This window comes from Mauremys mutica, chromosome 1, assembly GCF_020497125.1.
Source record: "Mauremys mutica isolate MM-2020 ecotype Southern chromosome 1, ASM2049712v1, whole genome shotgun sequence".
Classification (NCBI taxonomy): Eukaryota; Metazoa; Chordata; order Testudines; family Geoemydidae; genus Mauremys; species Mauremys mutica.
In genome coordinates this window covers 91491073-91562168 of record NC_059072.1, presented here as the reverse complement: position 1 = coordinate 91562168, position 71096 = coordinate 91491073, and the positions used below count along the sequence as shown (strand labels likewise).

The 71096-nt window shown below is 47.7% G+C and overlaps 2 protein-coding genes across 8 annotated transcripts in view; one reads left to right on the top strand and one right to left on the bottom strand.

The window, feature by feature from the left end:
* The window catches only part of CENPM (centromere protein M), a 12409-nt gene extending 1815 nt beyond the window's left edge, over positions 1-10594 (bottom strand). The window contains exons 1-6 of one of the 3 annotated variants that reach the window (XM_045002398.1): positions 10281-10594; positions 9420-9499; positions 5512-5610; positions 4259-4338; positions 3654-3745; positions 629-1769 (exon numbers count right to left, since the gene is read on the bottom strand). In XM_045002398.1, coding sequence (XP_044858333.1) covers positions 1758-1769; positions 3654-3745; positions 4259-4338; positions 5512-5610; positions 9420-9499; positions 10281-10337 — 420 coding nt within the window. In that variant the 5' untranslated portion in view covers positions 10338-10594 and the 3' untranslated portion in view covers positions 629-1757. Of the gene's footprint in view, positions 1-628; positions 2127-3653; positions 3746-4258; positions 4339-5511; positions 5611-9419; positions 9500-10280 lie in introns of those variants that run through there. The other 2 variants (XM_045002396.1, XM_045002397.1) reach the window with 2 other exon arrangements.
* Positions 10595-40987: 30393 nt separating this feature from the next.
* Positions 40988-69506, top strand: SEPTIN3 (septin 3). 5 transcript variants are annotated; one of them, XM_045032173.1, is made up of 10 exons: positions 40988-41452; positions 58732-58923; positions 59261-59389; positions 59793-59874; positions 61075-61212; positions 61744-61861; positions 62923-63018; positions 65893-65989; positions 66438-66489; positions 69181-69506. In XM_045032173.1, exons 1-10 carry the CDS (start codon positions 41068-41070, stop codon positions 69314-69316), a joined length of 1425 nt encoding a protein of 474 aa, XP_044888108.1. In that variant the 5' UTR covers positions 40988-41067; the 3' UTR covers positions 69317-69506. The 5 variants fall into 5 exon arrangements, 4 of the variants coding, with proteins under 4 accessions (XP_044888108.1, XP_044888101.1, XP_044888121.1 ...); XM_045032166.1 differs by having other exon boundaries at positions 65890-65989; XR_006582614.1 differs by having other exon boundaries at positions 65890-66052; positions 69181-69238.
* The last annotated feature ends 1590 nt before the right edge of the window (positions 69507-71096 follow it).

Genomic DNA, 71096 nt, shown 5'->3' with positions numbered 1-71096 from the left:
CATTGCTTTTGGACATAGAAACACAGCTTAACATTTTAGCTCTTTTGTTCAAGCTGGCTGCTGGAGACCTCTCCATCTCCCTCCCCACGGTCACGGTGTCAAGAGGATTGTAGATGGGATTTGTGCACCCTCAGGGTGTTAGGGAGGCGCAGAGCCTCCCTAAGTCCCTTCTGTGATGACTGCCAACACCCAGAGCTGATTGAACCTGCATTGCACTTGGGGCTGGGGCTCTGTATTCATTAGTTCAGTGTGAGGGATCACCCCCACCACTCTGGTTTAACTTAAGGGACGTCTTTTAAGAGGTTTTTTTATTCTAGAAAAAGATTTATTTCCTATTCGGTATGGAAGAGCCTAGACCATTTGTTCAGGAAGGTTGTTCAGATGTTTATTAAGGGGTTTATTCCAGTGATGAGGTCTTAGCACCATCTTGTGGATTGAAGTGGTAATTGCAACCCATCTCAAGTTAATACAACAGAAGCTAAACAAGCTGGTAAGAACTCCCACACTCAGTTTACACTGTTGGTAGCACCAGTGTAGCTACACCACTGATGAAAAATACCTACTGTTTTCCCAGCGCACCCACACTATGCATCAGTGAATGCTACCAGAGAATAGAGAGAGTCTGGACTAGTTTTTAGATATTACACATTTTATTAACTTAATATTCCAGCACATAGTATCAGATTCATGGTATATTCCCAGTACAATTACTGGTATTTGTGTCTTGACAAGTATAGTCTGACTTTGGGGTTTATAGGCACAGTGCAAATGTATAGGCATGTCCAATCTGTAAGAAAAACATTATGCAGCATGTTTATAGCCAGGTTAGCCACATTACACCTTTCCACCCATGAAGAAAGAGCAGAGATGGCACAAGATCCAGGGAAGCTGGAGGAATGCAGATTAAGGACCTGACTTTCAGAGGCACTCAGCAATTCTGAAAGTTAGGCCCTTTGAAATCAAACTTTGTTAGAGAGGAACCATTTTGTGGATCTTTACTTTTAGAATAATAAAACTCATTGAAGAGTGACTTCTGCACTTTTCTGTGTAATAGACACACTTTCACCACCACGCTGAGCAAATCCATGCCCCCATACACATACCTGGACTATCAACACTGCCCCACCTCCTCTGATGCTCTGATATTCTCTGTCCTGTGGAGACTTTTTGACTTGCAGTGACACAGCACTGAATAGGACTGTCAGACTCATTAGTCAGGTGGGGGGAGTTTACCTGCCAGGCAGTTTGCTAGGGCTGTATAACAAAAGATGACCATTCTTTCAAAGAAAAAAAAAAAACGCCAAATTGCTGGGCTATCTCCTTTAAGCCCCTCCTCCCTCTCTGCTTAGATATTTGGGGATTAGAAGGCTAGGCAATCTTTCTTTGCATATCCCTCAACTGCTAGTTCATTACTGCCAACTGCTGTATATATGGTGGCTGCTAAACTGGCTTTCTTCCTTCAAGGGGCTTTATGGGTAAGTGAATTTTTTGCATTAGTGAGAAGTGCCCTATTTCAATCTGAATACTGCAAAACTCTTTCTAATGATTTACTATTTTCTCCCTGGTGAAATAGTCCATTGGTATTAGGCAGAGAGCAGGCAGCAGCCTTCTGATACTTCTCTCCATGACTGCTGTGCCTCTGAAGTACACCTACCTGCTAGGATACACATTGACCTAAGGACCCTGGCCATCTCCCACTTCCCATGCAGCTCTCAGAAGGCTACACAGCTCTTGGTCACTAACAAAACGGGGTTAATTCAAACTGGGACCTAGGAATGAAAGGAGATTCATTAGTATGGCTCCAGCCACCACCCACCAAACAGGAACCAAGCCTTTCCTGTAAAGGTAACAAAAGCAAGCAGCAGCATGGGATGAGCTGGCCTCATTACAAATCAACAGAAAAAGGGTCTCAACAAAATTCCCATTTCCGTCTAATTCTGCAGATTGAAACAGGATCGAAGAGTGTGGACAGGAAGAATGACAATGGATTTACGTCAAGGTTACTCATCAATGGAGCTTTTCATCAAAGAACTGAAGAAGAGGGCCGAAACCCCCGGCACGTGACCAGCGCAGATCTGCAACATCCGGAGCAGCCGCTGAGCTGTGGCAACTCTGATTCCTTCAGACTGGAAGCAGAGGGAGAAAACCAAAACCCACAAGTTACTTAAAAATAAAGGGACAAAAAAGAAAATCTAGTTGGTGCTGAGGCGCAGGCAGGAACCAAAGTTAAGTGGGACTCAGATCAACTAGACATGGAGGTTCCCAAACCTGCTCACCTACTTATCTAGGGCCAGTGGGAAGAAGGGGGCAGAGTCAAAAAGGTTGAAAGCCTGTTTGAAGAAGTACTGGGACCCAAACCCACTGGTATGAAATTGGGGAGAGGGGGAGGGAGGAAGGAGTGAAAAGGGGCAGCAGAGCCACAGGGTTGAAGAGGGAAGGTAGGAGAGGCAGTCACTAGATTCAGGATGACCGATTACGTGCAAGGGAGCAGCAAGCCATTTCCATTATGCAAGCTCTCTTCCCCCAGCCCTTCAAACAGCCACAGCCGATAAATTCCCCCACCCCCAAGTACACATCTGACTGCAGGGATGAAGTACGTGCCCCTCTAGGAGGTGCTGTGCCTTACGCTGTAGAGCTTGGGAAACAGGAAGTGTTCGGGATGTGCGAGCTGCAGGGCAATTGCATAACAGATGGGGATGGCAGCTCATGGGTTCACAGCAAGGTGACAGAATGTTTCAGGGAACTGGTGTACTGGGGCTGCACGTCTCAGAGGGGAAAATCCACGCGGCAAATAAGTCAGTTAGTTACTATCAACCTCGTAGCTATCAAGATGTGGGTTTCTGATCACCCTGAGCACTTTGCTTATCCCTTTACATAAGAATGGCCATAGTGGGTCAGACTAAGGGTCCATCTAGCCCTGTATCCTGTCTTCTGACAGCAGCCAATGCCAGGTGCTTCACTGGGAATAAACAGAACAGGGCAATTATCTGTGACCCATCCCCTGTCGTCCACTCCCAGATTCTGGCAGTAAAAGGCTAGAAACAACTCAGGGCATGGGGCTGCATCCCTGACCATCTTGGCTAATAGCCATTGATGGACCTATCCTCCATGAACTTATCTAGTTCTTTTTTGAACCCCGTTATAATTTTGGCCTTCACATCATCCCCTGGCAACGAGTTCCACAGGCTGACTGTGTGGTGTGTGAATAAGTACTTCCTTTTGTTTGTTTTAAACCAGTTGCCTATTAATTTCATTGGGTGACCCCAGGTTCTTGTGTTATGTGAAGGAGTAAATAACACTTCCCTATTCACTTTCCTCCAATCCTTTGTTGGTTTAGCTGGTCAACTCTATAGGGCAGGGATTGTGTCTTCTTGTGCTATTACAATCTAAATAGAGGTTATTTAAATGAAAACAAGAATAAGTTTCTAGAAGCACATTGACTCCACTACCTGCACTTTGAGTGGCTGCAAGGATTTGGTCTTTGCAATCAAAATATACAAGCAGTATACACTGGTATTAGGTTTAACCACACACCTCATCATGATTTATTGCTGACATACCAGATATTGTTAGTTAATAGGAGGATTTGCTGACCCCCATCTCCCGCCCCTCCCTGCACCATCCCCCCCAACCACAAAATTAAATATCCTTACATCCAGCTCACAGAATAGGACAGGGCTGCAGTAGAGGTTTCCCAGTTTCCGGACAGCATTCATCTCTACGCTGCAGTGATTCATCCTACCAACTTCGCCAGAGAGAAAACAGGAAGGCATTAGGGAAAGTTTTGCAATATTCCACAGCCCATCCCCAGTGGAGAAGAGCACTGAGGAATGTTTAGTTCCACAAATGATCCAAATCTAGCATACAGCATAGTCCTCATAATAGCAAAGCTCATTCAGGCAGTGGTGAGCAGGTCAAACAGAATGGCATTGAGATTACCATTAAGAAAAGTCCATGGGAAGACATTTTGCCATTCCATACAAATCAATCTTGCAATTCGTATCCATGGGGGCAAGGGCAGAAAAGAGACACCTGATTGGAGGAAATGAAGGGAAGGACCAAGTGAAGTCAAAAACCATGTTCTGAGCTGGGGAAAAGAGATGAGATTCAGCAACATTTAAAGAAAAGCTTCTGTGACAAGCTGTTGGCTTGTTTTGTTTAAGGTGAAGCCATTCCAGGTGTTCTAAGGAGTAGAATAAGAAGTGATGAAACACTGGAAGGAGGAGAAAGAAAAAGGCAGCTACTCGGCCATACATACCACCTGTGATGAGGAAGCACACTTTCCCAAGGAAGAAGTTGGCATCCATGTGTGATAGTGAAGCTTCAACATTCCTAAGACTGATGGAAAAGGAAAGAAAAAAAAAAAACCATCATATAATCCAGTTAAACCAGAGGTTAGGCTAGTGCTAGTACTGTCACCAGCACCCAGGAAGCCAGAGCAGCACAAAAGGAGAGACTTTCAAAGGCACAAATGGCAGATGGACATCCACCTCCTACTGACTTGGGTATACCTGCCATTTATGCCTTCGAAAGTCTCTCTCTTTTGTGTTTAGATACTAAAGATGGGTGCTAGAGAAGCCATGAGATAGACAGAAAGGAGAACAAAAATCAAGAGTAAGAGGATACTGTTCAAATGAATAAATATCTTGGAGGAGATCTTTAGAGGAGCCTAAGGAAGTTAGGCATCCAAATCCCACTGGGCACCTCGCTCCTTTAGTCTTCTTTGAAAATCCCAGTACTTGTATTTTATAATGAATTTCATATAGATGGCTGTCCAGTGTGACCGGTTACTTTTGAAGATCTGTTCGAGTCCAGAATCAAAGGTCACAAATGAAGTGGCTTTGGCAACACTCTTACCTTTCCCAGCAATAAAGTTTTATCCTCATTATAAAAATAAAAACAGGATTGGTTTTCTCTTTGAATCAACACTCAGGTGCAGTGGCACATCTGAGAGAGGTAAGGGATAAGATAGACAAAGATCATGTTAGTCCTGCTGACTGATGGAGCTCCAATCCCAGAGGGACCTGGTTTAGCAATGCCATCATAAAGAGTACCTGTACACACCATTGACTCAGATCGGACTGTTAATTAAGACTGCCTAGGGTAGGCCAGCTGTCAGAACACCGTAACACCCACCACCAACCTGTATGTTGTTTCCATTTTACAGATGATAAATTTTCAGATTTCATGCACCTGACTCTGCATAAGCAAATTAATAGCATGATCAGAAAGAAATTCCACCCTCCTTGCTATGGCAGAGCACTGCACAGTTAGGTGTGTTATAGGAAAGCAGGTTTCATATTATTTATTCATTGCCATAGGCAGGATAACTGCTGGAGGAATTATTGATCTGTTCTACTACAGCAAGTCCAGTGTCTGAAAGCCAATGGCTCCGTGGGCTTCTAACCATCACAATGATGCAGGTGCTGGATCAGTTTACCCCAGGTTAAACTAACAACTAACTCCTTCCTCAAGTTCTCCCTCCACTGTTCCAACCCCTTCTGCATTTACCTGTGTTTGCTTTGCATGTTAATCATAAAGGCAATCAGATCAATCCGGGGCCGGATATGATCTCTCTCAGCAGGTAAAGGGAGGGAGGTCGCCACGTGGCTGAAAGACAAAATAAGTTTGCAAGTTTACCCAAACTGAATAGAGGGGCAAAGCAGAATCCATTTTGCCAGCCACTTACTTAGCTAGAATGGTTAGCAGGAACAGATTTAGTGTAGGGTGACCAGATGTCCCAATCGGGACCGTCCCGATATTTAGGTGTTTGTCCCGACCGATCTTTGGTCGGGACGCAATTTGTCCCGATATTTTGCTCCGCCGGCAGCATTCGCCTTATTTTTTTAGCTCCGCCGGCAGACTCCCCCCTCCACGTGTCCCGATATTTTCCTCTCTCTCATCTGGTCACCCTAATTTAGTGCCATGTATTTCAATGGCTATAAGCAGTTGATGAGACTCATTGCTTGGTTAAATGGCACTCCTGGTGTCACCCATAAGCCTATTCACAGTCATTAACAGCCACAATTGACATTTGGTAGCATGAACTTTATTCCCTCCAAGCTGCTTAATGAGGCCATCCCGTATGACAATAGTTTTCTCCAAGGATTTGTACTGGACTCTTCCCTATAAAAGCCCTAGCAAGGTATCAGGAACTGTGTGCTGTTAGAGGTCATCTTTCAGATGAGATGTGGACCAGAGGTTCCAACTCCTCACAGTCATTAGTGACAGCAGGGTTGTTTTTTGTTTTTCCTTTTTTAATTGTCAGAAGAAGGGTGTTAGACCTGGTCTCCTTGATCAACTTCAAATCAAGTAGCTGTCATGATCTCGTACCAGATATGGTCTGGCTACAGCGTTTACTTCTGAGCAAACTACATACCAAATGTGTTCATCATAAGATCCTTTAATGCTCTGCCAGCTATGGCTTTGGTTCGTTTAAATAAGATATTTTACACATAGCACACCTAAGAGAACAGTATAATACAGTTTGTCTTTCCATTACAATAATTACATTTTAGGGGCCTAAAATTTCTCGTGTAACTACAGTTGAATGCAGCACTGTACTTCCTTGGCAACACTGCATGTGTGTAGGGTAATGTCAGTAAATAGTGCTTTGCATTCTACATCAGAGTCTACTTCAGTAGCACTTGACTATCCTGTAAAGTAGTGGTTCTCAAACTTTTGTACTGGTGACCCCTTTCACATAGAAAGCCTCTGAGTGAGACCCCTCCTTATAAATTAAAAACCATTTTTATATATTTAACACCATTATAAATGCTGGAGGCAAAGCAGGGTTTGGGGTGGAGGATGACAGCTCGCGACCCCCCATGTAAGAACCTTGTGACCCCCGAGAGGTCCCAACCCCCAGTTTGAGAACCCCTACCGTAAAGTACCTTGAGGTTCTGTAAGTTAGGAGATACAGTATTTTTTTATCTATGTATCAGAGAGAGTGTAGCATCTTCCCAATTAAAACTTCTAACCAGCTCTCTATGGTATATTTAATGATAACCACCCCTGCAATGCTCAAAAAGTGATCTTTTCAGCTTCCAACAGAGTGTGTTTTATGTGTGGCTAAGGGAGAATCTTTTTGATCAGATTTTGAAAAAAATTGGAAGTCATTTCTGAGATATGAGAGTTTAAATTTTAAGGGTGAAAACTCTCTCTGGAAAATACTTTTGTTTGTAACACCGTTTGTCAAAAATGATTTGGCTTAAAAACTTAGGATGACATTTATGGAAAATGTCATCCTAAGGGACAGATCTAGTGCCTTTTATCATGTTTAGGAAGTGGAGCTGCATATTTTGGAAAGTCTCCATGGCTGAATTACAATCAGAATGGTTTGGAGGTCCCCAGCACAGGTGATGATATCTGGCAAATCTTGTACCTTTGTAACACTTACAGCTTATAGGCATTTGATAGCTGAGGCAAAGGTATAAAGTTAAGGCAGGAATGCAGTGGTCTTACAGGTCTTGATGTTTGTAGGCCAATAGCTTAGCTAAACTAATTAGGGCATAAGGCCCAAAAAAGTTGAAGCATAAGTAGCTAACAAAGACCAACCATAGATCATAAGGTATCACAAGACAGAATGTGGTAATGACTGAACTGCTGACAGGTAACCACAAGATGTTAGTTTATATCAGCTAGGGATATTTTAAGCTAGAGACATCCGCAGATATCTGACCACAAGAATGCCATGTAACCTGGCTGAACCATTGTCTGTATGCCTTGGGAGATGCCAGGGTGATGACCATTGATGATGGTGATGATAGTGAGGGGGAAGACGATACCTAACACTTCAGGTTGTTCTGCAAGGGCCGGCATAAGTATAGGGACGCTCCACTCATTCTGTATTACATCTACCTACCTTGCTTGGTTGGAGTGTTTGTGAGTTTGCTGATTGTGTTAATAACATTATTACAAATACAGAAGGTTTTTCCTAAGTGTGAGTGTTCTCATTGCTGTGCACATTGGAGCTCCCAGCTGAACAGTAATTCTGATAATACTTGGCCTAATCTTGGGACAAGAACCTACCAAATTCCAGAGTGCTAACTGTGGTAATGTAGTTCACCTACAACCAATAGATCAGGCAACACTTGCCAATGGCCTTGAATGGTCCAAACAGTGTTGTGTTGTGCTGTGCTGTGGATTTTGGAAGTTTCTCAGGAGTTCTGGTGGACAATTATACTGCTTTAGAATCACTAGTGTTGAAGCAGCGAGAGAAATATACCCTTCTCCCAAAAATCCAAGTTAATGCATTGCCAAAGTCATTACATTAGCAACAAAGGGAATTCCCAGACAGAAGTTATCATTTAAGCTGGAGTTAAAATTCCAAATGCAAATCAATAACGCGAGGAGGAATAACATATACATAAAAGGATGCGTGTAGGATAAGAATTGCAGCTAGTGGACATTTTACAAGGAAACTTGAAATCTAATCAGTTTAAAGTAGTGTGAGGCACACCTGCCTGACTCCCCCTATTGATTTCAGAGAGTTTCCATTTTTGAATGGAAGACCCACACAGACCAAAAAAAAAAAAAAAAAAAAAATCTATTTAGATGCTTATACTGCACCCAGCACTCATCTCCAAGCACTTGGGCTATATGAGGTATGTCTACACTGCAGCTGGTATCAGGGAGGGCAGACAGACTCGTGCTAGCACACTAAAAATAGCAGCTTGGCTGTCACAGCATAGTTATGGCTCGGGTTAGGCACCCAAGCTCAGACCCAGGTGGCGGTTGCCACACTGCTATTTTTAGTGTGTTAGCTTGAGCAGAGACAGTGCAAGTCTGTCTGCCCACATCAGGAGGCATGTCCCCAGCTGCAGGGTAGACCATTCCACAGAGGGCTAAGTAATGCACAGTAAACAAATGAAAACAAGCAAAGATCCTGTGGCACCTTATAGACTAACAGACGTTTTGGAGCATGAGCTTTCGTGGGTGAATACCCACTTCGTCGGATGTGAAAACAAATATTCTCCCCCTTTAATCAGGTGTGGACTGCTATTTCCTGAAGAAAATGCAACTTGTCTCTTGTACATACACCTAAATCCTACTGAGAAGTTGTAGCTTGCAGTTGCACAATCACATCGATGCAATATTGTGCTCTGGGGGTTCAGAAAAGCAAATTCTATCATTGGATTACATTTGATTCCATTGCTACCACCGTGGATATTGCACCTGTGAGTTTCAGGTCTGCATTTGACAAGTGCAGATGCAGCCATACTGAATCACTATCCATTTCCTGCAGTGCCTCAGTTTTAACTTAATCTGCCATAACCAAAACTACTTCCACAAGCCTATCTAACCAGATCTCAATTTGAGATGGAGTCTAGAAGAAAAAGACACAAATAAACCTTAGCAAAGAATAATTTCAGAATTGAATTGGGAAGATTTTTGTTCCACTCTTTCCCATCACTTACATATTTATCTTGAAGGTTTTTTTCTCCTTAAGAATTGCCTCTGCTAGCTGCTGCTGCTGACTTTCATCCGTGCCCACCAACTGCTCAGGAAGGGAAAATGGCTTGTAAGAGATGCAACCAAAAGACGGAGGGAAGTCACTAGCTAGTGCCCTTCACCTTGAGAGGTCCCAGGGCACATTATGGACAACAAGGCTCGGGGAAGATGGTTCACACACAGGCAGCCACTTCTGGGGCATGATGGGGCAGCTGGTTAACAGCAAACAGCACATCTGTGGGGAGAAGTTGCAGCCACCTGGCCCTACATTTTGGGCTTGTGCCCATCAGACCCCAGGCACATGTGTCCAGTTGTGCAGGTCTCTGAAGCCCCTGGCACTAGGGGAACACCTAGCACAGGTTAAGGAGAACAGAGGCGACTAGGGTGTCAGTGTTGTAGCCCAGCAGAGGAGGTGCCCTCGGTAGGGCCGCATCCCCCACGGCCAGGCTGGGGCTCAGGTAGCCATCCGCAGAGCACGCATGGCCCAGTCACCCCTCCAGCCCCTGCGCCAACTGGGTCCCCTGTGCAGGTACTGACCAGACATGATCCTGCTTAGCCAGGGGAGGGCACGAGACCTGCCCACAGTCGCTCTGAGGGGCGGGGCAAACAAACCTCCCCGCCTATCAGCACAGGCCCCTGGGGAGGCAGGGCGACTTGTTTGCATACTAAAATCAGAGCACCAATCAGGGCGCAGGGCGTGGCCAAAGGCCTCGGACGGCGCCGACTGGCCGAAGCATACGGTTAGCTGGAGGGAAGCGGCGGTAACGGGGCTGTTGGTCCCGGGCGCTCCGGGCAGGGGACGGGACGCGGATTCCTCACAGACCTACCAAGATAGTGGCCGAGTTGAGCGTCGGGAGTTTGTCGAAAGGCTTCACCAGCGACATCGCTGCAGAGTAGCGCGGGGGCTCTGTCGCGCCAGGCTTTCAAACCGCCACCACGCGCTGCGTCATCACCCGTCGGACCGCCCAACGCACGCAGCGTAGGCGGAGCGAGATCACCGCGCGCCACTGCGCATGTGCGCCTACACGGGCGGGCGAAGCCTGCGAAAAAAGTGTGAGGTTGAGCAGCGCGCGAGTGCGCAGTTCGTTTCCGTGACCTTACTTCGGCCTCCCGGCGCGTGGCCGTCTGGCACGCGCGTCACTCCCCCTCCCCTCGTGCTGCGTGCGCAGCGCAGCCTCGCTGGGGGTAAGCCGGCCCCGTGTTCATGCGCGTGCGGCTTGGGGCGGCCTGCACGTGCCTGAGCCGCCTGGATCCCAGCAGCGCGTTAGCGAGACGGGGGAGGTTGGCCCAACAGCCCCGCTTGGGGACTTGCGCAGGGCCTGTCAGTCCCCGGCCCAGGGTGTTCGGCGGGGGCGGGGGCAATGTCAGCTGCTGGCCCCGCCTCGCTAGGATCCCCCTCGCCCCTGATGCCAGTAGCCTGGCTCATTCACCCAGGGCAGGGGTGAGCCGGGGCACGTGATGCTGGGGCCAGGTTCTGCCCCGGGGGGCCTGGAGAGCAAGCTCACCCCCCAGCAGTGGCTCCTGTGCCAGGTGAGGCGTGTGTCTGGGTGCAGGTGAGGCGTTCCCCCTCGGTGCCCTGCGCCTTTCCTGGTGCCACTGGGGCGCCTGCCCCGAGGGGGGCTGTGATGGGCCAAATAAAATGACCTGGCCGGCCAGATGCGGCCCCATGGCCACCAGTTGCCATCTCTGAATTAATGTGGTATTGGGACACCACTGGCATTAGTCATACATAATGGTGACTCAGGTTGGATGTTCATAATAATAAATAATACTTGGCAGTTCTATAGGTGCTTTCTATCCAGGTACTACAAAGCAGTTTAATAGAGATGCCTGGTGTTTATACAGATATTAACTAATCACAACAACCTTCTGAACTGGGCTGGGAGGATGAATATTAGCTCTATTTTACAGAAGGGGAAACAAATAGACTAATGCTCCTAGAGTGAAATAAGAATTAAAAAAAACGATTGGGGTTTTAGGCAAGAGAGGGAAGGAGTTACACACCAGTGGCATGCTGTCTGTGTATACAAGGCTTGCCTTGCCTGCACGCTTGAGTGGCTGTATGTTGTCCAGCTGACAGCGCTCAGGGTGACTGTCCAATCCTCATGAAGGATGGCATTTGTGAGGATGTAATGTCACACGGCATTTGTAGAACAAAGTGGCATCCTTTGCACAGCGTGATCTCGACCCAGGTTTGACCGTATATGTGAGGTCATGCCACATGGAGGATGCCATTTTGAACCGCCCAAACATGTGAGGAGTTGTATGCCTTACTAAAACTGTCATAACATGCCATTGGTATGTGCAAACTATAAGTCATTTTCTCACTATTAAAATGCAGCTACCTTTGGGATGAAATACAAAAGATATTTAACGGCACACAGCAACACTAATCAACAATTGAGATGGGAAGTGAATGTTTTCCAGTCCCCTTCCTCACTATCTGCAGCACAGAGCCTCAGTACAGTGCTTAGTCATTGTCTGACTTCTGACCCAGAGACAAGTGATCCTAGTTGTTTGCCAGCACCAGCAGAGAGGCATAGACTGATGAGGGGATTGTGAGCCATTAGGTGTAATTTTCACTCTCACATGGAGTCCCTCTGACTTTCAGCAAGTCACTTAACTTGTCTGTGCCTCAGTTCTTCATCAGTAAAATGGGTTTAATGGTCCCTACCTGCCTCCGAAGACTGATGTTTGTGAAGAGTTTAGAAGATGGAAAAGGGCTAAATCCTGCTACCACATCCTGCTGGATTTCCCCTGGAGCTCTCCTATTCACTTACCACCCAGGCATCCTGCTCTTTTGCTTATAGTATCACTGATATGAATCAGTTAGTTTACAGAGCAATTTGAAGATGTAAAGCAATATATAAATGTTGTGTTATCACAATGAATTTGTAATGAGATTATAATCTGAAGACACTTGACACTCTAATGCCCTTGGAGAGGCAGTCAGTCACCCTCCTTGATCCCAAGGTATAAAACTGCAGTCTCTCTTGCTGCAGCCACTGTTGCTTGACTGCACTGCCTGCAGGTCCATGCAGAGGTAGCTTGAATCTTGTATATAGTTAGCAGCTTTGTTTCATGCTGGGTTTGGGTCACTGCCTGAGCTTTAACTATAACACCTCATAATAGGGAGTAGTATTTGTGTATGCTTGAGGGCAGGGAAAGGCTCAGAAGGCTCAAGGATAATGTCATGGGCTAAAGAAGACAGTGTGGACAGACTTGCAGGGCATACCTCTCCCTGTCCTCTGTTGAGTGCTTATAGGAGAGACAGGGTGGTTGTGGTGGGTAATATAGTCTGACATCATATGGCTTGGATGCCTGTTTTGATCCTGACAAAGGCAGACAGCTCAGCTCATTGCCAGCACTAGGCGAATTACAGGTGAAGCAGAAGAGATCAGAGAATATTTATGGTTCCTGTCAGATTCAGTTGGGAGGGCGAATCCAAGTCAGGCATGTTCCAAAGGTTCAAGGCAGACGGAAGCATTAAATAACCAGAGGCTGCTAGTTGGGGTTGGAGTGAGAAGACAAAGGTTCTTTTATTTGCTGAAGAAATGAAAATGTGCTAAAAGATGCAGCACCAAGTTAATAAAATAAATGATTCTCCTTACTCCTCCCCTCCTCTGCTCTCTATATTGAAAGAGAGAGCTGTAGCTAGGGATGAGGTCATTGCATGGTATGGGACACACTGGCTTCATCCATTTGTCACCTGCAGGCATTTCAAACATCGGTTTTCAATTTCAGAGATCCAGCGCTGATTAGTGAGTTTATCTTGATTCCACAGTTATCTAACTGCCCATACTAGACATTTTTACTCTGCTTATTGCCATGGTATCTGAGTACCTTGGCACCATGTGGGTGGGCACTTCTTCAACACACCAGCTTCTAGGTATGAGACCCTCTGGTAACTGCTAGGCTCCCCACCCAACCTCCATTTTTATTCAGTCTTGGGCTGTCCCTTTAGAGACTCCCACTGCCCTTGGATCTCAACTCTATCCTCTCATGGGGTAAAAGGAATTCAGTCTCCATTCTTCTTTTTTGCTCATTTCTGCCCTGTCCCCATGTTTTAAGTGAAGATGCTCACCCTCCTTAGCTACCCCTGCACTCATTAATTAGGGCACTTCAGAAAGTGCTCCATGATCCTCTGCTATGACTGCCAAATAGTTCACAGCAGTGGCATTCTCCCTTAATCCTGCTGCTGCTTTGTAGCCTCTTACTGAAATATGTGCTACGCAATCTGGGGCACTGGAGGAAGAGGTAAATCAAACTTTCTTGAATAACAGTTATGAATGGCACAAAGAATTCAGACAAAAGCAAATTTATTTTACTTTTTTTGGGGTGGGGGAGGGATGGTGCCCCAAAACAACCACTTCACAGTGAGCCTATTTCCATGGGTATGAGGAGATGGGACTAATTCTCCACTGCTTTGCACCTGGTGTAAACATTTACAGTGGGATCAAGAAAATGTTAAACACACCCAAATCAGAATGGTGGCATTTTACATTCACTGCACAGGTATAAATGAAGGCACGAGAGGCAATGCAACAGAGAATCAGTTCTGCTAGGAATACAGGCTCACTAAGAAGAGGAAAGCTGGTCAAGGAGAAGGATTGATTTGTGTATAACAGTCCAGATTTCTCTAATTAGTTTCCTTGTTTAAAACTATAAGAGCATCCAGAAGGCAGACCACACCACGAAAACACTGGAATATTTGATTTGTGATATGCTGATATACATCCAGAGGGCTAGTCTCTCCACGGGGAAATCAATTATGCTGAAACTGGGTATTTAAGCACAAGTATTTTTGTGACTCCTGCTAGAGCTCCACCTGCTTGTAAACTTGAGGCACATCTAGTTTTGCAAACCTGTGCTAGCAGATCCTGGGCTTGGGGCAACTGGTTATTAGTTCACATGACTTGTTACCTTATAAGCTCTGCAAGTGCTGACAGTGCCAGCCTGTTTCTGAAGACACACACTAGATGCTACTCATTCTGAAAATTGAACAGGTTATAGGACATCTTGGTTAACCACATTCTCTTCATGTTTTTCAACATAAGACTGAGGTACCATTCTAGCATGGAATGAGTTCATCTTTACCAAAGCCAGCCTATGGGCAAACACAGTAGAATATTTTCCACATAGCCCTCTTCAGGGCACTGGATATTTTATTTACCTTAGACCAGTGAGGCAAAGGGGCATATCCAGCTGCATCCCAGTAATGACAAAACTGACTTCATTGTTAAAACCAGAAGTAAAAATGATAGGGCCAGATTCTTTGTGGCACAAAGGGAGTGGAAACTGGGTGTGAGTCCCCCAACGTGTCTCCTATGCCTCTGTCCCCAGATCCCATAGCATGATGAACTCCAGCAATCCTCAGTTGTCCCTTGAAGGTCCCTTGGGGACCATAGTCAGCTAGTGCAGGTTAGAGAAACCCCCAGTCCGAAGCCCAGCTTGGCAGAGAATCAGGGAGCTTTAACCAGTTCCCTGACAACCCTATTTCTGCTGTGCCCAGCAGAGGCTGGACATAGCAGAGACTCTGACCTGTACTGTTTACCTTGATGAGTATCTTACCTTTACCGTGATGTAACCAACCCCAAACCTCCAATCTTTTTTATATAAGTTTTAAATGCACATTGTGACCTACTATGTGACCTTGGGCTTTCGTCTCTGTGCCTTGGGTTCCCCATCATAAAATGGGGATGAGGATATTGACCTCCTTTGTAAATTGGTATTATAGTCCCATATGCGTTCCACAGCACCATACTGAATGCTTTATTAATATATAGGGCCTGATCCATTACTGCCTCTGGTTTTGCACTGAAATCAGTGGACTTACATCAGTGTAAAACTGGTGTAACACAGTGGTGAATCAGGCCCATGTTTTTTCTGGAAATCAAATGGCAGCTCTGGTATCCTTTTTTGTTTCATGGTTATTCATCAGTACTTTAGCACATAATAATGAGTTAAAGCATTTCTGTGCTGTCATACAGTATACAGTTCATCAGTGTCTGGTGCTATCTTATCCATAGTAGTTCTCATAACAAGCTGCATAGTATCCTCAGCAGACTCTCACCAATGCGTCCTAGTGATCTGCTGTTTCAACAGTCTAGTCTTTTGAAGAAGCATGCAGCACCTGAGCTTCCAAAAAAAACCCCAACCAACCAACCAACCAAACAAAAACCCTGAAAATGTTCTCATTTGTTTTCTATTATTATGCTTTGGTTAACAATATATGGGTTTTGAACTGCTTACTGCCAAACAGATGTGTACTTTGGTCAAATGAAAATGTATCCTCTCTCCACAGCCATGGTTAGTGTAGAGTCTTGTAGGGGTTACTTGGAACAAGCACTCTTTTAGTTTAGGGCCACCAAAGAACGACAAAAGAACTGCCATGCAGTGCTTCACCTAGGAATAGCTCAAAGCAATATGTTCCTGCTGCCACTTTTTTTACATCTGTCAGGGACTTGGAGCGTGTTTCCCCTTCTAGCTGTTTCTCAAGTGTGCCTTGTAATGCTCTGCTTTAAGATTTGCTCCGGGAACATAATATCCCTTCAAAATGTCAATCCAATTTTTGTTTCATCTAGCTTTTGTGTTGCCCTTCAGTCAGTCCATACTCCATTCGTTTTTCTTCCTAATATGGTCAAAAATATGCCCTTTCAGTTTATTTCCTTTATTGTTTGATTAGTGAGAAGATAATGATCCAAAATGGTCAACGAAGTATTAAAGCTCTCTTCAATTATGTTACAGGTAAGGGCTTCAGCTGCATCAAATGCAACTGTTTCAACAGTTCTTTCTGGAAAGATGCTGTATTCGTATGCAGCCAATCTTCTTGGAACAAATAGGAAAGACTTTCATCCTAACTGGATCCCCTGTTGTATAGCAGAGAATCACAAGCACCTACTTATACTTTCTAAATTAATGTTAACTTTTACTAAGCACAGACAAATTCAGCAAGGTGTGAAAGAAATCAGTCAGCATCCCTAACAGCTCTCAGCACAGCTCTGTCTCCAGCTCATTTACATATAGAGGCAGGCTAGAATATTAGCTGCTACAATGTATTACCTTTCATCCATCCTAGCTCTAGCCAACAGGAGCACAGCCAGTCACATGGACTCTATTGCCGGCCATACATATACATTCTGAACCCAGTAACTCTTTAGTTGCTGAACTACAGTATTGTGGAAAGCTCACATCTAAACATTGCTCCCCTACTCCTGGGGATCTGGAGTATCCTTGGGCCAAATAAATTCAGCTAATTTGGAATGAACCCAAGAGAGGAGTGTTCTGAATCACAGCAATCAAGAGAGACAGGCAATTTAGAGACCAAATTATGCTTTATCTCAATCAGAAAAAGTAGAAATCAGTAAAATTGGGAATAATCACAGGTAAATCAGAGTTAGTTGTTTTAACAGGAACTACTATTTAGGCTTACACCATTATCTAGTGTAAACTGTTATGTACTGTATATTTACTATTATCTTAATCAAACTAGATAACAATTTGCATTTATGAAATAACTGAATTTTGAATTGGAACATACAATGCATAAACCCCACTGTTATATGGTCCTTTTTCAGTTTCCAGCCTCTGTAAGCCCAGAATTTGGAGGAAAACTTGAGTTATATCTTCAGCAATCCTCTTGTGCAATCTTTGTTTATGGTTTTGAGTTCCAGGGTAAATAGAGGCTTGTATTCCTTGACACTGTGTTTTGGCTACTTGATTAAACAATTATCTCTTCACTCCTTTCTGGTTCACAGTTCTTTGGTCTCTGACAGTTTCTCTATCCCTGTCACTTCACCTTATATACCATAATATGGTGTTTGGATGTTTTTTTTTCTTTTTACAGTTCTTTTTCTTGCGTTCCATACAGCACACTTCCTCTTTATTCTTAAGTTTGTTTTTCTTTAATTAGTTTATTTTATTACAGCTTATTTCTTTCAATTTCACTCTTGCTTTACTTTTCTCTGTTTTCTAATAATTTCTTAGATGAGACTCTCCAGTTATTTTCCTTTTGTTTAAGGGTACTGTTCTTCCTTTAACTTGTCCTCTTTTGCCCTTATATTACTGTCTTTCCTCTTTGTAGGTACTGTCCCTTTTGTGGCTATCCTTACTGTTCCTCCAATCTCTTGTCTTTCCTGTGCTACCTGAACTGGACTTTCTCCCTTTCAGCTCTGTTCCTGCTGCCCCTTTGATGATACAACTCAGCCACCGAGGTCCCTGCCTAACTCTCCATTACTGCATCCCTTCATTTCTGGTACCAGTTGCTGCCTTGCTTGCTACTGACCTCTCTCCTAATGCTGGGCATGCTACCCCCAGACTCCACCAGATGTTTCCATCACTGCCTCTTTGGCCTGCTCACAGCAATAATCTAGGGAGGAAGCTGCGGCCTGCTTGGCCCTACTGCTCCCATTGCTCTTTAGACCCAACAGCCTCCAATACAGGTGGGGCATTACAAGTGCAACTGTACTGACTTTATTGGAGTTCATGTACATATTCAGCTCCCAGACCTCACTGAGTACCTAAGCCAGCGACTTAAAGGAGAGGCCCACTACAGTTCACCTTGATGGGTAGGTGGTATCAGTGAGTTTGTAGATCCCAAATTATACGGTAGGCTGGGAGGTCCCTTGGTTAGAGCTGGTTGAAATTTTTTGGCAAAACATTTTTATGTAATGTAGCTTTTTAATCAAAAGAAATTTGTATGGAAATTTTTCATTCTGGTTGATTTTTTCCCTGATTTTTCAATGAACTATTGCAAACTAAAACTCAGTTATTGGCAAAGTTAAATCAGCTTTAGTGGCTTTTAAAACAACATTTTTACTAAAAATGATTTTTTAAAACAAAAGGACTCTTAAAAACAAGTTTTCTGGTTAGGGTGTTTTTTATTTTTTGCTAAAAATGAGTTATTTGCATAAAATAAATAAACTCCCATGGCCTTTTCTGCCTAGCTCTACTCTGACTAGTGGAGTGAAGGGCAAGGGTTAGAGCTACCTTCCCAAGCTCAGTCCCAGCTGTTAAAATCCTCCCTCAGTCCCCACGACAAGACCCCTGCCTCCCTAACCCTCTTATCAGTTATGAGTCCTCCTATCCATGGGCCGTGGCTATAATAGGCTAGAGGAGGCTCTGCCTCTGCTGGTGCCAGACTCCTGGTTTTGGGAAAGAAGTTTTTGCTTTATTATGCCCCATGCAGGTTCCGGGAAAGCTGAGGAGGTGGTATGTATTATTTTGCTTCCTGGGTTCATCAGTAACCTCCCTGGACTCCAGGGACATTACTGATAGACCCATGAAGCTGAGTAGCAAATACCACATCATCAGCAGTCGCAGAACCTACATGGGGCATATCAAAAGCTTCTTTGGATGAGAGCTGGGCGGCCACATGTGAGGAGGGACAGGGATTTTCCCAGGATGGGAGATCTGATGCAAGCTTAGTGGGTCAGCCTGATTGCATCCATTTGCAAAGAGAGGCAGCAGCTGGTCCCTAGTTTCTGCTTGGAAAAGGAAAGTCAATCAGGAAAAGAGTAGCAGAGAAGAGTAACAGGAATTCTTCCTGGGCGCCAACATCCGGAAGCAGCATATTCCATCCTGGAAAGGGCTGAGTTTGGAAGGTGCGGCCACTGTGCATTGAAAGGAAAGATCTACAGGCCTGAGAAGCTGCAGCTCTCAAGAGGCGCTTCGAAAGCCAAAGGGGCCTTGGGTGAGTTTGTGATGGCATGACTTTGAGGAACATGTGGAAGGGGGAGGGTAGAAAGAAAGGACAGAGAGGAAGAAGGTGCTGAGCAGCCTATCAGTGAGGGAAAGGTCCCAGGCAGGTGTTGTGGGAAGAGCTGTGTAGCCCCCAGAGGCGGCCTGCTGGGCAAGCAGATGTGAGGAGGGACAGGATTTTCCCAGGGCCGTTGCTTCCTGCAGCCAAAGGCTTTAGGAAGAAGAGAACAAGGGTTCTTGTTCCCTGGTGGAGGCTGTGGTGTGATCAGGACAGTTCTAGGCACCAGCAAAGCAAGCACATGCTTGGGGCGGCACATTTCCAGGGGCAGCATTCCGGCCATCCTTTTTTTTCGGGGCAGTTGCGCTCTTGGAGCTGTGCCACTTAGACAGGGTGAGGGCGCTGCACCCCCGGCCACAGCAGGAAGGGGAAGCCCCAGTCCCGGGATGCTGAGCTGCCAGGGCCCAGCTGCTACCTGGGAAGGAGAGGGTGAGTCCTGCCGGGGAGCTGGGGCTGTGCCGCCACATCTGTGCACTGTCTGCTGTGCTGTCTTGTGCCACCCCTTATATTGGGGCTTCTCTGCACAGCCAGACAGGGGACGGGGTAAAACCCCTGCAGGCGCTGAGAGCAGGTGACATCACTCCCTCTGCTTCCAGTGCCTGTCGTGAGCCCCAGCCCCACCTGAGCTTGGGGTGGCAAAAAAACCTAGAGCTGGCTCTGAGTGTGATGTAAGCTGGCCATAGCTGGTCTGTAGGAGCTCCGTATAGCATACAACCCATCCCTGTTCCTTGGTAGTATAGTGGTGTGTATCCCTATCTGTCATACAGCCAACCGGGGTTTGATTCCCTGACAGTGAGGGTGATGACCTTTTGAATGGGGGGAAAGAAATGCCTGGCCTGGTGAGCACATACCTCACCTCCTCCTTCTATGGTGACTTCCGTTCACACCCTGCAGTGTGGATTTTCAGCTCGAGAGACAATTAGCCCACAAGGCCACCGTGCCTGCTTGCCCTAGCAAAAGCCTCTACATCGCCTTCCGCCACCGGGCCCGGCATCAAGACCTGCATGTCTGGGCACTTTTTGGAGTCGCCAAGGGAAATACTCTGGCCAAGGGCACAAGGACAATCACCCAGCCAAACAGGGTGGCAGCTAGTGAAGGGGGTGAGGAAATGAGAAAAGCGGACAGGCAGCAGGCTGTGCTCCTGTCTTTTTTCCTTTTGTTATGATTTAACTGAGACAGGAATGGGGAGACTTGAGAAATAGCTGTGGCCACAGGTGAGGCAGGTGGCCACGCCAAGAGTGCATTTCCCTCTCTGTCACTTCATCAGCTGACAGCTGGCCATGATCGTATAGTGGTTAGTACTCTGTGCCATGGCTGCAACAACCTCTGCTCGAATCCGAGTCACAGCATTGCTTTTGGATGGGGGATCTCCTGATGCAAGCTTAGCAGGTGAGCCTGATTACATCCATTTGCAAAGAGAGGCAGCAGCTGGTCCCTAGTTTCTGCTTGGAAAAGGAAAGTCAATCAGGAAAAGAGTAGTTGGGAAGAGTAACAGGAATTCTTCCTGGGCACCAACATCCGGAAGCAGCCTATTCCCTCCTGGAAAGGGGTGCTGAGCCGCCGGTCGATGAGCGAAACGTCGCAGCGCTAGGAGGCTTGTCCCTGCGTTGGCTTGGGGTCTACGGAGGCGCTGCGGGGCTTGGTTGCGGCTGGCCTAGGGGGGGCACCTTCGTGTGCAGGAGGGGAAGGCTCGGGGCTTTAGCTGGCCCGGGACAACTCCGGCCTCTATGGGGGCGGGACTCGGACGTCCGGCCAGCGCGGGGCTTCTCTGGCCGACGGGGGGGTGTCGTTCGGCGGGGGCGAGTCTTGGCCCCGGCCGTGGGACTAGACAGAACGGGGGGTCCGGCGGGGAGGGCGGAAGAGGCAGATCCCGGGGCTACCCTCCACTAAGGGGGGGGCTCCACCCGCCCCCCCATTCTCAGACCACCGTGGGGGGCAGGGGAAGAGCTCCCGAGTCCCGCCCTTTGCTCTCAGCCCTTCCCCCCACCCCTGCGCCCAGCTTCCCCCAAGCGCTGCCTGCTGCCGCCCTCCCGTGCAGCCCCCTGGCAGATAAGTCCCAAACAAGCCGAGCGCCCCAGCCGGAGCCCGCCGCCTGCCCTGGGGTCCCCGCAGCGCGGCTCGCTCTGTACCACGTGCGCTGAAGCGCTCCTAGCCTTGTTGCTACGGCGACAGCACATGAAGGCCTCCGCGGCGTTTCGATTGGTCGGGGACGGGTTCGCCCCGCCCATGCTGGGGGTGGGCGGGGCCGCGGCCGGCAGGGTGCCTCGCAGGTTGATGGACGAGGGATATCCGCGGGGGGCCGGCGCGCGTCGCTCTCACGCGCTCTGCTCCGCCTGTCCCGCCCCTCCCTCCCTGTGGTCCTGTCACGCGCAGCGGTGTCACGCGCGAGGGGCGCCCCCGGGATCTCGAGGACCAGAGGATCGTCCGCGCGCTGCCCGAAGCCCCCGCGCGACCCACGCTCGTGGAGCCCGGTAGGTGGCGCGTGCCGGACCCGTAGGCGGGGCGGGCGAGCTGCGCCCCCTGGGCAGGAGCTGGAGCCCCTCTGTGTCCGGACGGCTCCAGCAGCACCCCAAGGGCGCGCTGCGGCGGCGAGGACTCAGGGTTCCGTCTCGGAACCACAGCTCGACATCTTCCCTCCCAGACCTGGCAGGGGAAGAATCCCGCTGCTGGCCCCTAGCGAGCCAGCCCGCTGTGTCTCTCGCTAGCCCGCCTTCGCTTGGCCAGTGGAAGGAGGCTCACTGGCCGGTGTCGGGCGGCCCTTGCAAGCTCTCCCCGGTTCTCTGCTCCCTGCCCAAGTGGATTTTCCTCACTCGGGACTGGTGCTCAAATTCCTGGAAGGCCCATTATGCCATCATGGCTATTTCCACAACACCTCTAGCCAGCCTGGTGTCCAGCACAAATGATCAATCTGAAGAGGTGCTGCTGCTGCAGGGGGTCGTTGAGGGTGGGGTGCATCATGGGTGTTTAAAAGGAGGAGGGATCCCCTTGAACTTAGTTAACTGAAATCTCAGCTCAAATGTAGATGACTTTTTTTGCCTTTAGAAAGGCATGACTCTAACGGTGAAAAAAATACCAGCTGAAATGTTAGCACAGTGGGGGTTAAAGCCTGCTTAAGGTCAGCAAATCCACTGTGTAAAACCAACACTTTCTCTAGTCTGAATATCTGCTCCTGGGGTCTTCCAGTCAAATCTACTCATTTCACTGACCAAAACAAGAGCTGACTGCAGAGCTAGTGTATCGCTGTGGGAAAGCGAGGTGGGTTCTAATATGCCTCATATCTGCCACAGTATGTGCAGCCAAGATCTGATTGCAAAATTCTTCATTTGGGATGTCCAAGGCAGAGGGCAGGTCACTGGGAGTATAAATAGAGAACTGTTATTTTACTGTCACTTTTTGGACTATAACTTCACTTTCAGATTTTGGAGGGAAATTACTCATATAGTCAGCCTGTCCCCAACCACCCGTGGTAGCTTAGTAATAGTAAGTTACCTGTTCATTTCCCCCCCTCTGCCCATTGGTGTCGCTTCAGACATCCATTACATTAGCCATGGCTTTATGTAATTTCCTCTGACACCTTTGGAAGTTGGTCCTGGCACCTTTGGTCCCCACTCAGATAGTTCGGTAAGTGCCAAGGTGAAGAATGCAGTGCCATTTATTGTCCATGGGTAATATGGAAATGTCACTGGCATAATTAGCCTTTGAAGAAGTAGGTTCCACTGGTAGAGAATGGATAAACAGGCATCTAGATTGAAGGATCTTCTACCATATTTTAAATCCCAACCTGATCGGTGTTTCCTGACATGGGGGACTGGTTCCTTTTCCACCACTTATCTCTCTGCCACCCTTCATTACAAGACTGGGAGTGAATGACATTCTATTTTTAGATGTAAATTTCCCCCCTTCAAACACAAAACTACTGTTGTCCCAATGTGGAGGTTTTTAAAGGTATTTATATAAGATGTCCAGAAATGAAGCTGAGGTAGAGACTACCTGTTTAATTCCAGGATATGAGGAGGAAATCATATTACCTGTCACTGAAAGGTTCCCCCCCTCTAGCTGATTAAGGGGTATGTTGAGAGGCTCAGTGAGGAGGATAGTGGACAGGACGAAAGGGGAGCTGGCAATCAAGTGACAGGAAGGCAAAAATGCTCAAGAACTTAACAAGGAGATGGGGATGCCAGAGTGGTTGCAGAAATGTTGAGTTGTAGGAACATAACCGAAAAAGACAGGCAGGAATGAAATCTACCAATGCATCCCTCAGCATGTAGGATAAACCCATCTGATCCCTCCCCCTCAAGGCTTTAGAAAATGGATAAACTTCCAATATCCCTGTGAATAAGACTGGGTAAGGGAGATTCCTTCCCAGCCTCAGATCTGACAGTTTGTTGTTTAACCCTGTGCATGTGAGTGAGAATCACTGGTGGTTTGATATCTAGTCCTGTGAATCTGAGGCATAGAAAATGTGATTGATAGGGTTGAAATGAACATCATGTTCACTCTTACACTTCCTGCTGACTTGCTCTGCACTAGCGGGAGGGGAGGGGGATCTTGGTAGCTGAGGGAAATCAGCTGACACGTTAGGTAGGGGAAAAACAGTCCCACACATGCACTCTTATGCAAATTTGATTTAGTTGGTTGCTCCAGTATTAAAAATCAACAAGAACTGTATGAAATCAGTCAGTATGGTACCAAATTAGATAAAACACTTAACATGTCATAAAAAATCAGAGATGGAAGCAATCTGTCAGGTCAACATCCTGTCCATTCCTCCACTGTGGTTTATGCAGAATTGTTCAGTACAGCACATTTTCCAGGACATTGTCCAATTTTTAATAATAACTGAGTGATGGGGTTTTCATCACTTTGCTTGGAAAATGGTGCTGTAGTCTTAATACCACAGAGGTCCCTGTACAAAAAGGTGTATTGATCTCCATCTTAAATTTCCCCTTTGCTCAGATACTTCCTGTTGCTCTTTGTCATATTCCTGGATCATCCTTAATACTTATTCTCCCTGCTTACTGTACCCTTAACATTTCATTTTCTCGCAGTCTCCTCATCCTTAAGAAGGCATTTGCCTTAGTTAATTTTATGCTATATCATATTTTAATTAGATGTATTTCTGGGTGACTGGCAGTCAGATCCAGCTGAGCCAGCAATTTGGGGATATCCCTAAGGGATTTTCAGAAACTCTTTGATGAGATCTCAGTAGCAATGATACACCATCTGCTTTTAAATATACTGCCCTTCATGTATAAGATCACTGAATACATCTAGAGAGAGATTTAAAAGGAAATTGTGGAACAGCACAAGAGAAGGAGTGATCCACTTATCAGTTAGGGAGGATGTTGGGAAGGTTTGACTGCTAACTTCCTGGATTTGGTACACAGAACAAGATAAGTGTATCATGTGGCATCTCTATAATCCAAGTATTATGTTCCTTTGCAGTACAATTATGCTGCAATAGAGTATCACAGGGGCATGACATACATCTGCTTTGCCAATAGGACAGATATATGATGTAAGAATATTATTGGCTGGGAAGACAGGAGAATGTGTCTCAGCTGGTTTGGAGGTAGGGATGGGACAGAGATAGATGGGCAGTAGTAGCAGCAGAAGTTAGTGTGACAAATCTCCTCCCTCCCTACCTTTGACCAATCCTGGAAAGGCCTGAGGAGTGTGACAGAGATAAGCAGCTAATAGAGTAGTAATAAAGCTCCCAAAATAATCAGACTCTCTCTTTGATGTGACTGTCACAGTTTGAAAGTAACTGTACCTGTATTCTCTACTCTGTGGTCCACTCCAGGAGTGCCCAGTCAGGTCTTCAGCCATCGACTGTCTCTGGCAGGAATCCTTGTCCCACTCCAATCTGACTGGGGGATTTAAGGCTGCACAGCTTCCTGCCTTACACTGTGATAGCCCCAGCAAGCCAGTTTGTCTGACAGCCGGAACCTGTACCAGGGGCGGCTCTAGGTATTTTGCCGCCCCAAGCACGGCAGGCAGGCTGCCTTCGGCGGCTTGCCTGCGGGAGGTCCCCAGTCCCGCGGATTCGGCGGCACGCCTGCGGGAGGTCCGCTGAAGCCGCGGGACCAGCGGACCTTCCTCAGGCATGCTGCTGAAGGCAACCTGCCTGCCGCCCTCGCGGTGACTGGCAGAGCGCCCCCCGTGGCTTGCCGCCCCAGGCACGCGCTTGGCATGCTGGTGCCTGGGAGCTGCCCCTGACCTGTACATTGCTCTCAGTCTCTGAGGGTTATGACCAGTGTGTAGCCAGCAGTAACAAGTTACTACACAGTTATTTCTAAGCAAGCACAATTATTCTTGAAGTGGAAGCAATACAGAGAAAACAGAAGAAAATAATAAACAGATTTAAACACACACAAAACATACCAAGCAAGAGTCACCCATCAGTCTTAAGGGGCCCTAGTTGGCCAAAGTGTTTCCAATTCTTGGTCAAAAGGTCCTGTCTGTTTGCTGGGTCATAAAGAAGGCCCTGTGTCCGTTCAAGATCATCGTCTTATAACAAAACCTCTTTGTCTGCTAGTGAATGTAGCTGCTCTGGGAGATTTTGGTCTCTCTAACCCATTCAGCTCTTGGTCTCTCTGTTGAGACTAACAAGGCAGATCGTTAACGCCAGTGGTGATGGGTTTTGTGTCTGGGTAAATTGAGTGCTTGTTGTTTTGCCTTTCTTAGGGGTATATTGGTTTGAAAAGGGAACCTCACAAGCAACCCAAGAGTGAAGTCTGATAAGAAAAATCAGCTGTTGGAGGTAAGTCACTTTTTAGGCCCACTTAAGCTACCGGGCATTCTACGAACATTCATAGGCGGCAGGTTTGTATAATTTTTGGTGGGGCCCAAAATGGTGGTGCTCCCGCCCTGTAAGCCGATATAAAATGAAGCTACAACGCATCAGTGCCACAAGATTACAAGGATCAATTAAAAGTGGGAAGTCAGAAGCAGCACTTGCCTACTTCAATATACAGTATTATATTTTGTTGCACCTGTTGTGATGAAGTGGGAATGTCCTTAATATTTTCTCTGAATACTGTGTGGGTGCCTCAGTTTCCCCTGCAAGATGCCAACTGAAGGTGTTGGGGACAAAGATCAGGTGGCCTCCTTGTCCGGAAGAGACACAGAGGCCAGAGGAGGGAGTGTCAGTTTGGAGCTGGCTGGGGAAATGGGGAGAGACCCAGAACTTGGTTCTGGGCTCCCCACCTCCCAAGATGGACCTGACAGAGGGGTTCTGTTTTCTGTACCTACAAGCTCTGTTTAAACTGTGTTCCCGTCATCTAATAAACCTTCTGTTTTACAGTCTGGCTGAGAGTCACATCTGACTGCGGAGTTGGGGTGCAGGGCCCTCTGGTTGCCCCAGGACCAGCCTGGGCAGACTCACTTTGGAAAGTGCATGACGTGGAAGGGCATGCTGAATGCTCCAAGGTCAGACCCAGGAAGGTGTAAGCTTCTTGCCCTGGAGACAGTCTGCTCCGAGAGAGGAGGCTCCCCCAGAGTCCTGACTGGCTTTGTATGGAGTTGTTCCAAAGCATCACAGCATCCCCTTCCACACCGTGCACTTCCCAGAAGTCCGCACAGGCACTGACACTCCCTCCTCCGGCCTTTGTCTCTTTTCCAGGCATTAGGAGGCCACCCGATCTCTCTGTTCTCCAACACCTTCAGTTGGCACCTTGCAGGGGAAACTGATTTGGGAGAAATGAAGTAAAAGCTGCCCAAACCAAGCTTGAGCACACCTGAATTTTGAGGTGTTCAAATCTGGAAGGCAGGTGCTGGGGGTGGGAGAGGGCTGTGGGCTCCATGGGGGAGCATGGCAGCAACTGTCTGGAGCTGCAGGAGCCAGACACGCTGGTCTGAGTGGCACAGTAAGCGGTTTGGGGGTTGGAGAAGGGGTAGGGAGTTCCGGGGAGCAGTCAAGGGACAAGGAGCAGGGGGGGTTGGATGGGGCAGAGGTTCAGAGGGGCAGTCAGGGGACAGGCAGCAATTGGATAGGCATGGGAGTCCAGGAGGTTTATCAGGGGACAGGTAGAGGGGCTCTGGGGGGAAGTTGGGTGGGGTCTCAGGAGGGGGCAGTTGGGGACAAGGAGAAGGGAGGCTTAGATAGGGGCTGGGGTCCCAAGGGGCAGTTAGGGGCAGGGGTCTCGGGAGGGGGTAATCGGGGGACAAGGACCAGTGGTGCTTAGATAGGGGGTGGAGGTCCTGGGGGGCAGTTGGGGCAAGGGTCTGGGGAGGGGGCAATCAGCGGCCAGGGGCTGGGATTCAAAGAGCTCTGGGCTCCCTGCCCCTGGGGCAGTGCAGAGCCCTCTGACTCCCAGCCGCGGCTGGGATTTAAAGGGCGCTGGGCTCCCCGCGCTTGCAGGCAGCCCAGAGCCCTCTGACTCCTGGCCGTGGCTGGGATTTAAAGGGCTCTGGGCTCCCCGCGGTTCCGGGCAGCCCAGAGCCCTCTGACTCCCGGCCGCGGCTGGGATTTAAAAGGCTCTGGGCTCCCCGCGGCTGCAGGCAGCCCAGAGCCCTCTGACTCCCGGCCGCGGCTGGGATTTAAAAGGCTCTGGGCTCCCCGTGCTTGCAGGCAGCCCAGAGCCTCTGACTCCTGGCCGCGGCTGGGATTTAAAAGGCTCTGGGCTCCCCGCGCTTGCAGGCAGCCCAGAGCCTCTGACTCCTGGCCGCGGCTGGGATTTAAAAGGCTCTGGGCTCCCCGCGCTTGCAGGCAGCCCAGAGCCCTCTGACTCCCGGCCGCGGCTGGGATTTAAAAGGCTCTGGGCTCCCCGCGGCTGCAGGCAGCCCAGAGCCTCTGACTCCCGGCCGCGGCTGGGATTTAAAAGGCTCTGGGCTCCCCGCGCTTGCAGGCAGCCCAGAGCCCTCTGACTCCCGGCCGCGGCTGGGATTTAAAAGGCTCTGGGCTCCCCGCGGCTGCAGGCAGCCCAGAGCCCTCTGACTCCCGGCCGCGGCTGGGATTTAAAAGGCTCTGGGCTCCCCGCGGCTGCAGGCAGCCCAGAGCCTCTGACTCCCGGCCGCGGCTGGGATTTAAAAGGCTCTGGGCTCCCCGCGCTTGCAGGCAGCCCAGAGCCCTCTGACTCCCGGCCGCGGCTGGGATTTAAAGGGGCGAAACCTAGCTCCAACTATTGGTGGAGCAGAGCCCCTGACTGTAAATATTCCTGGGGCTAAAGCCCCAGGAGCCCATATAAGTCGGCGCCCATGCGAACATTTCACATCAGTTTAGATGCATTGCAGCCAGCAAATGAGCTGAAATCAGAGACCGAGTCAAATGAAAAGCAGAAGTTAAAAACATGAATATGTTAATGAGAATTTTTTAAAAAATACCCAACCCCCAACCGTTGCAATCTAAATGCCTTTGTTTGTACACACAGGGAGACTAGAGAACATGCAATCTGAGGGTGAAGATGGTGCTTAACCAGGGCAGAGTGGGGCATAATTGGTGCTGAACCTTACAAAGTAGAGTGCCAAACTGGGGCAAAGCAGGGTACTAAAGGGCAGAACTAGGCATTAAAATAGAGCAAAGCTATGTTCTAAACTGGATGCAGGGGGGCTGTAAACGAGGATGGAGTGGCCTGGGTCCTTTTAGTTACGTAATCTCTGCCACGTCTCCTTATGTCTGATCAGTTTCCTGCTGTCATTCACCTTAAACCATCTACATCTGCTTCCCTCCCCCTTCTCCAGCAGCCATGCCCCACTTCTTGGACTGGTTCGTGCCAGTGTATCTGATGATCTCCATTCTCATCTTGGTGGGCTTCGGCGCTTGCATATACTACTTTGAGCCGGGACTACAGGAGGCCCACAAGTGGCGGACACAAAGACCGATCATGGAACGAGACCTTCGGAAAACACTGATGATGCGGGATAACCTTGCCTTTGGGGTGCCTGAGGTCTAGTATTCTGCGTGTGGGGTGTTTCTAGAGAAACGGCCAAACAGAGTCTTTTCTGGATGGGCCCTGGCTAACAAGGTTTGGTCTGAATGCACGTTTCTCCTCACTCAGGAGAGAATCTTCTACTGTCCAGTGACTGAAGAAGGGTAGTTTTCCTCTTTGCTGACATGGGTCTCTGTTAATCACCAGAGTTACCTCTTTTTTTCCCGTCTTCTTCTTCTCCCTTTCTAAGGCAAGGTTTGTGCACCTCTATTAACTCAAGGCTTTCAGGTCTACTCTAGACAAGATATTCATCACTCAGCAAAGGATCTCCTGCACCACTCCATGACCTGGATTTTTGGATCCACCAAAGGTAAAGGTCTCTGTTATTCATTATCCAGTGGCGGATACCTGCACCTATACATTACCTTTAAAAAAAAATCTTATGGGCACCAGATGATAACAGACTGGATATGGGACATAGATCTTTTTACTGCTAGGTCACTGGTTTAAATCTAGCCCAATTTGCTAGGGTCTGAAAGGTGTTATTATTGAATGCCTCTTTGGCGACTTACGTAAAATGAATTTGTTGGGTCTCAGTCCAGTTCTTCGTGTACAACTGTGCACATCACAGAAATCACCAATGCCACTGAATTGCCATCTGTGCTGGGAGTCTCATTAGAGAGGCCACGGATTGAATGAGCCATGGAGAGTGAATTCCCTACTCACCACTAGAGGTGATTTTCCCAGCTATGGAGTGAGACACACAGGAGGGGCAAATGGAGTAAAGATTGCTTTATTGGTGCCCATTTGTACCTGTTTGGGGGATAGAGAACTTCAGTCTCCAGGGCTGTCAATTTAGTACTTTTATAGAATCGTAGAAGATTAGGATTGGAAGAGACCTCAGGAGGTCATCTAGTCCAATCCCCTGCTCAAAGCAGGACCAACTTTCATGAGCACTAAATTCACACACAATTTTCAGCTAAGGAGGTCTGTGTGGATCCTGCCAGGAAATCTCTTGCACCTCTCCTTGACCCAGGGCTCTGGATTTATCACATAGGCCTCAACAGATTCATTACTAGACATTGGATCTTCTGCACCTGTCCATGACCCAGGGATCAAGGGTCCTTTATTATAAATAGATTTGCACTCATTCAGTCCTCTGTTCTACAGCATTTTTTGAAATGGATCCCTTAGTGCATCAGTTCTGGTGCTGCACCCTCTTGACTGTCCTCCACACTGAAAACTGTGAAATGCTCCTTGGAGAACCCTTCACTGTGAATCTCCGGAAAGGGATGCTGCTAATGACTGTGCTTTCTAGATCCCACCTGTATACCATATGATGTGTATATGTACACTGTTTTTGCACTTTCCTCCATGCTACCCTAGGGCTGAAGTGCTAACAAAGTACTGTAAGAAAATGTGACTCCATGGGAGAGTGGGAATCCAGCACCTTTTTCTTCATTGCGAACAGTGTGCAAATCATAGCAGATAACACTGGCCCAACTCAGAGCCTATGACTTGAGGTATTCCACAGCAGGTACTACTGTGCCACACCTGCTTAGAACTCTAGTAAGACACTGGCTCCTGTTCCATGGTGCATTGTATCTCTGATCCATCATGCCCCTGACTGTTTCTCACTTACTCTGCCAACAAGCCCCATTGTCCTTATTTCTATACATTATATATTATAAAACTCCACTGTTGACCAGTCATGCCCAGTTATCTACATTCCATACAGTACCACTGTCATATGGCACCACTGTGCCATTGTCAGTGCATTCCATACCAGTGCAGCACAGTCATGGCCACCCTTTGATATACCCTGCTGCATATTTGATGATATTATTACACAGCCATTGTTGCCCTATGGGCACCCTTCTGTACATTCTATACCAGGGGTAGGCAACCTATGGCATGCATGCCAAAGGCAGCACGCAAGCTGATTTTCAATGGCACTCACACTACCTGGGTCCTGGCCACCGGTCCAGGGGGCTCTGCATTCTAATTTAATTTTAAATGCAGTCTCTTAATTTTAAAAACCTTATTTACTTTACATACAACAATAGTTTAGTTGTATATTAGAGACTTATAGAAAGAGACCTTCTAAAAACATTAAAATGTATTCCTGGCACGTGAAACCTTAAATTAGAGTGAATAAATGAAGACTCAGCACACCACTTCTGAAAGGTTGCCAACCCCTCTTCTATACCATTGTAACACAGTCCTTGCTGCCCTACTGTGCACGTCTGTACATTCCATACCATATGCACACACAAAGTGCTGCTGTTTTGTACATACTTCAGTACATTCCATACCATCAGACTGCTCTTGGTGCTGGTTCAGTGCCATGCTCCCTGGTGGCTCCATTGTGCAGCAGGAGCCATTAGACGCAGGGGTGCAGACAGGCTCCTCCCCTCATCATGGCTGCTGGATCAGCTCACAACATATAGTCCCTAGGATGAGAGTTTTGGAGCCAGTGATAATTCTCACTGGAAACTGTTGACAGAGCTTTTTCATCCGTTACTGAATGAAGGATGGAGAACATATTATGTCGATTTAAGCGGGTGACTTGTCATTGGGGGTTGCTTGGGGAATAACGTTTATGTTAGCAGTGATGGCTGTGGTACAAATGGAAACTGTCCTCAACATCTGGCAAATGTCGGCCTTTATTGGCCATTTCATCTGCCCAGGTCAGATAAGGCATCATCACCCACACCAAGGTCCCAACTGGTGGGACCTTCTTGGGTCTGTCAATGTGGGACAGTTGAGTCCCTACATTCAGACTGGAACATGGTGATCTTGATGCAGATATCATAACATGGGCCCTGATTCAGCAAGGTACTGAAGCATGTGCCTAAATATACGCACACGAGTTGTCCTACGTGCTTCAGTACCTTGCTGAATCAAGGCTGTGAAGGTGCAAATGTCACAGTGCAGCATCACCATATCATCTGGTGATGATTTTGTTCCTCAATATGAATACAGATAAATGGCAGCCCTCAATCACATTGACAATATCTATTGCCCAAAGGTCACTCAAATTAATAAAGCCATAGTCTCTGAGTGTCAACTTAGAGACCTGCTTCTTGAGCCTTGACTGTTGTAACCTGGTGGCTAGGCCACCAATGCAAATGGACCCCAGGTTGAGTAACGGGGTAGCAATAAAAACCTTTTTAGTAGAGGTCAGGAGCTCAGAGATGTCAGGGACAGGTTAAAATATCCCCATAAGACTGAGGTTCCATGTTTTTAAAAGACTCAAGATAAGGAAATCTCTCTCTCTCTCTGATGTTCCCAGTTTCTCTCTCTATGAAAGAATCCCTATTACTGTGTGTATGGCAGTCAACCCGCAGGTGCAGTCTGCCCTCCAGAAACGGCTGGGAGCCAGTTCAACCACCCACTTACAGTCAGGGGTCTAACAGTTCCTACGGAAAGTGTCAGGAAGGACCCAACCATAGAGACTGACATCTCCTCTCCACCACGGGCGATCCCTCCAGCCCTGGATGGATGGAGGTCAGGAAGCGATGGGGAGTTTGTACTGTGCTCCAACAGTCCGTGGGGAGGGGGAGGGCTGTGGGATGGAGGACTTCAGACTCCAGGAATGTCACCAGCATGAACTCCACAATCGCTCTTGTATTTCACCAGCAGAAAATTCACCTTCATAAACTAAGTCAAAAGAAGAAGGAGGGGAAAAAAAGAAAATGAGCGATTGAGTCTCGTGCCAATGCTCTGTGGGGGATGTGGCAGGCAGAATGACTGTCTGGAACAGCCCCCACCTTCAGTGTGTGTGGGAAGCCCTATCCGTATGCTATTCTGGCTCGCAAAGGAATCCCCACAGACCCCACTCTCTCGGAAACAAAGTTACAAAGTCCTGCTGGAGTAGGGGCTGGACCACTTGGTCTGTTATTTCTCTCCCTGTATCCTCTGGGCCTCTTTCCTGTTCTGTGCCATTCTCTGTGTGTTGTCTCAAATGTTTTAATCCCACCTCCCCCAGGCCCTGGATTAACTGGAATTGACCAGAAGGAAATTTAATTGTCAGAAATCGAAGAGAAAACATTTCCCAACAGTGGGATCCATTAGGTCTTGGAATAGTCTCCCAAGGGAAGTGGTGGAAGCCCTGTCACTTGGGACTTGTTAAAGCTAGACTGGACAAGGCCTTGGAGACTCTAGGGAACAATCCTTCATGGGCAGGGGGATGGCCTACGTCTGATATAGCAAGTATCTGCCGTCTTTAACTTGTATGATACCTCTCTCTGTTCATCTGTCTGATACACCTGTACTGTGAACACCCCACCTTTTAACCTAAGAGCTAAAATAGACACAAGCTCCAAAGCTGTTTAATATTTTTTTTGCAGCGTGTGTTTTGCACTGTCTGGTCCTGATGAAATTATCATTAACCGTCAGGTGTTTTCCACTGTTACTTTGTACTTTATTCTCATTAGAGTCAAAAGTCTATATAATAAGTGTATGTAATAAAATATCTATAGAGCCATGAGTTTTCTGGTGCTTTATTGTCCTTGGGGTTTCATTCATGCAGCTCGGAGCAGGGATCACACAGAGTAGGTATTTTGAATCCCTCATGATCATTCTCTCATGACTTCAGGTGTGGGAACTGGTAGAATTCAGTCCTTTATCTTCTATGCCTCTGTCACCATTTGCACATCTCCCAATGATGCTAATGGTGAAGATATGTGCCTGAGGCGGAGGAGAGAACCCATATAACTGAGCATCCCAGTTAACTAAGCAGGTATGAGGGGCACAGGTGATATAAGAGGCTAAAGTATGGGACAGGGAATTGGGAGATTCCTAGCTCTGACTCCTGTATGGCCTTGGACAAGTCACTTAACATCTCATGTTCATCCTCTAGGCTGTTAGGATTAGTTGATGGCTGTGCCATATGTCATTGGAATGGTAATTTTCTCGACTGTGCAATTGCATCTCAGAGTTGACCTGTGGCCTTGATGTCACAATATTTTCACAATTCTTAATGTACTAACTCCTAGAACAGGTGTCTCCAGAGGTAACTGACAGGTGGCAGCAATATTTGAATAATATTCCTGAGGGAGAAAGAAAGGGAAGCTGTAATTTCTCCTCTAACATCAGGCAGTCACAGCCCGCTCAAGACATCAGGTAAGGATGTTTGTAGTTAATGCAGGCCAATTCTTTATCTCAATGGTTTCAGTAATGGATGGTCTGAGTATATCTTGGAGTAATTAAGCAGAAGGAAAATTGCTGACTGTCAGGAAATATTTCCTCCCCGTGAGAGAGAGCCAACTGTGGATGATCCTCTCAAGGGAAGGGGGAGTAGCCCCAGTGCTTGGAACATTTATAACTAAACTGGAAAAAACTCTAGAGAAAAAAAACAATAGAACTGGGAATAATGCTGCACTGGCCACAAGAGAGGTGTGGACTAGATCAGTGGCTTTCAAACTTTTTTTCTGGCGATCCAGTTGAAAAAAAAAATTGATGCCTGCAACCCAGTGGAGCTGGGAATGAGAGATTCAGGGTATGGGAGGGGGCTCTGGGCTGGTACAGGGGGTTGGGGTGTTGGGTGTGGGAGGGGTCAGGGCTCTGGGCTGGGGGCAGGCTTGAGTGGAGTTGGGGATGAGGGGTTTGGGGTGCAGGAGGGGGCTCCAGGTTTGTGGGGGCTCAGGGCTAGGGCAGGGAGTTGGGGAGGAGGGCAGGGTTCTGGTCTGGGAGTGCAGGCTCTGGGGTCAGGCCAGGGATGAGGGGTTTGGGCTCCAGGTTGGGGCGGGGGGCTCAGGGCTGGGACAGGGGACTGGGGTGTGGGGTTGGGGTGTGGGCTTACCTCGGGCAGCTCCCGGTCAGTGGCGCGGGGTGGGTGCTAAGGCAGGCTTCCTGCCTGTCCTGGCTCCGAGGACTGTGCTGCGCCCCAGAAGTGGCCAGCAGCAGGTCCAGCTCCTAGGCAGAGGTGCGCAAGCAGCTCCGTGTGGCTCTCACTTGCAGACACTGCCTCCCCAGCTCCCATTGTCCGGGAACTGGCCAATGGGAGTGTGGAGCCAATGCTCGGGGTGGGGGCAGCCCACAGAGCCCCATGCCCCCCCCTCCCCCGGCCTAGGAGCCGGACCTGCTACTGGCCACTTCCATGTAGGAACTAGCCTGCCTGAGCCGGGCAGCACCACCGATGGGACTTTTAACAGCCCGGTCAGCAGTGCTGACCAGAGCTGCTGCGACCCAGTGCCTGACATTCCGCGACCCAGTACTGCGTCACAACCCACAGTTTGAAAACCACTGGACTAGATTATCTAATAGTTCTATTTCCATCTCACATTTTTTCTCATAGGACCATAGAAATTAATCAACATAATAAATTATTCACTTAGAAAACCAGTGCATGGTAATATTTTCTCTCTCCTCCTATCTCTGCAGGTGCTGGTTTAGTGTAAATCCTGGCATTCAATAACTAGCAATCCAGTTATCTCCATTACATCTGGTAATTGGTTACACTACAAGGAGTCCATTTCTCTCTTTATTTTCCATGTGCTGAATCCTGGTCCAGGGATCTAAAACTTCTCTTGTGTTGGAGTGTTGGTCATGAAAACAGCCTGCAGGAACTCCGAATCACCATAGCTCTAGATTATTGGCCTATCTATTCAGAAGGGTCTGTCTGACTGTATACGACTGGGTTGCTGTGTAGGGTTACCAGGCAGCAAATGTGAAAAATCAGGACAGGGTGGGGGGTAATAGGAGCCTATATTAAAAAAAAGACCCAAAAATTGGGACTGTCCCTATAAAATTGGGACATCTGGTCACCCTATTGCTACAGTATACTTTTGCCTCCTCATTGTCTTTCCTTTTTGTTTGTATTTTTCTAGGTGTCTTGCTTTGTTTTGTCTTCTGGGTTGACATCATGGAACACAAAAGATGAAATAAAAAGACTGCATTTAAAAAAGGGCCTGCAGTTGTACCAGTGCAACAAACCACAATTGCCCCAGTGAAGTAAGGCTAGGAGTGCCCAATACTAGGACGAGACACCTCCCAGGAAAATAAAGGTGCTGATGATTCTAGCCCTGAACCAATGCTGCAGCAGGCTGCCAGGGGTGCTGTGCTGCTGGAAGTGCTGTATTTCCATGGAGACATGGAATCAAGCTCCAGGACACTTGGCACTTTTCATAAGGAAAGCGTTACTAGCTCTGATACTCTAGCCAAATTCCAATGTGAGTAATTACATTCTGCCCACCTACAGTAACCTCCAGGCAGTTTCAGACAGAAAAGTTATTCTTCACTTCCCCTTCTAAAATCCCTATTATGTTGTTTGTTAAACAGCTGTTAGGTTGCACCCCAGCCATGGTTGCACTGGTAGGAGGAGTGCATGATTCCTGTATATATCCTTGATAAAAGACTTTGGGACCCTTCTGGATAAGAGGTGCCACAATAATAACAATTCATAAAATATGGTTGAAAATTGTATTTAGTCATGAAAAGATGCCCTTTTTAAAACCCCCAACTTTTCCACAATTTTATATATATAAATTTGCAGATTTTGGTTGATACCAAAATTTTTGAAACTTTGCCATTTTTTATTTTCATTTCATTCCCCCCCCCTTCTCTTTCTCCCTTTAGTCCTGTTTGCCACTAAATTCAGCAGAGTGAGTGCTCCCTACATTTTCCATTTTTTCATTTTGCCACTTTGTAATGTTTCAAAACTTCCTCAACTTTGGAAAAGTTACAGAATAGCAAAATGAAACGTCGTAACTTTTCAAAAGTTGGAGAAATTTCAAAAAGTTACAAAGTAGCAAAAGGTAGAGAAAAAAGTCTGTGTGTGTGTGGGGGGGGGAGAATACAAACCCTGGACATAATTTATTTCATTGGATTTTTTTTTGCGGGGGGGAGGGGAAAGGGGAAGAAAAGGAAAAAACCAAAAAAATCAAAATCTTAACAATTTAAAACGTTTCAAAAATATTTGTACTAAACAAATAAATACATAAAATAAATTTTGTTCTGTTTTGCCCCATGTGAAACAGAAACAACTGAAAATGTTCACAAAATTGGTCCTTTAATATAAATAATAAAAATGATCATAGTGTGCCATCTAAGTAATACATGGAGCATATAGGTTATTGTCTAGATACATAGAAGTGCAGCATGTTTTGATAATTTCACCTGTCTCTGAGGAATCCACACCTCTGGTTAGGCCCTGTGGATGGACTCAGCCTTGGCCGGGAATGACAGGGTTAGGGAGGCAAGAATGTGCTAGGGTCACAGGGCAGGAATGGCTGTAATGCTAAGATTCCAAGCCCTTCAGGCCCTTCACAAACAGCTCATTGTTCCACCCCCTGCTGCTCTTGTCTCCTGTCAATGCTGGGTGTGGGGAGGGGAGGGGATGATGATGATGGGGGTGATGTTCCTCTTCCTCCCAATGACTGTAAGTAGGTCAGAGGCTGGAGGTGGTCCAGGCTGCTCGGCGGAGGCTTTGAAGCTAGACTCAGGCAAGGCACACAGCTTGAACAGAGAAGCCAAGCCAAAGAGATCCAGAAAACCGAACAAGGGCAAAGCTGAACAGGAAGAGGCTTATACACATTGGTAGGGAATGTATTTAAATGCACCCCCTGTACAGGGCTGCTAGGGCACTTGAAACCCAGCCAGCTGCACTCACTGCTATTCCAGTCTCAGGATCCCCTAACACAGCTCAATTAATGCACACAAATCCAGCAGCTCCCCTTCTTATCAATCCAGTCCCCAGGACTCATAGCTCTGGTGATGTATCTCTTTGTAGGTTTCAGAGTAGCAGCCATGTTAGTCTGTATCCACAAAAAGAACAGGAGTACTTGTGGCACCTTAGAGACTAACAAATTTATTTCAGCATAAGCTTTCGTGGGCTACAGCTCACTTCTTCGGATGCATAGAATGGAACACACAGACAGGAGATATTTATACATACAGAGAACATGAAAAGGTGGAAGTATGCATACCAACTGGAAGAGCCTAATCAATTGAGATGAGCTATCATCAGCAGGAGAAAAGAAAAAAAACTTTTGAAGTGATAATTGAGATGACCCATAGAAGGTGTGAAGAGAACTTAACATAGGGAAATAGATTCAATTAGTGTAATGACCCAACCATTCCCCGTCTCTGTTTAAACCTAAGTTAATTGTATCTAATTTGCATATTAATTCGAGTTCAGCAGTCTCTCTTTGGAGTCTGTTTTTGAAGTTTTTTTGTTGCAAAATTGCCACCTTCAAGTCTGTCACTGAGTGGTTAGAGAGGTTGAAGTGTTCTCCCACTGGTTTTTGAATGTTATGATTCCTGATGTCAGATTTGTGTCCATTTATTCTTTTGCATAGAGACTGTCTGGTTTGGCCAATGTACATGGCAGAGGGGCATTCTTTGTAAACACCCAGTTCTGGCCCTTCTCATGGTGCTGCTTCATCCTGACCTGTTACACTCTATGTTACTCCAGTTCACACAGCTCTGCCAGTGCACCTCTGTCCTGACCTACTGTGCCTTATCTTTGCCAGTCCCTCGCACAGCTCCTGACTTTGGGGGAAATTGGTGGGAGTTTTCAGGAATGCTGACAAACCAGATGGAAGCAAAGGTCTCACCATTCAGTACAGAAGCAGGATGGTAGAGAATGGAGGGGAATCCAGACACTTGCATGTTCCCTTCCAAACATCTTTCTCAGATTCACGCATCGTTCTGTTAATCTCCACAACCGGGGTGAAGATTGATAAACCCACAGCCAAAAAGGGCATTGGGAGATCCAGAACCAAGATTAAGAGTCTCATTGTCCTTGCTAGAGCTTGGCTTGGATCGGGGAAAAGAACCATGGCACCTTGGCTTATGATTGTGTCAGAGTTCATAGATTAAGCAGGGCTGGGGCTGGACAGTGCTAAATTGGTGAGAAAATCCCCAGGGAAAACCCAGGGGCTGCAGGAAATGCCAGGAACTCAGGTACTGTAGTATATTTGCAATGTCCCAGTGTGTTGCTAGGGGATGCTGTGCTGAAGGAGATGCTGTTTTTCAGATGAGATATAAAACCGAGGCACTGACACACTCATTCTCTTTAAAGATCCTATGGCAAAATTGTTAACTCTGACCTCCCAGATATAGTCTAACTTTGATCAATGCATTCTGCTGGTCTAAAAAAATCTTCCTTTGGTGTCAGGTGAACATGGTTATCCTCAAATTGTCATGCAGCATTGCTGGATCAGAATGTCTGCGACGTTCCTCCCCAGTATAAGGTAAGAGAGTGTTGGGTGGGAGGGATGTAGGATGACACACAGCTCCCCCCTTCTCTCCTTGTCTTGGTGGAGCAGCATCCCCAGACTACTTCCTCTCCTTCTTGACTGGAGCGCCCCTTCCTGTTTCAATCTACTCTAACTGCTGCTCCCCAGAAGTGGCTGCACTGTAGCAGTAAGTAGGTGAACAAAACCTGTGTATCTAGGCTGTACAGTGCTTTGCAATCCCGCAGATGAAAGATTCTATGTAGAAATGTCAGCCATGAATATTCCCATCATCCCATGTGCCTCAAGGCTTTTTTTGATTCCCTTGTCCTTGTTTTTCAGTTCCTAGCCTGGCTTTTTATGAGTGCTCTCATTCACTCTCTGCCCACTCCCTCTTGCTGTTGGGGCCAGCTGTGTTCCACCCCAAGCTCTCCAAGTGTCTTTCTCTCCCACTTACTTTTAACAAAGCTGGGAAAACTTCCTACAATGAAGAGAGAGAAGGAGAGAGAGCAGGAAGGATGGATGGCAGGAGGAAGGGCTCTGGTGCATTTTCTGTGGCTGCCTCAGCCAGGACAGAAGCCAGGAGATCTGAACATCTTGTGATCAATGCTCCTGCTAAGCACTGATGTGGTTAAAATCTCCCAGCCGGATCCAACACAGTCTATGGGAGATTTGGTCACAGCTGCCCCCTCTCAGAAATGTGGAATATTCCTTTCACCGGCTGAGGGATCTGGGACATCAGCTGCTTGGTCCCAGCTGACAGTCTACCCTCAGTTGCTGTGCTCCAAGAGCCAGGTAAGCTCTTACATTTCCCCTTCACTATCAGACTCCCCTCTGAGAGTCAGATGACAAGGACAAAGGGCTGGGTAAATCTGAGCCTTCCTTGAGCTGATTTTGACTTGACCTAAGAACTGCTGCACCAGATCAGTATCCAGGATGCAGGACATGCAGAGAAAGGCAAGGTAACACTTCATCCCCATAGTACAGTTCTGGAGGGTGTGGGGGAAATTCTTCCTGGTCCCAGCTGGGGCTTAGAGTGTGCCCAGAAGCATGTGACTTGAAGCCACTTGACAGCTCTTATATTTGCTATCTGCCAGGGCAGAGCTGAGGAACACTGGCAGAGGACAGCACATGGGAAAACCTGTAATGTCACTGCCCAGCCAGTCCAAGCCCTTCTGCCAGCACTAAGCCTTGTAGGTGAAGACTGATGCTCCCTTTTAATTTGTTTCTTTAGGAAGAATAAAGGTACCAAGAGTTTAGGATGGACAAGGACTTCGCTCCATCCCCTCACAGGGTCCGCAGATGTATTCCAACTCTGGGAAGCTGCTCCAGCCCCAGCCGCATCCCAGGTTTATCAGTCCGGCCGGTGGGAGGCAGGGGGCAGGCGCCTCTCAGCCCCAAGCTGAGAAAGGAAACCCACTCTGACTCCTTTAGCCAGGACTCCACAAGGCAGAGTCCACTTGCAAAGGGGAGAGTGAGTGCCAGGCCTAACTCTAGGCTTGCAGGCCCAAGGGAGCTGAGTAGCACTGGGCTGCCCATCCCATGCCCTCTTCACCCTTCGTCCAAGTCCCTTCCGTGGACTACTGCCAATGGTTTAGCACCACGGAAGCTGAGCTCCATCTCATTTACCCTCCGCCGGAGTGGCTGTGCACCTCCACCTGACCGGCAACTGCTCCCACCAGCCTCTGCAAGGAGAGAGCTCCACTGTCCACTGGGGAAGGAAGCACCAGGAGGGGAACTGCCCTTGTCAAATCTGCAGCCATTACCTGGAGTACAAACCTTGCCCCCAAGAGTGCCTCTTGGTTGTATGGAGGAGCAAACAAATATTGGGCATGATGGGCAAATCAGTGCTGCATATCCAGGGTCAGAGATGCCCACCACATTGCTTCCCTCAGGTCCAGATTTCCAGAGATGCTTGGCCCGTGCTACTCTACTTCCTCCTCTGCCACATCCCCAAGTCAAGGGGAAACATCCCATGAACTCATCCATGACAGCAGCTGGTCAAGAGGATCACGTGGCTACCAAGAGATACAGTGACCCACTTGGCATGGGAATTCTCCAAGAGCCACTTGGATGTGGGAATACGCCAAGTCCCATTCCTGAGCTGTGTGCTCAGGGACTGGCTCTGGGGGGCCGACTCTCTGCTGCAGATACCATGATGTCTCCTGTGATGGACACAGCTGGGCCAGCATGTAAGTCCAAAGAGGGCAGCTAGACTGGGTTGAGTCTGGGGTCTTGTCCTGAAACATGCTGGTGCATGGAGGTAGAAACAGGCATCAGGGTTTAGCCCTGAGGTTTCATCTTTCATGGGGTCCCATTCTCCCATCATGCTATTTCATGTGGAGAAGTCCCAGCTACCAGACAGTCCTGATGGAGCATTACATCAACCAGGGGTGGGGGTGGCAATTTTCCTCCTTCATGTTTTCAGTCACACTGCATAATCTTAACAGTTCATCATTTATAAAAGTATATAAAGGGTTAATAGATGATTACTAGATGTTGTGAGCATAGTGCAGACACATCTGTACTGTGTGTAATACAGGTTACCAGCACATCAGAAGAAGTTATTCTAGATGGTTATCTAATCTAGCTAGCAATTGTTTTTAAGCAACTTCTGAATGTTCCCTTAATAGAAAGTGGCATCTCATTTTCTTTTTTCTTTTTACATTTTAAAAAAGGAGGTTTTCAAAAACCTCACAAAAGAACTAACCCTGCCAGCCCTGACTGGCATCTCCATGGGCCAGCCCTGTGCTCCCCCCGGATCGCACAGACTGGGAAGTTGCAGCAGCACAGGATCTCAGCCATTGTGACTGTGTGTGGGGGGACCTGAAGTGAAAATACAGTTGATTCTTTTTAGGCGGCAAAGCGCTGAATGTCCCCTTTAGCCAAACAGGAGAATGCTCTGTAGTCCTCACTGGGTTTTAGGCCCTAGCTATCTCAGAGATTCCTGTCTCATCACATCGAGACAGCTGCGATTGATGGAGACATTGTACCTGATGGAGCCCCAGGTGAGGTCTGGGGCATTCTCAGAGGAACGTCCTCCGCTGTGGAATTCCGTGCCACCAGAGATCAGGATGATCCTTCATGGCCAGGTTTCAAACACCTCTCTTTGAGCAGACTATCCCCCAGGCACGGTCATGGCAGAGCAGCTTGGCAGTGCTTCCCTGACAGATAAACAGCAGGATAATCCCAAGTAAGAAAGTGGCACAGATCATGGGAGGAACGAAGGGTACAGCCCTGCCAGATGGACATTGGTTTTCTTAATCTTGTCTGTGGTGCCTAGATACTGTGTTGCCAGGTGCATCACAAATAGACAGACAGGCATCATATCCCGAAAGTGGAATTTAGAGATTTGATTTGCATTTGGCCTCTAAATTCCCTCTCTTGGGCCACTATTTGGCAGACACAAGAGGCCTGATTTTTGTGCAGCTGTTTGCTGCTGGGCACAGTCAGTGTACAGTGCAGCCCTTCTGATCTGATAGTGTTTTAAACCCACTTTGCACTCCCTGGCCAGGGGCTATGCTCCTCCATCCCTGTGCTGGTCACAGGGCCACAGTACAGAGCAAAGCCACCTTCGCATTTCCTGATACGCTCTGTGACCGGTGGCCTGCTCCTTTAGGGGACAAGAAGCCTGGGCCAGCCAGGCCTGTTCAAAGAGCCCCACCTGTGTCTTAATTATCTGCCTACCAGCCTAAGGGGGCTGGACTAACTGGGGTCGGGTGATTGCCTTAAAAAAATTGCTGAGAAAATTCCCTTTGGAGGAACCATAGGGAGTAAGTTGGGCTCCTGTGGCAGGATCTAGAAGGACTAGCGTGGCCGTGGAGTCAGTGCCCAGGTGCAGAGCAGGGAAGAGAGAAAGGTTGCTCAAAGGGGCTAAGACTGAGAGGAAGACTTTAGGGAAGGAGGCTGGGAGTCAGGGCTGTATCCCAGAGCCAGAGAGAATTAAAGGTAACTCAGAAGGGACGGGGAGCTGAGCCAGGCAGTGGGGTGAAGAGGAGCCCAAGAGGACAGAAGAACCCTTTGTTTGTTTGGGACTTTTGTTTGGATTTTTGTTTCCCCAGAAAGGGACTGAACTCTGAGAATGGCACTGCCTGAGGGCAGAACCATGTGAATCCCTGGGAGAGACAGAAAAACTGGATGAGGGGAAACTGAGGCATGGGTGTGCCTACAGCACTATGCTTGGCCACTAGGGGGTGCTAGTGTGCAGACACGCCCTATGACTCTGTCCAAGCACCTGTGCAGCCCCCAGTATAAACTAGAGCGGACTTGGGGCTATTCTAACTCCTATTTGGACTGCCCATGGCCCTGCAGTTGTGAACAAGTGGAAAGCAGTATTCTTAGGCTCCCTCCCACTTCATCTCTGCCCCTGGCATTTCCTTGTATCAGAAGCTGCAAGGAAAGGTGGCATAGAATTGTTCTGCCAGCTGTATGCCAAACAGCTGACACCCATCCTGACCGGGGGCAGTAGGTGTCAGTTTTTGGTCACTGTATGGCCTTGTGTATCACTGGAGCAGCATATAGACCACAGCAGAGTAGAGAATCAGGCCAGTTTTTCACAGGATTACACCAGGAGGAAGACAGCAGAGGTCCAGACCCAACATCCCTCACAGAGATACACGCTAGTGACATCCATGTAGATACCCATCTTCAACCACATGCATATACTCACAGTGACATGTGCACAAAGACCCAGACAGACACAGATGCCTGTGGGCACCCGGAGAGAGACAGTATATGCACAGTGACACAAAGACACACGTCTCCTTGCCCTGGCATTGGCCTGCAGACACTGCTTCTCTCTCCCCTCCCGCCGCACAGAGGATGGCCCACTCTCTGCCTCTGGCCAACAACCAGACATCCACTTACCAGGCAAAAGGCTTTGAAAGTCCCCCAGCTGGAGGCCTGATTGGCTTCAACTGAGGGCAGGTCTACACTACGGGGGAAAATCGATATAAGATACGCAACTTCAGCTACGTGAATAACATAGCTGAAGTCGAAGTATCTTATATCGAATTACTTACCGTCCTCACGGCGCGGGATCGACATCCGCGGCTCCCCATGTCGACTCCGCTACCGCCGTTCGCATTGGTGGAGTTACGGAGTCGACATGAGCGCGTTCGGGGATCGATATATCGCGTCTAGATGAGACACGATATATCGATCCCCGAGAAATCGATTGCTACCCGCCGATACGGCGGGTAGTGAAGACGTACCCAGAGTGACTCCTGATTGTCCCTGGTGTAGGTGAGATTGGAGTCAGGCCTTGGGATTGACACTCCCCAAATGCTTAAAATCTCCCAACCTGTTCTCAGTCCTCCCTTTGCAAAACCCCTTCAGCAGCCTGCCGAAGGGTTAAATCTCTCTGCATAAACAAGTGGCTGTGGCTAGAGATGCTCCACAGACAGAAGCATATGAAAACCGCCTGGGAATAGGGAAGGAGAGGAGGGAGGGAACGAGTTTGTGTATGGCAGGGGGAGCATATTCAGGGCACATCTAATCCATTCATCACAGCACCTCCCGTCCCCAGCAGCAAGCACACCCTCTTGTGCCCACCAATCCAGCCAGGGTCTTGCAGCAGCAGCTGGGATGAAGCTTTGGATCCCCGGAAGGGAGGGAGGGAAAGAGTGGGGGAGATTTTGCAGGGATGTTTAATATTCAGGTCACATGATATGACCATGGCAGCGGCAGCAGCAGCAGCAGCATCCTTGCTTATCTGAAACATCTAGTGGAGGAGATTAAAAAAGAGAGAGAAGGACAAAGTGAGAAAGAAAAGCAGAACCTCTGAGGCAGCCACACTGCACCGGTGTCAGGAGAGAAAAGTGTGTGTGGCAGGGGAAGCTACCGCTCGGGAGCATATTCAGAGACAAAGAAAGATTCATGTTCAAAGGTAGGTGGTCCATGCTGATGCTTGCACACTGGCATGGTTTTGTCAGGGCTCAGGGATGCTGGAGGGATCCCCTGATGTTGCTGGCATATCACTCCCTACACACGCACACACACAGAATGGTGACTTGCCAGTGCTGCAGAGAGGAGAGAGAACGTTTTCTTTAAGCCTTTTTCCTCTCGATGGCAAAATTCTGGTGTCCAGGAGAGAGCAGGGCAGGTGTGCTGGTAATGGTGAATAGCAGTCACCAAGGCTGCTCCGAAGGAGGGAAATAACCCCAGCAGCTGGCCCAAGGGTGGGAGAAACTGCAAGCTGCTTTGCAGCTGGCTTGGCCCTTGTCGATTGCAGATGGTTGCACTCTGGGCAATAGGAATGTCCTGTTCTAATCCCCAAGCATCCAAATGGGACTCAGTGAGCAGGCAAAGAAACCCAGACACGGATGAGGGCCCTTAGGCTGACATGGGATTGGAAACACATACACCTGGGCCCCAAGGCAGAGCACTCTCCAGGCTGCCTCGTGGCACAACTGTGCAAAACCCCTTTGGGACATGACGGTGGGAGACAGAGTGCAGCCAAGAGCTTGGGGGCTCTGGGGAGATTGGCAGCATGGGGAAGAGAGGTGTGTGCTGATGTGGGGCTGAGGGACAGGCATGGGAGAGCATAGCTTCCTCCTGAGGACTGACCCAGGGGTAGGACATGATCCAGGGGAATGCCCCAATGGTGAGATCAAAGAAGGTAGGTGAGGTAATATCTTGTATTGAACCAACTTCAGTTGGTGGGAGAGACAAACATTGGCGCTTGCACAGAGCTTTTCTTCAGGTCAGACCTGTCAGAGCATGGGACAGCTTTCCAAGGAAACCCCATCACCGGAGCCATTTCAACCTAGAGAATCGAGAACCCTCTTGCTGCAGCTGAGGTGGAGGGGGGGAAATGACCTAATAGTTCTTCCTCCTTCCTAGTTTCTGTATTTTCAGTGAGGCTTCAGCATGCTAGATTTCACTGCAGATTGGAGAGAGATGGGCTACAGTCTAGCCCCAGTACACCAGGTGGTTCTTAGAGGCATATTAAGGAAGGCTGCCTTTGGGGAGAATGTAGCAGCCACAAAGAGCTGGAATAAGTCTCTCTGTCCCACTCGAGATACCCTTGTCCTTAGTGGGGGGGAAAAATAAACTGATTTGTGGCCTCTTAGTCTAATGATTTAGATTGGATTGTCCTGCACTATAAATTGTTTGTCTTGTACGGACGTACATGCTGGAATAAATGGCCCCCTGGGAACCCTGGGACCTAGATAAAAATGAAAGGCATCTCTTCTAAAGCTTAGACAAGCGAGAAAAAATGATTAACTATGACATTTCTCTAGGTCTGAATTAACGAATGTTAATGTCTGCAAACCACATGGAGATTTGGCTTAAACAATAGCCACTTGTGTTTTCAGGGGCATACACTGATGTGTGGAGGGCCAGATTCTGATGTGCACACTAAGACCCTTTTATTCCACCCTGGCAGTGTAAAAGGAGCCTTAAAGTGTATGTAGGTGAAGTTAGGTTTCCGGAACAGTGTTGCCAGGACAGTGTAAGGGAGCTGTAGTGTAAATGGGAATCTGGACTATTGGGAGCTTTGCCCTTGGCTTCAGTGTCAGGATCAGGCCCTTATTGAGTGGAAGGAGATGTACAATAAAGCTATAGCTGTATTGCCTGAGTAGTAAATAGCACTTTGTTCCTAGAGGCTGGATTCTTTGTGGTTGAATGTTTCCACCCCTCACTCCTTTTGCCATTCAGACAAAGAACAGGAAGGCAGGGGGAGGGGATAAGGAGCCTTTCATATCTAGGTTACTGGTTCTAATCTTCCCCCGGGGCAGTGATGACTGAAAGTCCTTAGCATCTGATCTCCGTTCAGCGGCCTATGTGTAATGAGTTTCTGGGGCTACATCCAGCTTTGGGTGGCTGCTGTAAATATAACAGTGATGGACATACTAGATGGATGAATATTAATGATGCTGAATAGTAGCAGTCACTATCATTATTATTATTCATTTTTAGCACTTACATAGTGCTGTTCATCCATAGAGATTAATGTGTTTTAAGTGTCACAGTCACAGGGCTAGCTGCACCTCAGTTCCCTTTCCGGTCACTTTGAGTGCACCCCCTCAGTGTTCAGCCTTGTGCCCTTATTTATTCTTGAGAGGCATCTTGCAATTCTCTCACTCTTGGACCAGGATCTGGGTACAACACCCCGTCACCGTGCAGGTCTGACTGGACACCTGCGTCTCTTCCCTTGGGGAATCAGTGCTATAGTGACTAACAGCCTTCTTATAACAACCATAGGTGCCAACTTTCTCCGGCGCCCATGGGTGCCCGTGCCCCCCTCCACCCTTTGCCCCGCCCCTGGCCCCGCCCTGACTCCACCCCATCCCTGCCTCTGCCCCCATTCCAACCCCATCCCCAAAGTCCCTGCCCTAACTCTGCCCCCCTCTCTCCCCCTATTGGATCCCTTCCCCAAATCCCCACCCCGGCCCCGCCTCTTCCCCCGGCGCACTGTGTTCCCCCTCCTCCCCTCTCCCTCCCTGCCCTGCGAATCAGCTGTTTTGCGGCTCAAGCGCTGGGAGGGAGGGGGGAGAAGCAGGATGCGGCAGCACGCTCATGGAGGAGGCGGAGGTAAGCTGGAGCAGGTGGGCAGGGCGGGGCCACACCAATTTTTTTCTGTGGGTGCTCCAGCCCCGGAGCACCCACGGAGTCGGCGCCTATGATAACAACTATGTTTATTAGGCCTCTCTCACCAACAGAGTCTCACCCACCTTGCCTCTTTCTGTTTATTAGCACATGGAACTGTCAAAGTCAGATTCAGGACTCACAATTTGTCAGACCACTCGGTTTTATTAGCAAAGCGCTCTGCTATTACACCCAGATAATGTGTGAGTGCCATGCAAGGCTTAACTACTTTATTTATACAGATAAAAAGGGCAGGAACTTAACAAGATAACAAAGGGAACAGAACTGATAAGTGTACCTGGGGCTAGACACACATATCTTATTTTCTTATTAACTCTTACCAATCTGCTAATGTCCCACCATTAGCTTAGTGGACCCACTGTTCCATACCTTAATGTTTCTCTTCCTGACAACTTTATTTCAACATTCCTCATTCCTGCTTAAGGGAACATACAACATTTCTTTAATCCATTCTACTTTTACAATCTAATTCATTCTACTTTCACAGAACAAAGCATTAGAGAAAAGGATGTAAAACGGAGAGTCAGCATGTACATTTGGTCTCATCTAAGCCTATACTTCACTGCCAATTGAATGAAAGAGGCTTCGCCCTTGAGTTCCAGAAAAGAACAGACCCAACTTCCATTTTGTTGGGAAGCCAAGGAACTCTTGAAAGCCAGGCTGGACCCAGCTTGTGTCTCAGGGCTTGTCTACACAGGGACAGTCAGGAAAGCTAAGGTGAACTAACAAATGGTGTGAAGTTAAAGCACATTAGTTCAAATGCATTTAGTTCCTGTGTGGATGCTCTCATTCGGAAGGAAAGTGGCCTTAGTCCTCTGTAGCTTAATCCACAGTGAACTAAGACCACTTTCCTACTCGGACTAGGACAATCCCAGTTAGCAGGGATGTCTAGTCCCCTGCTGCAGCTCAGGAACAAGGTGCAGTGGCAGCACTTTGTGGGCTCAGAGACAGCAATATGATATTGGGGAGCATCTTGGTGAGGACTGAAGGGCCTTGGCAGAGCTGCAGGGATGCCCATGACTTGGGATATAAAGGAGAAGGATTAGCAGGTTAAGCAAAGGGAGTAGGAGAGCAGGCTGATTGAGCTCTGAATGTTTCATCTGATATCTGGACTTTCCTGGCTGGCAACAGCTTTGAGAAAGCTGGAAAAAGACACCAGCAGCCTTGAGGGATGCTTTGTCAGCATAAAAATCACAACGAGTTGTGATGTGCAGAAGAGTGACTTCCAGCTGAGAAAATCTCAGCTCAACAGCTATTGCCTCAACCTTGGGGCTACTGCAGCCTCTCTTTTGTATAAGGAGATGAGAATTGCTAGGCTGCATCAGACCAATGGTCCATCCAGCCTCCTGTCCACCCTGCACACTGGACTAATGTTGGATGCTCCAGAGGAAGGAGCAAATAACTTATAATGCACCTCCTCAGTTTAGAAAAGCAAGGAAGGATGATTTCTTCCCAACAGCCCTTTCCCCTGCAGGCAAGGACTGGATGAAGGCTAAATGGATCTCGGATCCACCAAATATTTGGGTTTCTCTTCCCCATCAAAGCTGTCAGAGGCTGTGTGGGCTGGAGCACAGGACTAAGCATCAGGAATCCACAAGTCCTGATCCTGCCTTTGCCACTGACTCACTGGGTGGCCTTGGCAAGTCATGTGAGGGACTTTTCAAAGGGCTCCTATGAGTGCTCTGGAGAAGACTTGGGCCCTCAGACAAAAGGGGTGTTTTCAAAGCAGAGTGTGGGCAGTGCCGGTTCCTTGAAAATCTGCTCTCGGCACTGGGTGCCTAAACTACATTGGGTGCTCAGGTTCAGCCTGGGGTTATCGAAACCTCTCTGCAATATGATGCTTGGCTCTCCGGGCACAGCTATTATCCCTGGCTTGGAATGTCCTTGTCTCCCTCCCTACCCTCCCAGCTCCAAGGTTCACTCAAGACACTTCTGTAATCCTCTTATGAGGCACCCATGGCCTGCTGTGACAGCACAATGACGTCAGCAATACTAGCCAATCAGGGCCCTCACTAGGCTCCCAGGTTGGGCCTAGGCGTAGAGCTGGTCAAAAGTTGGAATTTCTTGTTTGCAGGAAATGTTGACATTTTGAAATGTCTTTTCTTCTGATCTGGAATCAAAACCAAATATTTCTGAAATTTCCCACAAGACAGAAAATCTGAAAAATGTCAGTTCTGGGAAATTTGAATTTTTGAATTTTGTTTCCAAATTTCCTTTTTATTTTTATTTTATTTAAAGGGTTTTTTTCATTGTTATAGCTTTATTATTTATGCATTCAGTCATGCTATGTCGGTAGTAATATGCATTCGTACAGGCATGTTATAATATGACATCATAGCTGAAACTTTCAAAGTGTCGCACTGTTTCATTGCAACACAAAGAGGAGTTGCTTTGCTCGAGAAGAGCAGAGGTTCTAATCAGTACTAAGTAGCAGCTGCCCTTAATGAGTTTAAAAATAAAATAAAAATAGAAGATTTAAACTATGCTATGATGTCACATCATGACACGTATATCCAGACACCTCTTTCACCATGTCAGCCTCAGTGTTTCTCCCTCTGGCAGGGGGATGGGATGAGGGAGCTGGAGTAGATCAATCCTACTCTGCAGGTTTTTAATTCTTAACTTTGGTTTATTCACAGTATTTACAAGGTGGGCCTCAGGGCTGGCCTGAGTGGTTCTCGTAAGCAAAAAAACCCAACAACACAAAAGAAATACATTTCCTTGCCTCCACCTGAGCACTGCTTTGTTATGATGGCTTCTGGTGGCCAGCATTTCCCAAAATAGAAGTAAACTCAATGTTTCCCCTACAGGGAGGGGAACAATTGTCCGCCTTTTCTCCCTGCTGCTGCTTGTTTCTTTCTCTTCCCATTTCATTGGAAAGGGGATGTTAAAAGGTTACCAGTGGCCCCTAATTGGACTCAGGTGTTTCTAACTAACCCGAGGTAACCTTTTTTCAGTCCCTAGGAACTTCACCATTCTAGGATGGATATATCTGCCTTCCACCACTCAGGTCCATGTCTTCCGCCCCCAGACCCTGCAGAGACTCCTCTATGGTACAGGTACTCCGGCTTGGAGCACATTGGCACATGCCTTCCTGTGCCACTTCCGAGGGCTCTGATATGACTGGCAGCTCCTTTATTTCCATCCAAGAGATCTTCCAGGAGACCTCTCTGAGCTGCCGGTCTTCTACCAGAACCTCCTCTGGACCTGGAAGCTGGTTTTGGCGACCAGGTCCGTGGCGGCTACTAAGGGGGTAGATCTCCTCACAGAGCCCCTGCTACACAATCCCTAACTTCGTGTGCAGGTGGTGGAGTTCCAGAGATTGGTCCTGGCAGAAGTTACCAGAGTTGGAGACCTCCTGGACTACGATCAGGGAGACTGGGTGGATTCCCCGACGCTCGCTCAGCGCATGGGGCTCTCCACCCTTCGTAGCCCCCGGCGTGTACTTCAGGAGTATAGGGCAGCCTTACTGCCCACTGCTCGGGTTTACCTCGACCGGGTCCTGTGGGAGGGTACTCCTCGCCCACCCTGTACTCTGGGCCTACCGGACCTTTCCATCAGGTCCCTGCCCCATGAGTCCCCCACCTGTCCCACCCATACACCGTGACCCGGCTGCACGATTTGCAGCCAGTTCACTTCTGGACCACGCCAAGAAAACATCTGTACATGCTCGTGCTTCACATCCTTCATTTCCTCAGCTTCATGTCCTGCCCCGATACAAAGTGGCGGGACCTATTGCGACCTGTTGAGAGTGAGGAACCCCAGTGGGCCAGACTATATTCCACCCTAGTCCTAAAGCCTGCCAGGGATATTAGTTGGTGGCTCCTCCACGGAGCTGTGAGCATGGGCATGTACTTGGAACAGTTCACCCCTGTCCCCGATGCCTGCCCCTTTTGTGGCATGAGGGAGACCCTGGTGCACGTATACCTGGAATGTGCCAGGTTGCAGCTCCTGTTCTGGCTCCTTCTGAACATCCTTTTACATTTCTGGCTGCACTTTTCCCCTCACCTTTTCATATACACACACTCTATCCGTGGCCCCACAAAGTTGCAGGACCTCCTTGTCAACCTCCTTCTGGTGATGGCCAAAGCAGTCATCTACAATACCAGGGAGAGGAGGTTGGCTGATGGGGTTCTTTGTGACTGTGGGATCTATTTCTGGTCCTCCCTCCGTTCATATATCCAGGCAGAGTTCCTCTGGGCGGCGTCCGCTGGCTCCCTTGACATCTTCGAGGAGCAGTGGGCGCTGTCCAGGCTTTTCTGCTCGGTGTCCTCTTCAGATTCCCTTTCTTTGACCCTTTGACCTTCACACCTGCCCGTTACATTTTTTGTTTTCCTCGTAATTATTTGAATTCCTGGACCTTGTGGATTCTCCCCTAAGGCTGTGGAACCCAATAGGACCACTCTTACAGCTGCCAGGTCTGACTTTGTCAGTAGTAGTGCAAATTATTATATTATGCACTGTTCCACCAGCATGTCATGAAATAATGTAAACATAAAAATAAAATGCAAATGGAAAAAAAAGAAACAAAATGTCAAAATGCAGAACCAAAAATTACAAATTACAAAACAACATTTTTCCAGAATGAAAATATTTTCACTTCAAAATATTTTTTCTGCAAGAATTTTCATTGGAATCTACACATTTTTTTATATATTTTGATTTTTGACAAAAGCAGCTTTTCTGTCAGAAAATGGTTTTGATGGAAATTTTCCAACTAGCTTTGATTGGGAGCTCAGGGGGCTTTCAGAGGGGTGTTTGGTTGCCCCAAAGATGTAGTGGGGACACATGGGGGTCATTCTTAGGTTTGGGTCAATATTTTCATTAATGATTTTGATCATGGACGGAGAGCATGCTTGTAGATGACCCCAAGTTGGGAGGGATTTCAAGCACTTCGGAGGACAGGATTAGATTTCAAAATGAACTTGACAAATTGGAGAATTGGTCTTAATTCAACAAGATGAAATTCAGTAAAGATGAGTGCAAAGTACATCACTAAGGAGGGAAAAATTAAGTGCACAACTACAAACTGAGGAATAACTGGCTGGGTGGTAGTACTGGATATGGGAGTTATAGTGGATCACAAATTGAATATGAGTCAGTAATGTGATGCAGCTGTGAAAAAGGCTAATATTATGGGGTTTATTAAATAGAGTGTTATATGAAAGACACAGGAGGTAATTGTCCCACTCTTCTTGGCACTGGTGAGGCCTCAGCTGGAGTAGTATGTTCAGTTCTGGGCACTATACTTCTGGAAAAATGTGGGCAAATTGAAGAGAGTCCAGTGGAGAGCAACAAAAATGATAAAAGTTTTAAAAAACTTGACCTATGATGAAAAGTTTTTTAAAAAGGGCATGTTTAGTCTTGAGGAAAGAAGACTATGGGGAGACGTGTTAACAGTCTTCAAATATGTTATGGGCTGTTATAAAGAGGACAGTGATCCATGTTCACTGAAGGGAGGACAAGAAGTAATGGGCTTCATCTGCAGCAAGGAAGATTTAGGTTAGATCTTAGGAAAATCTTTCTAACGGTATTTAAGATCTGGAACAGGCTTCCAAGGGAGGTTGTGGTAGCACCATCATTGGAGGTTTTTAAAAACAGGCTGGATAAAGACCTGTCAGGGATGGTTTAGGTTTAGTTAGTCCTACCACAGTGCAGGGGGCTGGGATTGATGACTTCTTGAGGTCTCTTCCAGTGCTACATTTCTATGATGCTATAAGCATATGCATGGCATAGGTACAATTTCTATTCCTTAGAAGGAGCATTGTCTTCCATGTGTAGGGTGGTCCTGATTTTATAGGGACAGGCCCGATATTCAGGGCTTTGTCTTATAAAAGCACTTATTACGTCCCACCCCTGCCCTGATTTTTCACACATGCCCACCCTTTGGAAACTACTCTCCTTTAAAGACTCTCAGGGCAGGTCTACACTAAGGGCGGGGGTCGAATTAGGGTACGCAAATTCAGCTACGTGAATAGCGTAGCTGAATTCGAAGTACCCTAATTCGAACAACTCACCCGTCCAGACGCGGCGGGGTCGAACTCCGCGGCTCCCCCGTCAACTCTGCCAACTCCTTTTGCCGAGGAGTACCGGAGTCGACCGCGGCGCTTCCGGAGTTCGAACTATCGCGTCTAGATCAGACGCGATAGTTCGAACTCCGAAAAGTCGAACTCTCCGCGTCGAACCGGCAGGTAAGTGTAGACGTACCCTCAGGTAGGACACTCAAACATTGACACACACCCCCTAAATCACTGCCACTTTTGAACTTTTGGCCTTTGGGCTTGTCTGCACAGGGAAATTTACCAGTGTGGCTGTGGTGGTATAATTATGTGGCTATAGTTATAACTAAGGCTCTGTTTATGTCATGGAAGTCATGGAATCCCTGACTTCCAGAGACCTCCAGTGACATTCTCCGCTTCAGCCCCAGGGGCTGCAGGACTCTGGAGCTGACAGCCAGTGGGGCCCACCCCTGGCAGGGTTCCAGCGACAGCAGTGACAAGTGACAGGGAGCCCCCTGCAAAGTTCCAGCGACAGGTGACAGACTCCTGAAGGGACCCTCCTCAGGTTCCAGCGACGGGCGACAGATTCACTTGGGGGGCAAGGGGGGCGCCTCAGGCAAGTGGCTGGAGTGTCCCATTTTCTCTTTGGGAAATATGGTCACCCTGCAGCTCCCAGCCACCATGGCTTCTGTGAATTTTTGTTTATTGCCCATGACCTGTCCATGACTTTGACTAAAAATAACCATGACAATTTAGTTATAAATTTATACTGGTATAGTTATGCCAGTAAATTTCCCTGTGTGGAGAATCCCTTAATGACTGTACAGTGCTTTGAATGGGGAAATGTTAAGCAGTTCCTCAGTCACCCAGACCGGCTCTTCCTCTCAGACCATCTCTGTCTTGAAACACTCCTTGAAATTCTTTCTATCCGTGACTCCTTCCTAGCCTGTACACTTATTTTTGCTGCAGCCCATGATGTTGGTCATTGGTGCCTCTGGCCCATGGCATGGTGTGTGGGCCCCAGATGTCTCCTCCTCCAGAAGCAGTGGCTGCAACATGCCAAATGGTGTCATGCCACAAAACTGCTCACTTGCCACTTTGGATTGCCAGCTTCCTCAGGTGTGGGTGGGGCAGGGGAGAGCAGAGGAAACAAGAGGTGAGAGGGATTGATTTAAGGGGATAATCTGTCATTTATTATTTAGATTGGAGTAGTGCCCACAATGTGCTGAATGCTTTGCAAAGGCCAGACAAAGGAAGACACTGCCCCTGCCCTGGAAATCTAAAAACATACAAGCGAAGTGAGCGGAGTGGAGATAGGACAACAGCTTACAAAGATCATGACTGTTGTTTTTTAAAATAAACGTACTAAATTCTTTCACTTCCCTTCCAAATTCAACCCTTCTGCATTCCCCCCATACTGATTCCCAGCGCTAGTTCCAGTGTGCATACACTCCTCCCTCCCAGCAATCCCACGCGCCAGTCAGCCCCCTTCCCTCCATGTATGTGAGCAGTTCATTAATGAGATAAATCAGTGATTTAGAGAAGCAGATGATTTACTATCCCAAGCAGAGCTTTCTCTAACCCAATAAAGAAAAAGAGCCAGAGAATCCATGAAACCCAGTAAGGACTTCACTATTGTCTATCTCTTTTACATGGAAGATGGGGGAGAGAGAGATTGAGTCAGCTAGGTTCTTTCTTTGTAGGCACTGCAGAAGTAGTGGATCTTCAAGAGTACTAGAAATGAGAAGATAGTGGCCTTGTGGACCAGCTCAGAGAGGGCGTTCGTGCCTTGTGGAGAGGGTGGTATGGAAGAAAGCACAGAGATGTATGTGAGGGGGCAGACATTCCAAGAGGTGGTGGTGCTGAGGCAGTGGGGAAAGTAGAATTCATTTCGTACCCGTATGCTGCACCAACTAAAAGGGGGAGGCACATGACCTCCTCATGTGACTCTGCCCCGCCCCCAGCCTAGGCCATGTGCTCTCCCCGTCCCCTCCCCATGATCCATCCCATGTTACCTGGCGGGGGGAGAGGAAGGGGCTCTGTCCTCCTCCCCCTTTGCCGGAGACTTCTCAACCACAGGGCTCTCTGGAACTGCAGTGGCAAAAGGAGCAGACAGCAGCCCCACACCAGCAGCTCCTCTGGCGCGGCTGCACCACCCCCAGCCCTGCCCTCCAGTGGGGCTGCTGTACAGACCCCGGACAGAAGACACAGGCACACAGCTGCGTGGAAGGGCTGGGGGTGGTACAGCATGCTGGAGGAGCTGCTGGTGGCCCCACGTTCCTCCTCCTATGTCTTTCCGGTACGCCATACAGGCTATAAGTAGCTTACTGGTACAGCGGACCGGCCTGGACCAGACCAGACCGCCCTACTTGCACCACTGTGCTAAGGTCAGATAATCCGAGTGGCTGTGTTTTGGTATGGGCCGGAAAGGTACAATGTGGGTGTCAGGCTGGCCAGGGAGAAGGAGGTTACGGTGACCCAGAGAGGCGATGATGAAGGCCTGGACAAGAATTTTAGCTGGGTGGACAGAGAGAAAAGGTCAGATCTTAGAAATCTGTGGGACCCTGCCTGGATGTGTGGGCTGAGAGAGAGGGAAGTGATGAAATAATGACAACACCTTGCACTTCCCTTGTCCCTTTCATCTGAGATCCTCAAAGTGCTTAACAAATGCTAATGAAGCCTCACGATGTTCCTGTGAGCTAGGTACTATTAGCCCCATTTTTAGCTGAGCTTGCGAGGCTCTACACTGAACTTCTTTGTCTGTCTGTCTATAACATGACCATTTTGAATACTGCATTCGATCACTTCCCAAGTGTCAGGAAGGTTCTAGAGAGAGAAGGTGGGTGAGGTAATATCTGTTCTTGGACCAACTTCTCACTTTGGTTCTCTAATATCCTGGGACCAACCCGGCTACAATACTGTATACAACAGGGCGTGTTCAAGGCATCCGTGACCAGAAGCCTATTGACTTTATTGAAAATCAGAAAAACCAAAAGCAATGGAGGAGGCACAGAGCCCCTGGCATCTGGTTAGCAGAGCTACATCTTCAGCCACTTCTGTGTTAGCTGATGGCAGTCATTAACCCCTTCGAGCATAACAATACCCCTCCTCTCAGCTCTGCCCATCACCCCAATACTGTGTAAAAATGCTGACACCCTGAAAGAGAAAGAAAGAAGAAGAAGAATGTCTACACTGCCACGTATATCGGGGTAACTTATGCTGTTTAGGGGTGTGGAAAAAACATCCCCCTGAGTGATGTAAGTTACAGCCACATAAGCCCCTGTGTGGACAGCACTATGTCGGCAGGAGAGCTTCTCCCACCAACATAGCTACCGCCGCTTGCCGGGGGTGGAGTAATTATGTCACTGGGAGAGCTCTCTCCCACCGGCATAGAGCGGCTACTTGAGAGATCTTACAGCGGCACAGCTGCATTGGTACGGCTGCGCCACTGTAAGCTCTCTAGTGTAGACATGGCTGGGAGGGACCTTTGACCTTAGTCCATCCTGTGCTTTGCTGCACATTAGGCTGCCCACATTTGCCATCCTTGCCTGTCAACTGCCCTTCTCTCCAAATCTTCCCATTTCATGTTGAGGTGCTTGATGTGGTTCAGAACTGTTCATTTCCATGTTATTTGCAGTCTTCCTCTCTTTCTTCTTGCGTTTTCTGGCTTCCATTCAAGGGCGGTATTTGGTAAGTGTTCTTTTTCCATTCTCAGCACATGTCCAAGCCACTGATGTCTTCTTTTGTAGATTATTTGTGAGAGGGTGCCTTGTCCAGTCACTTTTCTGACTTTTTCATTCATCTTCCTATCTCTATATGTTATTCCCAATATTCCTCTCAGACATTAGTGATGAAATGTATCCAGCTTTTGCATAGCTTTCTTGGTAAGTTGCCATGTCTCACTGCTGTATGTGATGGCGATAACAATTGCTTTGTACACGTTCAATGTGGGGACTCTCCCTACCAGCCACATTCAAAAAATTGAACGTGGCTGGTAGGGAGAGTCCCTGAAATAGAGGGGGATTGGAGGGTGGCACAGGGAGTCTGTGCGGGGAATGGATGGATACAAGGAGCCACTGGGGTGCAGTGAGCTCTGCCTACGCTAGCTACAAAGCGGGTAACCCCATATAGATAGAAGAACAGGCACAGAGAGGTTAAGTGACTTGCCCAGAGACATGCGGTGAGTCTATAGATGAGTAAGAAATAGAAGCTGGATCTCTGGCTTCCCATGCTCCTGCTCTGATAATTAGCCTGCACACTCAGTCTCTCCTTAAAAGAACAAGAAAGTGACAGGTAAGGAGGGCTATGATAGCAGAAATAGGGTGTTATATTTAGGTAGGGCCGCCTTTTCAAAAGTGCTCCCGGATTTTGGGTGCCTTCATTGTCAAGTACCCACAATTAGGGAACACTTGGAAATGTAGACCTACATATTAAAAACCATATGGTTAAACCTACAAGACCATCTAGCAGCAGGAAACGTAGACGGAGCGAATGTACATTGCTGATGTTGAAGGGGCTGATTCTGGGGACATTTCTAGGTCAAAGGGGCGGGCATTCCACTGCCTTGGGGCCACAGAGGCAATGAGACAGATGTTTTCCCTCCTGTCCCCCCTGCACATGCCATGCTCTAGGGGTCCCAACCCTTGGAGCTCCCAGGATGCAATGGTGTATAACATGGAGCCAGAGCCCCAGAAGGTTAACTGTCCAGTAGGGGCCGTAAAGCTCAAATCTGTAACCTAATTCATGCCCAGCAAGCAGCCAGTGACACACACGTCCAAGACCCAGCACTAGAGAAGGGCAGAGGGAGATTACTAGTGGTGCCACCTGAATGACAGTTCTCCCCGCTTTCTCCCGGGCAGGGTCAGCAGACAACAAGATTGAGGCAGCTATGTCTGAGCTGGTGCCGGAGCCCCGGCAAAAACCAGCAGTGCCAATGAAACCTGTTGGCATTAACTCCAACCTGCTGGGCTACATTGGGATCGACACCATCATTGAGCAGATGCGCAAGAAGACCATGAAGACGGGCTTTGACTTCAACATCATGGTTGTAGGTAGGAGGGGTCATGAAGGCCTACGGAGCCTTTGGAGGGCATAGAGAGAAGCTTTGCTGGGCTTTGACTTCACTCTCACAGGCACAAGTACAAGAGGTTATAAGGGTACAGGGGATCATTGGGAGTATGGGTGAAGGACAGATGCTTTAATATCAGGCCATGCCTAGTTCCAGTAGATCCCTAGTCCCTGTCCTTGTGATTTTCCCTTAAGGTACTTATGAAGGGCAAGAAGATCCCGCACACCCGACCTGGCAACTTCCCTGGGTTTAAGTTCTTCAGCGTATTGTCAGGGCAGAGCTGTGGTAAATGCTACATTCTTCCCCTTTACGTTTATCAGGTCAAAGCGGGCTGGGGAAATCAACACTGGTGAACACCCTCTTCAAATCCCAAGTTAGCCGCAAGTCTTCAGGCTGGAACCGTGAGGAGAAGATCCCTAAGACAGTGGAGATCAAGGCCATTGGGCATGGTAAGAACCAGGAAAAGTATCCCGAGGACCACCAGTACTGGCTGAAAAAGCGTAGGAGTGCTGGTGTCTTAGAACAGTCATGTCAAGGACCTTTTACTAGGGCTGCATGGAAAACCAGAATTCATGATTTAGTTCCACATTAAGATGTAACCGAGACCTTTCCAAATTTTTGGGAGAGGGAGAGAGAGACCCTGACCCACTCCCACTAGCCAGTAGCCTGGTGGTTAGGGCACTCATCTGGGAAGTGGGAGACCTAGGTTCAAAGTCCCTGCTCTGAAAGAGGCACGAACTATCTCTCGCTTCTGTGGTGGTGGAAAAGGCAGAACATCATCGTTCCCACAACATGTGTCAGAGAAACCGATCTCGAGGGAGATCATAAGGTCTTTCCTTCTTTCTTCCCCAGTCATTGAAGAAGGTGGTGTCAAGATGAAACTGACGGTAATTGACACCCCCGGGTTTGGTGACCAGATCAACAATGAGAATTGGTGAGTGTCTGACCTCCCCATCTATCTTCCCCCGCTCTCTGTTTGCCTTTTGGGTGGCTGACCTACCCATAGGGCTGGGGATACAGAAGAGTCAGCACCCAGCATGGTCCATGCTCTAAGATGGACCCCACAGTAACTGACAGTAAACAGGTCAGTATGAGCTCAGCTCCAGGCTGAGTCAGCACAGCAGGATGGGATGTTGATGTTCCTTCTGATTCAGTTATGAACCAGTCCTCAGCATGGGACTGGGGGTGCTCTGTGGCTCCAGTTGTTTTCTTTCATACAAGATGTATTAGTTACAGATCCCATAGTAAATCTGAGAAGAATAAAGATGTTAGAATAGCGTCCTGCCAAACTCCAATCTGGATAATGGTATTCGGGGCTTCCAAAGGGATGTGATATTATTCTTCTCTTCCTTGCTTGAGGCCTGAGCCTGATCCAAAGCCCATTGATGTCAGTGGAAATATTCCTATTGCCTTCAATGGGCTTTGGATCAGGCCCATATACTGCTGTGAAATGTTGCTGTGAATTGTTAAACTGCCAACACATTCCGCTCCAGAGGTGGCTGCACTTCAGTGGCAGGTGACATGATTCTTATATACACAGCTTATAGAGTGTTTGGGATCCTACTAGATGAAAGAAGCTCAGGAAATGTTAAATCCTTATCATTATTATTTCATTTGTTTTACTTAGGCATACACATGCTATAAAAGAGTGCCTATCGCTATGCTCTAGGACCCTAGGCATAACTTAAAAACTCAACAAAATTCACACCCCAAGTGTAATTTTGGTGCAGCAGTGCAGTCAGTATAATCCACTACCAGCAAACCAGGCAACACATCCATCTCAAGTCCCCCTCCCAGTCCAACAGTCCCCCCTCCCCCCCCAGCTTGCAATCCCCTGCTCCCCTCCCCCCCCAAATTCAGCAGATTCTGCCTATTTTGGATCAGAGTAAGGCAAATTCCAAAGTCACGGGGGGCCCTCACAGAGAATGCCCTGCCAGCAGCCCCTTTCCACATATGCCACTGGGGCTTCAGCTTGAGCACCTCCGCTGATCAATAACCCTGGCAGGATCTGATCAGGCTAATGGATGATCCCCTCCCACCCTGTAAACCCTCTTAGTTCCTGTAAGTGCCAGAGGCACTATATGTATGAAGCATGAAGAAGAAATGTGCCTCTCTCTCTCTCTGACCTTCACAGCTGGGAGCCCATTGAGAAATACATCAATGAGCAATATGAAAAATTCCTGAAAGAGGAAGTGAATATTGCAAGGAAGAAACGAATCCCAGACACGAGAGTCCACTGCTGCCTCTACTTCATCTCCCCCACGGGTCACTCGTACGTATCCCGCTGCTGACTGTTTCATCTCTCCCACTCATCACTTATATGTATCCTATCTCATCTATATCTTACTGCACCTCTACTTTAGCTCCCCCTATGGGCCAGTCATATGTATCTCACTACTCCCTCTCCTTAATGTCCTCCACGAATCTCATCCGGTATCCTATCCCACGCATCACTCCTATATACATCCCACTCTGCCTCTTTCATCTCTCCCATGGGTCATGCGTAGGAATCCCACTGTTGTTTGACTTTTCCCTACTGGGCCGGAGACTTGGAAGGCTGTACAGAAAAGCATTAGAATGGGATAGACAGGCCAGCTCTCCCCATAGGTTTTTGGTTTTTTTTCTAGGCATTGAGTGAGGAGGAAGGAGGAGAAGAGATCTAATGGGAGCATTTCTTGGGGGATACACAGGAGAGCTCTCCCTTCTCCCTCTCATCTGGACTCTGGGAGGGGGAAGAGCAGAGCCAGCGTTAAGGGTGATGTGGTAAAATGACTCTCACTTATTCCTTTTTCCCGGGCTGCAGCTTGCGACCCCTGGACCTAGAGTTCATGAAACATCTCAGCAAAGTAGTAAACATCATCCCTGTTATCGCTAAGGCAGACACCATGACCCTGGAAGAGAAGACTGAGTTCAAACAAAGGGTGAGTACCACCACGCCTCTGTGGAATGAGTCTTTCCCAGCCTCACCTGTCCTGGCAGGAAGGTGAGAAAGGTGGTTGTATCCTTCAGACTGGGATTATATTGTCTAGACCATTCAGATATCCTGGTGTTTCCCCTCATGGTTCAGAACAGCACTCAGCTGCTGCCATGGGATACAATATTGGATTCTCCTCCACTGACAGAGTCCAGCTATCGTGGAACCTTAAAACAGGACCTGGTTCTGTGTCAATGTGGGGCATGCGCGATGATCTGGGTGTGCTCATATGGCAGAAGATTGCCTAAATTGTTCAGACTAATATGGGGAAGGCCACCTTTCCAGCTGGTAGGATATCACAGAAATTCATTTCTTTCCAAAGTTGCTGTACATTCCTGACAATATGGCTTTATCCAAGAACACACTCGTCCTTTAAATGAACCTTCGCAAAACATGTGCCCACAGCAGGTCAGAGCTGACATTAGCATGTATCTGTGCTAGTGAACCCTACCTCTGAACTCAGACTAATCAATAGGAGAATGTACCTTCCTAGCCCAAATGAGCCCAAGGAAATGATAAACTAAGACCACAAAGAATAGTGCTGAATGGTCTGCTGGGGCACCACAATGGAGAATTAAAAATGGGTGGATCTTTTGGTGAACTGAAATCTACTAGAGATCACCCTGGGCAAAAACTAACTGATGGGATGCATCTATCGTGGAAGAGCAGCTGTTTCTATGCTGAAGTCTCTCAAAGGGCATCTGTCACAGTGATGGCAAGGGTTTCACACCTGTGCTGTGACCTGCCAAAATGTCTTTCTGCTGATCCCTGTTGTGACTGGGTTAATAATCCTTCATAACCCTGACCCATGGGGCCAGTGAATAAAATCCAATCTCTTGCCTGCACTGCTGTGTGTCACAACTGTATCACACACTCCTTCAGGAGTATTCCTTGCAGGCACCTTCCCTTTGAGAATGTTGCAGCAAGAATGTAATACCACTGCACCCTGCTGTCTGCCATAATTCAATGCTTGCACTGCTTTTTACTTTCCAATGTTTCCCTGCCCAGGTGCGCAAAGAACTGGAGGTGAATGGGATCGAGTTTTACCCCCAGAAAGAGTTTGATGAGGACCTGGAGGATAAAACAGAGAATGACAAAATCAGGGTAGGACACACCATATCATGAGAGAGTACTGAGGAGTGGTTAGATTTCACTGAGTGCAGAATGGAGATAAATCACTCTAGTTTTCAAAGTGCTTTGAGATCCTTGGATGAAAGATGCTATAATGCAAAGGATTATTATTACTGTTTATATCCAGTAGGGAGGATGGGTTCTCTTATCCTTTCTAATTTAATTTGCATTGTCTCCATTCATTATCACCATAAAGTGCTGTGATTGTTGAATTTAAGAGGACTGTTTGTTTCACTTCATCTTGCTGGACACTGGGTTTGGGCTGGGTTTAACTTCCCATGTGAACTGTTGCTATTTAAACCCAGTTTGACCCCTCAAACTCTTATTTTTGGAAGTCTCCCAAGTAAACATTTGATCATATTTCCCCTTCACGTCAATCATCATTGCAGCCATCTCCTGTAGAAATGCTGGGGATATCTGCAGACCAACCTCTAGGAAGCTGGGGACATCTGTAGAAGACATGTAGGGCTTTTCCTTTTGGGGGTTTATGAATTTCACTTGCAGGGGGGTTATTTTTAGCAATTTTTGAGTTTTGTGTAGATGTCAAAAATCAGTGGTTTTGGGGATTTCTCTATGTATATACTTAGGCTTTGCAGAATTAGATTTTTTATTTTTTCATAATTTTGATGGATAATATCAGAGTTTATTTTTAAGCATTTTTTTCAATTAAAATTTTCACAGTGGGCGAAATTGAGGTGCTGGTCAGATGATAGGGAAGATAGGACAATAATTATTTAATGACAGTAGATGTTGAGATGCAAAAAGTTAAAGCTTTATAACTGTTCAAACACAAATTGTCAATATCACATGTCAAAATATAAAAAGTAAATATCCTTAAATCAAACCCTAGTAAGTTCTCAAGCAGCATTTTTCTTACTTTGTCTATCTGTAAATTTCAATTATTATCAGAGGAAATAGTTTTCATCAGTTTGTGTGTCCCTTAAATTGATGTTTACCTACTTTTACCAATAAAAATCTAATTCTTCCATGCCTATATATATTTGTGATACAGCATGGCCAGAGGGCAGCAGGAGAGGGTTAGAAGGGAGCCTTATTCCCTGTAAGGGGAAGAAAGTTTGCTATAGATTAACTAGACCACCTGAAGTCAATTAGAGCACCTGCAGTCAGTCACATGATAAAAACCCCTGCTTCAAGTGGAAACCAGTGGAAGCCTGGGGGACTTCCCGTATAGCAAACATTAGATACGGTAGAAGGGTATCCCAGTCTTTTCCATCCTGTGCTACCACCTTCCGGATCATACTTTTAAGGGTACGATTAAACCGCTCGACTAGTCCATCTGTTTGTGGATGGTAGACTGAGGTCCGTATGGCCTGGATGCGGAATAGGGCACATAAGTCCTTCATTAATTTTGACATGAAAGGGGTTCCTTGGTCTGTCAGGATCTCCTTAGGGATGCCCACTCTGGCAAAAACCTGTAATAGTTCTTTTGCTATTGCCTTGGATGTGGGGTTTCTTAAAGGAATGGCTTCTGGATATCGCGTGGCGTAATCAAGGATGACTAGTACGTTTCGGTGGCCCCGTGCCGATCTTTCCAGTGGGCCCACTATGTCCATGGCTAGCCTCTCGAAAGGGACTTCAATAATAGGCAAAGGTACTAATGGGGCCCGCAAGTAAGGTCGAGGGCTATAACCCAGGACCGGACAGCTAGCTGGGGTTGAAAGCACCACTCAACTTGGGTGACAGAGTTTTGTGTGTGGAAGGGAGGAGAGTTAGGGGCAACACCTGAGTAAAAGGCCAAGTTAACTCTGCAGTGGAGACAAACTCCCTGAGTGCATCTCCTCAGGTGATAGGTACAGGCAAAAGGCCTATCTCGTGGAATCATGTGATTCTTCCACTCTGAGCCTGGGACGTGGGCACAATGCTCCATGTATAGCAACCTCTTATCACCCTGTGATACAGTGACCTGCAGCCTCCTTAAAACAACATATAGCTCATGGAATGGGGCACTAGAGAAAAAAAGTAGGATTTTAAAATAACAAACAGCCTACCTGCACGTCTGTCCTACCTAGAGTCCTACCATACCATACTGGTAGGCCCAAAACCTAGGTAGGCCTAGCTTCTTCAGACACCCCCATGGGTTCCTGTGTCTGAGTCTTTTCAATCTCATGCACCCCCTTGCAGCTCCAAGACAGTGTCCTTGTTAACACGTCCCCCCCACACACACCCACACATACTCCCGAGCTCTTTGCTTGCAGGAGGCTTGGTCAAGTGTTGGTGGCTTTTGCCCTCTGGTTGAAAAAGTTTCATACCCTGGCAGGAGACTGAGTTAGAGTTGTCAGAGCAAACAGTTCTGGCATTGTCCCGTTAGGATTCATAGGTGACCATCTTGAGCCAGCTTCTCTTTCCTTCTGGGAACCACCCCAGAGAGACCCCTGGGGAGAAATACTTACACCAAAATATGAGTGCAGCAAACACCAGGCCAAAGTCAGGCCAGCATACAGTATTAATAAATGATTTTAGAGAGCTCCATATTCATCACTCCTATGATTCAAAAATGCCGGTCACATCTGAAGACTCACCTAGAACAATACTGCACCCATCTGCAGAACCCATGGAATCACTGGGAACCTCTGCAGGCTCAGCTCTGGCAACAGCTGTAAACAACAGTTGAAATGCTAGGGATATTGTCATAGTCTGCAGTGGCCAGTCATTGGATGGTCATTGGCAGTGAGTGCCTCTTGTCCTGCAGAAGACCGTATGCTGGAGGGAAGAGGGTAACGGGGAAGGGTGGAGAGAGAGGAGTAGTACTATGGCCGATATCTCATTGTTGTCTAGTGCGCAGAGGAACAGCTTGACTAGGCCTGTCTACCTGTCTATCTCCAGCAGGAAAGCATGCCGTTTGCAGTGGTGGGCAGCGACAAGGAATACCAAGTAAATGGCAAAAGAATCCTGGGCAGGAAAACTCCCTGGGGCGTCATTGAAGGTAAACAGGTCCATCCTTCTGAGATGGATGTATCTACCTAGGCTCAGGCACGCAAAGCTCCAGGTACGCGGCAGAGCTCTACCCCTCGCACCTATAGTTAAACATATTTTTTAATCAAAATAAAATATATTTTCAAACACCTCTGCTGAGGGGAATTGGAGCTACCATTGTGGTATCACCAACTGGCAGGGTATTGCTGCCACTCTAGAATATGAAAGGTGCCACGTTGGGGCCCATGAGGTCACCTCACTTTTCAAGTGAACCCTCCCTTGTGGTTTTAAGAACTGACAAGCCCAATAGACTGCATGTTATGCACATATAGCACTATACGCCCTGTTTGAAATATAAGATCTGTGCCTGTCTGCCCACTGCCTTGACAACCATCCCATGTGCTGTACTAATGAAGGATTTTTTTAACACCCCATTCCCCAATTTTCTCTGTTTACAGTGGAAAACCTCAATCACTGTGAATTTGCCCTACTTCGAGATTTTGTCATCAGGTGAGGTCAGCGGTTATGCAACTGTTTATTCCTGATGAGAAGAGCTACAGTACTTACTGAACGGACTTTCAGATAGAATTTCCTAGTGACAAAAGCCATGATAATGGAACAGTCTCCAAATGGATGAAAGTCATATTTCTTGAGACAATTCAAGCTGGGCTGACTACTATAGGGAACAATCTTAAATTAAATAATGGACAGGGCAACCTAGCTGGTCTTTAATGTCTATGATTGCTATGCCAACAAGGGGGCTAGTTGTGATGGTGCTTGGGTGATGTGGATGGCCTGTGTGACAAGGAACTGGAGTGAGACCCTCCCCCATGCCCCATTATGCAAACACACAATAGATGGGAACACTTTTTAGTTGCTCCTGACTTAGGGCTGAGTTGGACTCAGTGACAAAGAGGGAAAGACTCTTTAGTCCATTCCCAATCCCCAGACCGTTTAGTCCTCCTGATTTGGGGATGGATTAGAATTGACCAAGAGATAAAAAGCTCCATATCCCCAATCTCCAGTTCCCCTTCTCTCAAGTTCATATATGGATTGAAGCCCTTTCAGGAGAACTGACACCTGTCCGAAATTCTGTGGGCAAGTCCCATAGTTTGAAGGCGCTGGAACTATGGGTGCCAGGGGTGCTGCCACATCCCTTGGCTTGAAGTGGTTTCCATCATATCCAGAGATTACAGTTTGGTTCAATGGCTCTCAGCATCCCCACTATACAAATTGTTTCAGCACTCCTGTAAGGGTTCCTTCCCCACTCTGAACTCTAGGGTACAGATGTGGGGACCCGCATGAAAGCCTCCTAAGCTTATTTCTACCAGCTTAGGTTAAAACCTGGTAGGCTGCCACCATCAAGTGATTTAACAAGAAACAGGGAAAGGACCACTTGGAGTTCTTCTTCCCCTAAAATATTGCCCCAAGCCCTTACACCCCCTTTCCTGGGGAGGCTTGAGAATAATATCCTAACCAATTGGTTACAAAGTGATCAAAGACCCAAACCCCTGGGTCTTTGGACAATGGAAAAATCAGTCAGGTTCTTAAAAGAAGGATTTTATTAAAAAGAAAATGTAAAAATCATCTCTGTAAAATGAGGATGGAAAATAACTTTACAGGGTAATCAGATTCAAAGAGCCCAGAGGAACCCTCTCTAGCCTTAGTTTCAAAGTTACAACAAAACAGGGATACCTCCCTCTAGCAAAGGTAAAATTCACAAATTGAGAAAACAAAGATAAGCTAACACGCCTTGCCTGGCTGTTACTTATAAGTTTGAAATATGAGAGACTTGTTCAGAAAGATTTGGAGAACATGGATTGATGTCCGGTCCCTCTTAGTCCCAAGAGCAAACACCACCAAAACAAAGAGCACAAACAAAAGCCTTCCCCTCCCCCCCCAAGATTTGAAAGTATCTTGTCCCCTTATTGGTCCTTTGGGTCAAGTGTCAGCCAAGTTACCTGAGCTTCTTAACCCTTTACAGGTAAAAGGATTTTGGTGCCTCTGGCAGGGGTGGCTCTATGTATTTTGCTGCCCCAAGCACGGCAGTCAGGCGGCTTTCAGCAGCATGCCTGCTGGAGGTCTGCTGGTAACGTGGATTCGGTGGCATTCCTGCAGGAGGTCCGCTGGTCCCACGACTTCAGCATACCCGCCGCCGAATTACTGCCAAAACTGGAGGACCAGCGGACCTCCCGCAGGCATGCCGCCAAAAGCCGCCTGACTGCCACCCTCACGGCGACTGGCATGCTGCCCCTCACGGCTTGCTGCCCCAGGCACGTGCTTGCTGCACTGGTGCCTGGAACCACCCCTGGCCTCTGGCCAGGAGGGATTTTATAGTATTGTATACAGGAGGGTTGTTACCCTTCCCTCTATAGTTATGACAACCCCTGTTTGAAGGTAATCTCTATGCCCTATAGAGTAACAAGGTAGGTTTTTTTTAAGAAGCCCAATGTAAATATACATCAAAGTTAAAAACCAATCCCCTGTATGCTTCCTGTTGTCATGGTGTTTTGGCATCTGGGAGTGATGAAACCTCAGATTGTGACACAGTGATGTCATGGTGACATCACAATATTGCATTGTTTGTCCCTCACAACAAATTCCTAATGCTGGTACCACCTAGCTGTCACTGTTGGACTTTCCCCAAATCTTTCAATAAAAGGTGGTCAAAGTCCAGGTGTTTTCTGGCGGTTAGTGACTTGTTGGAAGGAGTTGTGGCTGTGGGGACTCTTCCAGGGGGGCTGGTGACGACAGCACAGCTACTGTGGGCTCCACTGCACTACTGACCAGATGCATCATGGGGAAGTTTTACCTTCTTTGACGCATCATGTATTAACTGCTGCTGGAAGATTGATGAACCAGTTGTCTTAACTGATACAACAGGATGCAGAATAGCTGACTCAATGGACCATTGATTGATCTGATCTGGTGTAGCAGGAGACAGCATATTGCACTGATGAGGCCAATGATCTGAGCCAGTGTGACATATCCTGTGTGCCTATTTTATTTTGTTGACTGATGCAGTTTCAATTGGCTAACGTATTATGGCCTCCATAAAAAATGAATATCCTGTTCATTGGCCAGCCAGACTGAAGAAACCATCCCATTTATCTTAGCAAATAAAATAGACCCAGAAAGAATAACATTGACCCAGCAGATTATTTTTCTTATCCTCCTTCTGTCTCCCTCTGCTTCCTGCAGGACCCACCTCCAAGACCTAAAAGAAGTGACGCACAACATCCACTATGAGACCTACAGGGCCAAGCGGCTGAATGACAATGGGGGGCTCCCCCCAGTGACCACCGAGACAGAGGAGAACCACGAAAGTAATCTGTGAATCACTCCTCCCACTGTCTCGATATTACAACCTGTCCCAGCTACCCTTGACTTTACTGTAGGCCTGTCTCCAAAGCATGTGGCACATCCTTTCTGTGTGTGTATGTATGGGAGAAGGAGCAGGGGCACACCTCTCTCCTTCCTAGAATGTCGTCATTCTTGTTTTTTTGCACAGCAGGCTGTTTGTTGTCTTCCCCTCTCTCGTGTTCTGTGGTTCAGTTGCATGTCTTGGTTGTGGGAAGTAGTGGAGGGAATGCTGGGAGATTTGATTTCTGGGGTTTGGGGACGATGACTTGGTTCTGTGTTTGCACATTTGAAAAGCATAGAAAGACTCCAAAGACAGACAGATTGATCAATGAGCACAGTGCCTTCTGAATGGCAGTGGCACTGGAGAGTGGAGTTCCCTGGTGTGGATGGGAAAGATAGGCGGTTGATTAGGGGGAGTGATAGGTGGCTATGGCATATCCCCTTTTCTCACTGAGGCCTGTTAAGAAAGGGAAGTGGGGGGGGGGGTTAGTGGTAATTTGTGGCTGGGAGGAGAGCATATTATCATATTTTCCAGTCCATGTTCTAACTGGAAGATGGGTGGTGGTGGGAAGTGAGCACAAATTAGATCTTGGACCTTAGGGTTTCATTGTAAGATCTAGAAGCTGTTGTTTTACCTTCCCATCGCAGGTGTCTGGGAGGGGAGAGATGACGAAAAATCAGGAACACTAATTGAGGGACAAATCCTGAGGTCTTCACTCAGGGCTATGGTGACCAGACAGCAAGTGTGAAAAATCAGGACAGAGGGTGTGGTGTAATAGGAGCCTATATAAGAAAAAGACCCCAAAATTGGGACTGTCCTTATAAAATTGGGACATCTGGTCACCCTACTCAGGGCCAAATAGTGGCATTTAACCACTGCCCTGGAATTGGCAGGGTGTCTCCCTGCCCCAGCCTGGGTAGGCTGCCCCATCTTCTAGGATACTTCAGGTTGCTGCCCCCAATGTGCTTGGCCCACTTTGCAAGCCAGTGCAAAGGGTGAGGAGAACAGGCCCAGACATATCTCTATTGCTTCCCTTCCTGTGGGGCAACATACACCTGCTGGGACACAGCAGAGGAGCAGGCTCTGTACTCTCCTGCAATTGCGAATGCCCCTTGCACAACACACAGGGTAGGCTCCTTGTGTAGTCACCCATGCAAGGGCCACCCCTAATCTGGCCCCCAGGAGTTTACTCAGGCAGAACTCTCACTCAGTTTTTACCCAGTATTTACTTGGACAAACTTGTCTCTGAAACCATGGGAGATGTGCCTAAGTAAAAAAATGAATGAGGGCCTTGGACTGTGCCCTAGAGTTAATCACTTGAAACTATGCCAATACCAGTAAGCATGAGTTGCACGTACTAATGTGAACATGAGACCATCCCTTCTTCTTTCCTTAGCACAAAGAGCTGGGTTCACTGGAACTAGCTCATGGACAAACTGGGCAGAATTTTGGCTGGCCTGCTGGGCTTGGGTCGTGATCCCCTCTATACCCATCAGTTCTCGGCACATCTCACTAGTTAGTTATTGAGGACATCAGAGGCTGTGTAGAGGGGGAGAAATATGTGCTAAGGGAGGGTGAATGAGAAGGGAAAAGGGACATTGGCAGCAGAGAGGAAATCATCTTTCCCAGCACTGGAGTGACTTTCCACACAAGAATACCTCCTAATTCTGTTGGGAAACATCATGGGATCCCTTTATCTGCTGTATAGGGATTCTGCTTTTAGGGAAGGAGGAGAGAAAAATACATATGACCC

Excerpts from the sequence above, each read along its gene's own strand:
- SEPTIN3 (XM_045032166.1), top strand. The coding sequence starts at position 41,068 with ATGGAGGAGCAAACAAATATTGGGCATGATGGGCAAATCAGTGCTGCA. Across the intron at positions 58,924-59,260 it reads CTTCAACATCATGGTTGTAG|GTCAAAGCGGGCTGGGGAAA; the intron begins GTAGGAGGGGTC and ends TACGTTTATCAG. Across the intron at positions 66,490-69,180 it reads CTTCGAGATTTTGTCATCAG|GACCCACCTCCAAGACCTAA; the intron begins GTGAGGTCAGCG and ends TGCTTCCTGCAG.